The following is a 72,089-nucleotide window of genomic DNA, read 5'->3' as shown; positions in this document are numbered from 1 at the left end:
AGTGCTTATTGATACATCGACTAGGGTAGTCATGCTCAGAGATCCTGGTAATCAGGAGGGTTTTCTAGTACAGTTACCCCGAGCCATTAATCTTTCTTGCACGACCAATGCGGTGCAAGTGAAGTCTCTGGCAGATATCCCTGTCGTGTGTGACTTTTTGAATGTTTTTCTCGATGATTTGCCTAGATTGCCCTTAGATCGAGAAGTGGAGTTCAAGATAGAGTTACTTCCTGGCACAGCTCCCATCTCTAGAAGGCCATATAGAATGCCTCCCAATGAACTAGCCGAACTTAAGACCCAGTTGAATGAACTTCTAAAGAAAGGCCTTATCCACCCTAGTTCATCTCTGTGGGGGTGCCCAGCTATCTTTGTGAAGAAGAAGGATCAATCCCTATGCATGTGTGTAGATTATAGACCTTTGAATGCAGTTACAATCAAGAATAAGTACCCTCTGCCATGCATAGATATCTTATTTGATCAGTTGTCTAAAGCAAAAGTCTTTTCCAAGATTGATTTGAGATCTGGGTATCATCAAATTAAAATTCGGCCTAAGGATGTCCCAAAAACCACATTCTCTACAAGATATGGTCTGTATGAGTACCTTGTTATGTCTTTTGGATTGACCAATGCCCCCGCACATTTTATGTATCTGATGAATTCGGTGTTTATGCCCGAGTTGGACAAATTTGTGGTGGTATTTATAGATGATATCCTGGTCTATTCTGAGAATGAAGAAGATCATGTTGAACATTTAAGGGTGGTTCTCACTAGATTGTGGGAACACCAGCTGTATGCAAAGTTCAGCAAATGTGAATTCTGGCTGCGTGAGGTACCTTTTCTTAGACACGTATTGTCCGATGGTGGAATTATGGTTGATCCCACCAAGGTGCAAGAAGTATTGAACTGGAAGGCTCCCATCTCGGTGCATGAGGTTCGGAGTTTTCTGGGGTTGGCTGGCTATTATCGTCGCTTCATCCTGGATTTCTCTAAAATAGCCAAGCCTATGACTCGGTTGCTGCAAAAAGACATGAAGTTTGTCTGGACTCCTGAGTGTGATGCGGCTTTCCATACCCTGCGAACTCTTCTAACGTCGTCTCCGGTTTTGGCATAATCGGATATCGAGAAACCTTTTGATGTGTTCTGTGATGCATCAGGTATTGGGTTAGGAGGTGTTCTTATGCAAGAGGGTAGAGTCATTGCTTATACCTCTTGCCAACTTCAAAAGCATAAAGTGAATTATCCAATGCATGACTTGGAACTCGTTGCTATTGTTCATGCTTTGAAGGCCTGGAGACATTATTTACTTGGCAATGTGTGCAACATCTACACTAATCATAAAAGTCTCAAGTACATCTTCACTCAACCAGAGTTGAATTATTGAGCTACAGAAGATAGATGCAGGTGTGTTTCACATCAAGCGTAAGATGAAAGAGCAAGAAACCAAACATTTTCGAGTAGATGAGGAAGGCGTGTTATGGTTCAAGGATAGGTTGGTAGTTCTGAAGGATAGAGAGCTTAGAAATCAAATCATATCCGAAGCTCATTCCTCTAAATTATCTATTCATCCTGGTAGTAGTAAAATGTATCACGATTTGAAGCCTCGATTTTGGTGGACCAAAATGAAGAAAGAGATAGCCGCTTATGTGGCTAGGTGTGACACTTGTTGTCGGGTCAAGACTGTGCACATGAAAGCTGGATTACTTCAGCCACTCTCTATTCTAGATTGGAAATGGGAGGAGATCAGTATGGATTTTATTGTTGGACTCCCTACTACTCAGAGGAATTTTAACTCCATTTGGGTGATTGTGGACCAACTGACCAAGTCGGCACACTTCATTCCTATTCGCATAGATTTCCGTCCAACTGACTATGCGGAGTTGTACTTCAACCAGATAGTCCGACTTCATGGGATCCCTCGTACTATTGTCTTGGATAGAGGACCACAGTTCACTGCTCACTTTTGGGAGCACTTACACGGATTATTAGGAACTAAGCTAGTAAGAAGTTCTGCCTATCATCCGCAAACCAATGGGCAAACTGAACGAGTAAATCAAATCTTTGAAGATATGTTGAGAGCATGTGTCATCTCGGTGAAGGGCTCATGGGAAAAATGGTTGCCCCTAGCTAAATTCTCGTACAATAATAGTTATCAAGAGAGCATCAAGATGGCACCATTTGAAGCTTTGTATGGCCGGAAGTGTAGAACCCCGTTAAACTAGGTAGAAGCCAGTGAAAGGAGATATTATGGAATTGATTTTGTTCAAGAAGCCGAAGAACAAGTCTGTACTATCCAAACCCAGATGGCCGCAGCTCAAGCTAGGTAGAAAAGTTATGCTGATCGACGTAGAAAACCTATTGAGTTCGAAGTTGGAGACTTCGTTTACCTGAAAGTCTCACCTATGAAGAGTGTCCAACATTTTGGTGTGAAGCGAAAGCTTGCGCCGAGATATGTTGGTCCGTTTGAAATCATTGGACAAAGTGGTAAGGTGGCGTACAAGATTCAATTACCTCTAGAGATGAGTGCTATCTTCAATGTCTTTCATGTATCCCAATTGAAGAAATGTCTTCACGTCCCTGAAGAGAGAGTTCCACTAGGGGATATCGAGTTAAAATCTGATTTGACCTTTGAAGAAAAGCCGGTTCGAGTGATTGACACTCGTGAGCGGGTGACTCGAAGTTGGGTGGTCAAGTTTTACAAAGTCATGTGGAGTAATTAGGGTAGTGAACGCGATGCAACGTGGGAAAGGGAAGATTATTTGACGGATGGTTATAAGGAATTCTATCAACAATGGTACGCTTTTCAAATCTTGGGACGAGATTTTTATAAGGGGGAGGGCTGTAACACCTAGGTGTTTGCCTTCCACATTTGCACTTGCATTTCATGGACATGAGCATCATTCATTCATTCTTAAGCTTATATCACATGAAACATGTTTTTGAAACATTGCAACGTATCGTTATGTTTCATGTGTGTTGTTTCCATTATGAAATGAAAAGTGTGCAACACTTAAGTGCAACATGTGCCACTCACTTTAGTGAAACAAAGTTAGTTAGTACTATGCAACAAGATCATGAAACATGTGAAACATGACTATGAAATATTTGTAACATTTCATGTGTTTTTCATTGTTTCAGTACATACCTTGCTTGATTCTTGTGTGACCAATGCATGGTGTGGATAAAAATTCTTTTAAGTAACTTAGTTACACCTAGAATGTCATTTGGAACATTGTTCATGTTGATCATTTTGACTAATTAGGTTCCCAAGTCATGGTTTGACCAATTTTGACCCCTAAACCCTTTTGTTTGACTGTTTAAAAAGTGTAGCTTAGGCTGTTTGCATGTCTAAGCAACCTAAAACAAAGTTGGAGAAAATTTTATAAGGAACAAACTTTGTTTAGAAGCCAAGTCATGAAAATGTGCACAACATGTTCAAAAAGGACCCACAAGTCAGCTTTGAAGGTGGATTCAACACTTGAAAATTTTGCTAAGTCCTAAATGCCATTTCAGTTTGATTAAGCCAACTTTGGCTTGATACAACTCTTGATCCATGGAGAACTGGCTGTTGATTTCTAAAGCAAAGTTGTAGACCTAGCTTAACTCTACAACTTTCATGTTCATTACTTCCACTAATATGTCACGGTTTAGGAGCTAATCCCTGTCAAACATCGCCTGTCAGTCAGGTGATGGATCACTGGATCAGCATTTCAGGGAAGCTACGGTGATCACCGTTTTTAGAAAATGAACACCGCATGGCGCCACCCGTCGCCGGCTGGCTGACCGCGCCACCATGCACCGTGGGCATCCTAGCACGGCCGGCCATGATGTGAACACCCCCACGCGCCTGCCCGACCAGCTCGTTAGTTCGTTTTTCAGTTTCTTCGCCTTCACCCGTGAGCAGCAACAGAGCAGCCGCTCCACCATTGCTGCCATGGAGCTCCGCTGTTGCCTAGCTCATGCACCGCCGCAAAAACACGTCGGCCAGCTCGTCTGTAGCTCCGCTGTGTTCTTCTCGACCTTCTCCACCTTCTAGCTGAGCCAATCGTCCTTAGGTGAGGGCCTCTGGCCGTTTCCACCACCGCCCGCCATGGCTGAGCTTTGCCGGAGTTGGCGCTCACCGTGGCCAGCGCATCACCACATCTCTCCTCCATCCCTAGCCTTCGTCTCGTCTTCTCCATCTTGTGTAGTTGCTCCTATGAAGATGTTACCGACCACGCCATTCCAGACATGCCGGAACGCGGCCGCGCACCGCCGTGCGCCATGGCCGAGCCGCCGTGCGCCATGGCCGATGTGCTTAGGGGCCGCTAGGGTCTAGGCTTAGGGGGTCAATCGACGCGGGAGACTTTGGGGAACACGCTGGTAGCAGTGGTTTCGCCGGAGGAGTCACCATCGGCGAGCTCCACCGCTATCGCGCCGTCGCGTGCGCCTCCCCTGTTTTGCTGTCGCTAACCGGTGGGGTCGGCTGACACCCAGGTCCCACACGTCAGTGACTGTTTTCATAGGGCTAGTTCAAAATTGCTGATTTGAATGTTGTTTTGTGAATTTTGTAACTCCAAATGTGTAGATCCAAATGATATGATTCAAATTTTGTTAGACTCATAGTGAGGTCTAGTATTTAAGAAAAATATGTCTTGAGCACATGATGTAGAAATTTTGGATGAATTAAATAGGAACTTGAAAGGTGTTTTTGAATGCATGCAAACTTGTTTAAATCATATCTTGAGTTTCTTTGATCCAAAAATTATGAAATTTTGTGGGTAAGCTAGTCTTGCTTAATAGAAGCTCTGGTTAAAATTTGTGAGTCATTGCATGTCTAGTTTTTGAGTTATAGATTCTCCTTTTATCATTGATGGATACTTGTATGAATTTTTGTAAATTATCTAGGAATCCTATGACCATGAAACTTGGTGGGTAGTATCTTAGTACCTTAAGGATGCTAGGAAAAATATGAAATCTATTGCTTGACACTTTTCACTAAGGTTTCCTAATTATGCCATTTTAAGCCATTATGCCTTATCATTTTTGTGTAGGTTGTTATACTTACTCAATTGGTGTGAAATTTTTATGATAGTCTACTTAGGGCATGTAGTGTCTACTGTAATTTTTGTAGATTTAATGGTGTAGTTTTCATATATGTTTACTATTTCCTCTAAGTAATTAAATAAATTAAGAAAGGTATTAAAAGAAATGTTTTGGGGATGAACACCCTACTTTCTGGTGTTCATGTGATAAGAGTGATGTGTGAGTAGAGTTAGTTTTGTCCATTTATGTGTTTACATCATGAGTTATTAATTATTTCGTTTGCATTGTGTCCCTCTGGACAGATCTGGGGACTTTAGAAAGTTCCCCATGATATTTTGGTTTTCTGTGAATGTAATGAATACAAGAGTTGTAGATAATTTATGTATCTAGCTCCTATCAAAATTTGAGGGCATTTGACCTAGTAGTTTAGAAACTACAGCTGTTTAAAGTTAGGTTCCAGTTTTGCTTACTCTTTGCCTTGTGAGGACAGAGTTCTGTTGATTGATGAATTCAACCTGGTAAAGGTTTGAATCATGCTTTGAGGTCTGAAAATGAATTGTAGACAATTTCATAAGCTTTCCAGATTGTCTTGTTGCATGTCAATCGGATTTATAAATCTCTAGTTATGGCTAGTTTACTGTACCGCTATATAGTCTTCATTTTGCTGAAATACAAATGCTTGAGTGTATGTTGTTGAAATGTTCTCGTTGATTGTCTAGGGGTTAGCCTAACTTGAGAATATGCTTAGGTGCAGGTGCTAGGTCATTAAATGAAGATGAGCAATTATACATTAGGTTGTATAAACTTGGTAAGTGAAAGTGATTTGAATAGGGCTTAAGTTGGAATATAATAACTACAGCGAACATGTGCATTCCCCGAGCATCCCGGACATTCGTTCTTGTGCATCCATGATATTTCTCTCGTGCATTCATGCAATAGGTGTGCTGGAGGGAGTGATATTGTTAGAGTTCAAGGGAGCTAACCAGGAGGAGGAGCCTGAGGTGCAGGAAGCCGACGAAGCAGCCGCCGTGGAGGAGTTGCCCGAGTGCCCTGACCACCAGCCTTCCTCGTTCCCGAAAGGCAAGCCCCGAAGCATATTAAGCCTCCCATGTTTTTACAAATACATTGAGTATCTTTTATTCGTTGATGATGCATTAAGTATAGGAATTGGTTGGAACCAATTGCTGCATTATATATCCTTCCTTGTCCAGATATCGCACTGGAATCCTATTTAAGTTCAGGAACAGGTTAAATGCTTAGCCATACTTAGTGCGGTAGAAGTCAGGTGATTTCCTATCACCTGCAAGTTTAGGATGAGGTGGATCACGGTTGGCTATATTTGCTATTGTGGAAAAGAACAATGTGAATAACGAATTAAGACCGGGCGGGGTCTTGTGTAGATTTGAACTTAGTGACTCTGTCTGAGTCGTTTAAGGACCGATACGCTGTACGTCCTCATGTCGTGTTGAACGTAGCCTAACACTTAGCTGGCCAGATAAGTCGTTCCGACCATGAAGCCTAGTAGCTCGACTCAGGCCGGGGACGCGAGCAGTGGCGTGCATTCTAGAGGTAGTAAGGATGTGCGGAGAGCCATTGGCATAAGTCCAAGGCGGGTTAGAGTCCCGAACAACCTTGGCAGAGTGGTTCTCTGAGAATGTCGATCTGTTCAGACTCGCGACTCCTGAATCGTACCAAAGGTGACTTGTTTGCGACCCTAACGGGGGAAGCAGGGTTTGTGTTTAGGAATACCCCTCTAGCTGGATAGGAATCGATTCGAATCGCCGTCTCTCCCGGATAGTGAGAACTTGACTGAGTAGCAGCAACATAGATTCAATTAATTTAACAATATGGTTAAAGGATGATGATGATAAGGTTGCCACAATGAATACCTGATATGGTTATTAATGTTTGCACCCTAATAAAATGATTGCTTAGTATAGGTGCTAATATAGATGACAGGTTAATGGCTAAAAAGTCACTGCTAGTCAGGTTAAGAGTTGATCATATTACTTATGCTTTTCTACAAAAAGAAAGTGTCAGCCAGATCCACTAAATTAAGCTATGCATAATCCTTGCTGTCATTTGTTTTGTTTTTGACGAGTAAGTCTAGCTGAGTACATTCCCGTACCCAGGGTTTATTCCCTCTTGTTGCAGATGACCTCCTATATCAGGGATTCTGTAAGTATTATCTCCACCCGGCGGGTGATGAAGACTAGATCATGGGCATGATCTCCGTTCTCTTATCTGAATGCTTTTGTGGGCTGTGATCAGTGAACCAGTATGTGTATTTGAACTCGGGTGTGTAAGTTAAACTATTTGCTTCCGCATGTTTTACAAGACTTGTTTTGTAATAATGATGACTCTGTGATGATGTAATCTAATTGCGAACGTCTGCGAAATGTTGTAACGTATGATATGTTATGTTGAATTACTGTGATCTTGGTTGTATGCAAGTTGGTTTGAAATCCTTCGAGATTTCGGTTGACTACCGGGTTTATGTGGGCTCAAGTTCGAGAATTTGATCGTTTCGGCGATTGTTTTTGTACTTGTGCTCTTATAAATTGGTCGGTTCTGTGACAGAGAAGATCGGCTACTGACCAAAATGACTTCCACAAAGCATTCTAGTTCTCAGTAGCCGTCGCCAACTTACTAGTCAAGGTTTCAACTGTTTTCACGGCCTGCACAAGATCCCTATCAGCTCCACACCTAATCAACTTGGCAAGTGCGAGTTCTTCCTCAGCATGAATAATTACCTCTTCAGCTCTGTTGTGGCTATTGTGAGCGAGTGTCTTCATTTCCTCAATACCCTCCGAAAGCTTTTGCTTTTCAACTCAGAGAGCTAAACCAGGCACCAAAAATAAGTCAACAGAAAGGAAAATTCGAATACAAGAGGAAATAAAAAGAACCTGCAATACCATTGCACTCATTCTTCATGGCCTCCATAGTTGTATCCCTCTGCTTTCCTGCCTCAACCATCTAGGCACGGAGAGCTTTCTCCTCCTTTTGGTGTGTTTGACGCTCGGTCTCCATCTCGGCTCGACAGAGATCAAGCTCTATTCTTAGAGCACAAACCTTGGAAGACAACTTTTTCTTGGATTCAGACGAAAAAAAGCTGGTATGATCCTGAGAAAAAGACTGAGCAAAAAGAGAAAGAGAAAAACAAGACATAAGAATAGAGGAAAGACGAACATCCAAAGAAAGAACTTCAGAAAAGACTTACCTAGAGCTTTTCACCAAAAGAAGTCATGAGGGTCCCCCAGGCAGCGGTCAGCTCTGACAACCGCTGAGTGGCATCGAATTGTTGCACCACATCATCATCCAGATGCTGAACGCCACTAGGAAGAGGAGCAGAGGGAGAAGCTGGCTGATGCAAGGAAGACAAGACCAGAACCGCACCCTAGGAAGCCCTAGCTACTTCCCCAGATGGCTCCCCCGCCACGGCCATGGTCACCTCCAGGGCTAGCAAATTAGCAACTATGGAATCACCAGAGAACCCTATCCCCCTCACAGCCACCTCGTCGACCGCACATGCCGAGTCTAGAGACTCAAAATGTAGGGGCATGTCAGAAGACTAAAAAGAAGTCGACTGAGGGTTGAGGGAAGGTGAAGGCCTGCAAGATGATAAAGAAAATCGACGATAAGAATATGAATTAGAGAAGGGCAAAATAGAAGTAGAGAAACATAACCAGGATTCACTCACTTAGCTATCTTCTTTTTCATAAAACCCCAAGACCAATAGAAGACCTTAGAGGGGGAACTATAGAAGCAAAAATATCGCCACCACCTTGCAATGGGAGTGGCATGGTCAGAACCAAAGCTCCAGAAGAACTCGAGGTCGATGACCGCTTACTACAAGAGAATAAGGTCAAAGTTAGGACAAAAAGAAGTGTTCAATAGCTGAAAAGTAGGAAAACAACTCACTGACGCGTAACAAGGGCCGCATCATCATCTTCCTCTTCCTGACTCTCAAGCATGGCAGCCACAATGCCATCTGAAAAAGAAGAAAAGTACTTGGTTAAGAGGCAAAAGCAAAAAACAAAAAGACAAAACATATCAATATGCTCACCTAGGAGCACGCTACCTATAACTTGAGTGCCTGGATGAGTAATCGATTGACGAGACTTCTTGGTGGCAGAAGAATTGGAAGAAGAACAATTTGCTTGCCCCCTTTTTCCGACACTACGGGGAGCTCGAGGAACTAGACGAGGAACATACTCTACATATGTGTCAAGGATTGTGGAAGAAACACCAGGAAACATCATAGTGGTTTGAAACTTACTGGTCAAAGATGCCCTAGCAAGATTCTCCCCAAGCTCCACAATGGTGGGGCAGTCGTCAAGGGGGATCGGGTCAACAAAGTTACGCCCCAATTCCTATAAAAGAGTAAAGCAACCAGACAACAAATATTAAGCGAAATTGGAGACGACAAAGGAAATATGAAAAGTACCAGCATAAGAAAAAACAACTCACAGCAGGAGGCGGGTTGTTAGCACAGTACTCAGGGACAGTAAGCGGGACGACGCTCACTCCCTTCAACATCTTCTAGAGGCGTTCGAGTACCTCCACACCGGTCAACTCAAGGGTAGGGACCATACGAGAAGGGTCCTCTGCTCCAGAGTATTCAAAACTATAGTTTTCTCGCTCCTTCAGAGGCTGAACATGGCGGCAAAGAAAACTGGAGACGATACCAAAGCCAGTCAAGCCTTGCTGTTTTAGAGCACATCTCTTCTCCAAAAATGGCTTAATCGCCTGGAGCTTGGGATTCTTCTCCCATCGATCGTTAACTATGGGACCAGAAGAAGAATGGACAGCAAGAGGAGGGATCATATTAGTGGCATAAAACCAGTCGGCACGCCAATCCCTCACAGAATCAACCAAATCATAGTCAAAGAATCTACTCTTATGACCCTGATGAAACTAAATCCCACAGCCACCAAGAACATGGGTGTCATCGCTATGGGGTTGGGGCTTAAGACGAAAGAAATAACAAAAGAGAGATAGAGAAGGAGGAATTTCAAGAAAAGTTTCACAAAGATGAACAAAAACAGAAAGATGAAGGACAGCATTGGGAGTAAGATGGTTCAGGCTAATCCCAAAATAATTGAGAAAGCGATGAAGAAAAGCAGAGGTAGGAAGGCAAAGACCAGCATAGATAAAGGAGACAAAAAGAACAATCTCACTAGAGCCTAGGGTTGGAACCCGATGCTGGCCTAGAGCTCTCCACTCAACAATCTCCTTGTCCTGGATCAGGCAATCGCTGACCAGCTCATGCAACTGATCCTCAGTCATAGTTGGAGCTGGTTAGACCTTCTGAGCAGCCCTCATGGCCATGAATTCTTGATTTTCAATCACAAAAAGTGATGCCTCCTCGTCTACAAAGGATGCTTGGGACTTGCTCGCGGACTTCTTCCTACCCATATACTAGCAAAGGCAATAAGGCACTAAAAAACGATGACAGTCAGGTGGCGGTGCTCAGATGACGGCTTCAATGGCGATGGCGGAGTAAGAACTAGGGTTTCAAGGCAAAAGCAGGGCAGTAAAGAAAAAGAAAAAGGAAGGCCTTTAAATAGATTTTTACGGCCCATTAGGCCCGTTTTAATACGGCATGAGAACACAATGGTTCATTTCCCAACACAACTGACAAAGCTGAAATGACGGGCAGCACACTTCTACACAACGGTACAGTTCAATGGGCAGATTTTAGACTTATCCATCCAGCACCAAGGCAGAGTTAACATATCGCTACAAAAAGAACTCATCAACAATGAAGCAACGAAGGGTTGCCTCACAAGGAACACAAGAACTCGGTTCTTATAGAAAGAACTCAAAAATCTAGCAAACAACTAGGACATCAGCAGAAAATGGAATGACAACCCAGAAGACAAGATTCTTTTCCATTATAACTGGCTTAAAAAAATACAAGATTACATGTCTTACAAGACCCAACAAACTTGGTACTACGATGAACAAGGTAGCAAAAAGGAACCCGAACACAACTAGGCTCTGGAACGACTACGTGTTCCAAATTGCTACTCGGTAGAACAAACCACACTCAGCTACACTGTTTTCTTCAAAGGACAGATACAGAACATCCGAGGCTGAAGTCAGCAGCATAGTGGGGCAACATGGAATAGGGAAGCCCAGCAAACATCTATCTACCCAAGTCCGACGTGACACCAAATCAGGCGTTGATCTGCACTGGACAATCATAGGGCAGGCAAGGGGGATTTACCCATAACTGCTGGATGAAGGAACGTTTCCCACATCACAAGACTTCCTCCAACTATCGCAATGTACCTCCTGGTACAATGCTACTGTGAGATTAGCCTACCTCTAATCTCTATCATAAGACTCCCTCCAGCTATGACAAAATATACAAGAACTACAAGATATGCCCGATGGCTGCTCTGCTTCAGAAACTATCATATTCATGGCTACGAAGATTTCAGACCACTCAACAAAATGCTCGATGAATCAAAACAGCACTCCAGGAGGGTATTTATAGACCAAAGAAGCAGTGCACATGGACCAGGAGCACCAACGGAACAAACCTAACAAAGGGCACAGTGAAAAGATAGAATTCAATGAAAGAGGACTTAGGCGTGAAGGAATAGTACTTAAGGACAAGCATATTCAAAAGGATATACCAACACTGTACAACTCCTGAGCAAACGGCATTTACACTCAACCACTACCATACAACCACATCTGACAACAGCAGAATACCAGAGAATATGCCACCCGAGTTCTTCTTGGGTAAAAGAACCTGGATATACGCTCGGGGGCTGCAACAGAAGAGGTTTTTAGCTCTTTTGAACAACATAAGATGTGAGACCCTCCAGCTCCTTGTTCCAAATATCAAGAGGCTCGGGGGCTACACTCAGTGAGTGCACTTTTTTCCTTGAAAAAAGCACACGTCACCAAGAAGATTTCTTCAAGACAAACAACTTCAAGGACTCATGTCAAAAAGAACCCAGACCAAGCAATATCCGAGTTCTTTTTGATAAAAAACTTGGACGAGGAATCAGAACAATTTCAAGACAAGACCCTCCAGCTTCTTGTTCCAAATAGTAAGAGGCTCAGGGGCTACACTCAGGCAGATGTATTTTTTCTTCAAAAAAGCACACACCAATTGAAGATCCCAAGAAGCGCTACACCGTTTCACTCAGGAAAGCACTCGGACAACGCTTGTTCCTGCTTAGCAAGACCTGAAGGAACAAGATGAGGATTCCAGAGCTCAACCATGAAGTGCTCGGGGGCTTGTTGATACGGGACCCACCAGATACCCCATAATGCAGGGAGAAGATCTAGTCTAACTAGGATTTCTTTCCCTGTAAACTTAGTAGTAGTAGTATTCTATAATCCTACTAGGAATCTTATTGTAAATCGACTATGACTCTGGCCTCCTGACTATATAAAGGAGGGTGGAGTTCCTAGACAAGGAAGAGATGAGACTTAGACAACACAACACTTTACAATCAATCCAACGCAAAGGCTAACGCTGACTGGACATAGGGCTATTACTCGATCACGGTCAAGGGCCCGAACTAGGATAAATCAACTGTCTCTTGCGTTTACCGTCGAGTTCTTCATACGCTAAAGCCCGAACAAACTGCCCTTGGTACCCCCATGGTAGGCTATCGATGGTGAAACATCGACAGTAACTAGCCAACTACACAAGTCAACTAATTACAAGAGCAACTACAAAAGTATAATGTATATGAAAGTAATTTTAAGCTTGTGTAAAGGGGATGCAAACCAACAGGAAGACAAGGATGACATAGTGATTTTATCCTGAGGTTCATGTGCTTGCCAACAGGCTAGTCCCCATTATGTCGACCGCTCACTTGGTGGTACGGTGGCTAATTGGCATCACCCGCCAAGCCCGCACGTCGGGTACCGCAAGAACCAACCCTGAAAGTGAGGGTAGCTCAATGACACACTCTACTAGAGTTGCTCTTCATGATCCCCATGGGGTGAGCACAATCCCCCTCACAAATTCTCCTCCAAAGCACTGCACAATCTTCTCACATGCTTCAACAGAGTCACAAGCCACCAAGCCATCTAAGAGGTGGCAACCTCAAAGAGTAACAAGCACCACCGGGTTGCAACTCGATCACCTAGTGCCACTTGATGCAACCTCATGATGCAATCACACTAGAATCGCACTCACTCATAATCGATTCACACTCTTGCAATCACAAGTGAGTTAGAGGGCATCCAAGCACTCCTACACAAGCCACATAGGCGTGAGGGTGCTCAGCAACCATCCTAAGGCCGGCTAGGCTCCTATTTATAACCCCCACGAACAAATAGAGCTATTACCCCTTTACTAGGCACTCTGCGCACTGACTGAATGTGTCCGACAGGGCGACCGGTCGCTGTACCACCTCCACATGGCACTAGGCATTTGAAATAGCCATTGCCACCAAGGACTAACTTGTTCACGTGCCTGACAACAGATGATCAGACGCATAGGTCCATGACCAGATGCTCTATAGTAGAGTCTAGTCATCTGCTCGACACCTCACTCAGCACTAAGACCGGACGCACCACTACATGACCAGACACACAGTCAGCTAGAGTCCGATCGACTCTAGTAAAGGTCCAGAGATGGAAAAAGATGACCGGACGTGTCCAGTACTGCGAACCGGATGCGTCCCTACATCTGATCCTCTCTGGATCAACTGTCGCATGCCACGTCACCTCAACCTGACGCATGAACAGTGTCCTTCCTATGTTCGATCACTACATCGAGCCTAAGTCTGGTCACCTCTACCTCAACTGATCATGCTAGCTAGAATACCAGACGCGTCTGGTATCGATATCGGACATGTTCAGTCACTGCCGACTACCCAAGCCTAGGTAAATACCGGACACGTCTGGTCCCTATGTTGGACGCGTCCGGTCACCCCATGACCAGCGCTTTCAACTCCTTTTCTTCACCAACTTCTTCACCTTAGCAAATATGCCAACACCACCAAATGTACACCTCCATGTGCTTATGTGTTAGCATTTCACAAACATTTTTCAAAGGATTAGACACTCAATCCACCACGCCACTCAATCCTAGCAACGATGCAAAGTTAGATCACTCGAGTGGCACTAGATGACCGATATGCAAACAAGTTTGCCCCTCTTGATAGTACGACCATCTACCCTAAACCCGATTATGCACTTCTCTACACAACCTTTGACCGGTGAAATGAAATGCCCTATGGTTATACCTTTGCCTTGCGCATTCCATTCCATCTCCTCCATCGTTGATGCAACACATGCACCAACCATGTCACAAATGATATGATCCACTTCATATCATGATGTGATCGTATTGGTTCATCGATCTTGACTTTAGTTGCTCTTCACCGTTGCTTCAGTTCATTAGCACCAAGTCATCACTCAAATTGCCCTTCACACTAGCAACCGGTCTGTCGAGCCAAGCCTTGTCATCTTCTCTACCTTGGTCACATGACTCCTTGTCATGTCTCATATGCAATGAGCTCCTTCATCACATGTGTGAGTCTTGCAACATATCCAAGCCATTTTCACCTCCATGGCATGTGTTACTCACACAAGTGTTCCTATGGACTAATCACCTGTGTATCTCACATTAAAATACATTAGTCCACCAAGGTTGTCACTCAATTACCAAAACCAAACTAGGGACCTTTCACAGGGGCTGCTATATATAGGCTGGAGCATCAATCCTGAGCCCTCGGATCAAACTGACTTGAATGGACGGCGTAGATGCAACCTAGGAGGCGGTGGGGAACCGACATTCGAAGGAGGGGCTGACAGGTGGTGCCCATAGGCTGGCCAGCTTGTAAGTGGGGCCGATCAGCACCACCTGGCGGCCTCTCGCCCTTCATCGTGGTGTGGTGTCTTCTGGTGTCCTCTGGAACCTTCTAGAATTGTTTATGCCGCAATTAAGCACAATTAATTCTGACACCTAGGTCCACCTTGATGGTTTTCTGGATAAACCCTACAAAAAATACATATTCACCAAAACTCATGGAATTTGTTAGTTTAAACACCTAAACCTATGTTGGTAATTATATTCATGCCCTTATTCATATTATATTGATGATTTATAATGTTTGTTAACTACCGGCAACATATAGCTTTCCCAAGTTCTTGGACGGTTGCAAGATAGAACGGTTGTAATAGAATCACCAATCATTCATTCTTTGAGTAATCATCTATCTAGAGGTTTTAGAAGTTTTGCAAAATAAATGTAAGTTCCTTAAATGATTCTCTCGATCGCTCAATGTATATGAAACATCACCAAGGTATTTGGTATTTTGCCTTCTTTTCACATCCTACCACTAAGGGCTTTGAGTGGAGCTTTGGGTAGGTATGAAAGTGGGGCATACTTGCATCATATATTTTGCTAAGTTAAAAACCGGACCTCAAGGAGATACAAGTCATACACTTTGATCAAGACGTGCAAGTGTGTGGAATTTTTATAACTTCCTAATTCTAAATATTTTTTGTACTCCTTTGATCATGACTCTCTCTCTTTTGGATGAATGCCTTTTTATTTGAAAGTATGGGCTATCTTTATTTTCTTTCTTTCTTTTTCCTTTTCTTTTCTTCATGCTCTTTGACATGCATTTTTTTGTATGGATATTTTTTTCTTTTTCCTCTTTTTTAGCATAGCCCATACTTTTCTTTTTTTTGTCATATGAAACTTAAAGGAGAGAGAGGCTCATGATAAATGAATGGAGTAATTATTTGGTGGATGAAAAAGCATGTTTTTGCATAACTCTTAGAGATTAAGAGTTAGCATTTTATTTGTGGGTGTATGTGTGTCTTGATCATGGGCGTATGACGAGAATCTCAACTAGGGTCACAACAATTTGACAAAGCTCAATGCTCAAACAAGTAGCATATGACTAAGGTTTTGCATGTATATATTGCCATATGGCCTTGGTATGTATTCATAATCATTGAGGAACTTTGAATTCTAGCATTTTTGAAAATGAAATCTCTGGATGTTTAGTCTCTCTTAGAACAAAGTCATAGTAAATTCCATTTGTACCATATCATAACTCGCAACAACTTAAAAAAGGAGCATGCTTTTGCAACCCACAAGTTTTTAAGTTTTTAGGATGAGACATTTTTAGCCAACAAATTTAAATCTTGGGGAATACTAGGTTACAACCTAGGCATAGATGAATTATAGACAGAGCAACTTTCATCATTTTAACTTAGGAGAAAATAAACATTCTTAAAACATATATGAAGAGTGGAATTCATATTTTTGGTTTTTTATCATATTTTTTATATGCTAATAAATAAATAAATAAATGTAGAAAACAAATGTGAAAATTTAAAATATAAAAAATAAAAGATACAAGTTACCTCTGTGGGGGACCTCCCCCCAAGCTTAGCTCGAGGCCTATGGTCCTAGATACACTTGGTTATGACTCCGGGGTAGATTATTTTATTTTATTACATATATTTTTATATGGTTTTAATTGGTTTATTCGTTTTGTTTATCCTACCCATATCTATACTTTAACAATTTTGGTTCAATGATCAAACTTAGATATTATGTTTAATTTGATCAAGGTAGGTTATTCAACCTAAGCACCATGCTTAATTTGAAAAGCCTATGAAAGTATGATCGTATACTAACCATACTTTGAACCAAAACATACTTGTAAAGAACATGGAACAAAAACAAGATTTATTTACATGGAGATATGTGGAAAGGTGAACTAATTATTAATATAGATTTTTAGCATGATTTTATGCATTAAAATTATCTAAGTTTAGCACTTGTATTTTATAATTATAAAAGATAACTACCGATTTACCTTTGTCAAAGGCTCACTGTTTTAAGTCCAATGAGCAGGACTCTCCTTTCATTTCTTGCTCGAGGATGGAACATCCATGCTCGGAGAAGTGGACGTGGATGACTGCACTTTCTTCGGTCTCCACACCATCTTATTTGATTTGGATGGTGTGGAGGTGGACTTCAGGGCTTCTTCCTTTTGCTTCCATACCTTTTTGTTCTTTTTGGGTGGTGTGGGAACAACCTCTGGTGTTTCTTCTTTTTGTTTTAGGTTGTTCTTCTTTAGCTTCGGCCTCTTTTTGTTTTCTTTATTTTTCTTGATGAGACTATCCACCAGTTGAGGTTGTATTTCAACTTCCTTTATGCCTTGCGGATTCGGCTCATACTTGATATGGATCATGGAGCATTGCTCCTACCTAGGCCAAAAGTCAAACTTTTCTTCATTGTCATTAATGTTGAAGCGGATTTCTTCGGTTCCAACATCAATTTGTGCTCCTGCAGTGCTGAGGAAAGGCCACCCAAGAATGAGGGGCGATTCCTTTGTTATTTCCATGTCTAGCACCACAAAGTCAACTAGGACAAAGTAAAACTAGATTTTTACTAGGAAATCTTCAGCAATCCCTGCTGGATAGCGGACCATTGAGTCGGCTAGCTAGAGCATCATTGTCATAGGTGCTAAGTTTGTGAAGTTCAACTTGTCAAACATGACTTTGGGCATCACGCTGACGCTAGCACCTAAGTTGCACAAGGCATGATCAAACTGTTAGGTGCCAATGGAACATGTGATCGTTGGGCACCTAGGGTCCATTTTCTTCTCAGGAAGACGGTTGAGTATAGCATGGTTACACTCTTCCGTCAGCTTGACAACTTCTATGGATGGCAATGGTCGCTTGTTTTTGATGATGTCTTTGATGTACTTTGCATAGGAAGGTACATGTAAGACGTCCATTAGGGGGACGCTCACATGTATCTTTATCATCTTGACAAAACAAGCAAATTGCTCATCCACGGCTTGCTTTCTTTTCCTTGTTAGAAACGGCAAGTAACTGGTGTCGACAAAGTCGTGTGGTGCCGTTTCCTCCACTTCTTGATCTTTTTGTGTTTTTGTTGGAGAAGATCCCTCCTCCTATTGCCCTTGTGCTTTCCCTGCTTTATTGTTAGGGTTTGATGGATGACGAGTGGACTTACCACCCCTCGTGGTCACCGCATTAACTTTTTCAAAGGAATTCTCGGGTTGCCCTGGGATTTTTCCTTCATTATTAGTAAGAATAGTAGCAGCAATTTGAGCTAATTGTGTTTCGATCATTTTATTAAAGCTCAATTGATCTTTAACAGTGGAAGATAAATCTTCTATTTTTGAGTTAATATTTTCTAGCATCTTATCATTATAAGTTAGCTTTTTAGTAAGGCTTTCATTTATTTTTGCCTGGCCTAAAACTAGGTCTTTCAAGGAAGGTTGATTACAATTGAAATTGGAATTGAAATTTGAATTACCTCCTTGTGGGCGGGATTGATTGTTCCACCCGTTGTTATTACCTCGTTGGAACCCATTATTGATGTATGGTGCTTCTTCATGGGTCTCAGTGTAGTCATTCCCTAAGTGTCCGACTTCACCACAGACCTCACATGTCATATGTGAGTCCATGGCCTTGACGGTGCCTTTCATAGCTTCTTTGTCAGCGACACGCTCGTCAAGTCTCTTCAATAGCAAATCCATTTTTGCGGCAAGCATATCCGCCTCCTTCATGGTATGCATGCCTTTTTGTTGTTTTTGTTCTTCCCCCTAGCTCTGATTGGCCACCATCTTTTCAATGAGAGATGTGGCTCCATTGATGGTGAGGGAAAGAAACGTGCCTCCAGCAGCGGCATCTACGTGCCCCTTCGACATGGGCATAAGCCCCTCATAGAAGTTCTAGAGCATGAGTCAGTTTTCCATTCCATGGTGTGGGTAGGCTTGGATGTAATCCTGCAGCCTTTCTCACACCTCGGGGATGGATTCCATTGAAGTCTGCTAAAAATTTGAAAATTTCCCCCTCAGGACATTGGTTTTGCCCATGGGGTAAAACTTCATGAGGAACACCACAGAACATTTGTCCCATGTGTTGACAGCTTCCTTCTCCTTGTAAAACCACTGTTTTGCCTTCCCTGCAAGGGAGAAGGAAAACAGACGGAGCCTGATGCTTGCTAGTGTGATGTCTTTGATGACAATAGTGTCGCATAGGACCAGGAAGTGTTGCAAGTGTGTGCACTTGCGTCCTCGCTAGGCAAACCATAGAATTGGTTTGCCTACACCATCATGATCAGGCCAGTGCGTAGCTCAAAGTTTCCATTGCCTGTGTTCATAGCGGGCCTAACGGGCACGTTGCCAACAACGGGGGTAGAGTAGTCGTAGAGTGTCTTGGCCATAGCATGTGGCAGAACCACCCAAAATAGCATGCTTACAGAGGCGCTCATCTTCCACCAAGCACTAAGCACCCTGAAAACATGCTATAGTGAGCGGTATCCGTCAGGCACACCCCGAGGGAGAACCCGAATGATCCACATTTTTCCCAAGGATCCAATAATGAGAACGAGTTATAATACTTGTCCATTTCATACATCAGAGTTTTCTTAAAAATTACATTATTACAATACCAAATGTTAGAGTGCGGAATGAGAAATAGCGGAATGTAAAATAAACATCTAGCGATAAGAATGAGGATCCGTCTGAGCCCACCAGAAGAATCCTCCACACAATGGTACCTCTCAAGCATCACCTGCAACAAGGGTAGATAAACCCTGAGTACACAATGTACTCGCAAGACTTATCCGACTAGTGAGAATAATTTCCTGACTCCAAGGAATGGTTTGCTGGTTTTCTTTTAGTAGAAATCAATACTAATAGTGAGTCCTTATTTATGTTATTATTATCAGCTATATTAAGTTATTATCTATCTACTCTATATAAGCACATGTTCTACTTTCAAGCAAGAGTTGAGCAATCAGTTCCATTTCATCACCTTTCATCTTTCAGTTCTTACTACGGTGCTAGACCCAAAAACAAGCCATACCGGATTGCCTGGTGACTCATGAATCAACGCCCCCAGCTAGGTACCCCAAAAACACATGGCCCGCTTGTACCCCAGGCACAAGTAGGACTAACCCATCACCCTCCTATCCTGGGTGTCCAGGTCTCCGTCCAAACTTGGACTCCAAGCCCCCACTCCTGAGTCCTAGACTCAGTGCGGTGCAAGGACCTCCACCACCCCGAGTCCAATCAGTCGGTCCGAAAAGAGCCAGATCCATGACAAGAGAGCAACGAGTCTTCCCTATGCCCATACACAAGTATGCGCTTGGGATAATAGATCTATGACTTGCCTCAAGACTTATGCAATGACCAGTCCTTAATTGACACAGACAGGGAAAAAGTGTAACCAAGCTATGCCTTGTTGGCCACAGGACACAACCCTTACACCCACCGGTACCCAAGCCATATCCCTACCCGGCCGCCATTTTCCTTTCAACTATTTTATCATGAGTGATCATATTTATCACCTATTTGCGAGTAACGGCAGATTACTCACGCTACCGGTATCCTGAGCATAGCAACTACTCGAACTATACTAGTATGACCCATGGGTAGATATATTTATGCATGTAGTTTCCATAAAATGCTTGTAACTTAAATGCACATCATATATATATATATATATATTCAGTGATCATAAAATAGGGGTTATGCACCAGGGCTTGCCTTGGGCAGGCGACGGGTCAGTGAGGTCAGCACCAAAAGGCTCCAGGGCTTGCTCCTGCATGAGGATCTCCTCCTCGTACTCCTCGATGACCTCCTCGTACACCTGTTCGTCTACCGTCATGAACTCTACCAACTCGTGATCTATATGCATGAAATGATAATGCAACACTTAGTAATCTAGCAACAGCACTCTTAAAATAAAGTACCTCTGTCTAACTACTATGCTAGTGCTACCGACCACGGTACTAAGTTATCTATTGCTACCATTAACAAGTATGAAGTACGACATTCATTATTATAGCAACTATAGATATTCTTACTCCTAATGCTAATTTACACTATATATGATAAAGCAAGGATAATAGCTACTCTACTTATTAACCTACTCTAGGGCTACAAAAATTACCGCAAGTACATACTACTCTAGTGAGTCTACTGTAAAATTTTCATAGCTATAGCTATCACCACCACAAAAATTCCTACAATTATTAAGCTACATAATACTAAGTTCTCTAGTTTGAATTTATGACCCCATCATTGTCACCGCTAACTGTAATCTAACTATACTACCAAGTAGATGGTATTTTTGCGAATCTAACAAAATTGGTCTCACCATTTTTGGGCAACTACACAATTTACTACAATTTATCAAAGTTTAGCTAGAAATTATACTGAATAAATGTTGGTAATTCACTGGAGAATTGAAAAACGATTTCACTGCGCGGCCCACGAGCGATGGCTCGGCCCACCCCGGCTTCTCGCCCACACGCATGCGAAGCAACCAACGTGGCCCACTCAGCGGCCCACCACAGAGCCCGCGCGCGGCTAGCGCATTAGCGAAGAAGTCCCTGTTCTTTTCCCTATTCGCGAAACTAACTCGAGCACTATTACACCGAGTCATAGATTTTGCATCTACCACCCTCCCCTTTCCCTTCTTTGCCGCGGCCATGTCCCCCGACACATGGGCACGCACTGGCGTGATGGCGCGGGCACCGAGTGGCTACGCCGGCCACACCTGACCCTCCAATTCCTACCTAAGGAGCCGATGCTTACCTTGACATCAACGTGAAGCGGTTGGAGGCGATACGGCAAACGGGGATGCTGTCCCAAACTCCCTCCCTGGCGGTGGACCTCTCCCTGCGATGGCGGACGCATTCCCATGAGACAAAACACAGATAGCGTGAACTAGCTCACGGATAGGCAACAACGACTCACCCCGAGCTTACCGGTCGTGGTGGCTTGGCCAGAGACTGCCCGAGCGAACCTGGCCGTGTGCACACGGGCGGTGAGGCGGCGCACGGCAATGGCACGGCCACATCAGGGAAGGCGTGGCTGCGGTAGCGCTTTCGAATGAGGTGCGCAGGGTGCTTAGCAGGTGGAGATGAGGCTAGCAACGCCAAGAATTACCACGTGATGCCTTGGATACGCGGCTTGCCGACGGCGCATGCCCGTCCGATCTTAAGGACCTGACGGAGCGGTAGCTCCAAATTGGAGCACAACAGGGCTAGATTTGCTGCAAGGTGGGGTCGGTTGGGTGGCTGGATACACAGTGGAGCCGAGGGCGGAGTTAATTGCACTGTGATGGCTTCACTATGCTGAAATCGGAGGAGCAGTCCCGACGACATGGTGACTGGGAAATAGGGAAATTAGGCGTGGCTTGGCTCGGTGTTGTCTCGGACGTCAACGCAAAACACAGGCGCGCACGGCGATGGGGAACAGTGGAGCGTGCACAAGACATTGGTCTCACTGCCCAGCACGCTAGCCGATGGTGGCTCGGCACTGAGCGCCATAGAGGATGGCAGGTCCGGGAAAACGATGGCATAGCATGGCAGCGGATATGGACGTGATGGTGAAGTTAGGCAGACACCCCATGCGTGTGTAGCCATGAGGCATCTATTGGGAGTATGCCCTAGAGATAATCATAGAGATGATTATATTGCCTTGTATCCATGATATATTATGAGTTCATTGAATTTCCATTAAAGACAACCTGTATCGATTAGCAATTATGTGAATTGTTTGTGAAACTTTTTTACTTGTATGGTTATTCTAATGTTGTCCCTAGTCAGAGTTCATGTGAGGACACACATGAATAATGGATCAACACATTATTAGTTGATGACTATGTTTCACAAGTCATAGACATGGAGATGTCAAACTAATTATGTGGGCACATGTATGACATGGGGCTGGACTGACCCAACGTGAGATGTCGTTATTATCTCTATTCACTTCATGTATGTTATGTCCTTAGACCTGAGATTGTTGTATGTATTCAAGATGTGAAATGACCTACTTAGGGACTATCAAATGCTACTCCGTAATAGGGTAGTTATAAAGGTAGTTTTCGGGTTTGTCGGGAAACATGCTATGAGACATAGACAATCAAGATGGAATTTGCCCCTCTCTATATATGAGAGAGATATCACTGGATCACTCTAATGATTAGATCAAGAAATGCATGGCCGTGCTTGGGTTAAGTGTTAACCTATGAGTTGGACCAAATATCGTGAGGCAAAGGGAATAACAAGTATGTGGTTTTGTGGTGGTTCGTCTGATATGATCTTTGTGTACACATAGGAGTTGACATGTCTTGCTAGAGGCCGCTATCAACTAATGGCCGAGTAGGAGTACTTGGGCCATGTCTATGTGTGTGTGAACCCATAGGGTTGCACGCTTAAGGGGCTGGAAGCCTAATTCGGATTGGATCTGAATTAGACAAGGCTTAGGGTTACTAATGGGCCTCCAACTCAGGAGGTCATTAGGGACGCCTATAAATATGTGGGGTGGGTAACAGGGCTAAGCAATCCACACCTTTTTGCAGCCACCACCGCCCATCCTACACCCACGCCTGCTGCTCCTCGTGGACCTAGCAGTCCAGAGGCGCAACACTTCCTCCCTGTACGTGTGGATACCTCAGAGGTGCTGCATCTGGAGCACAAGGACGAACCACACGAAGGGGACGGATGGATGGATGACCTCACAACTGCATGGCACTGCTACGACGCATTCGACTACATCGAGTCGCTTCCGCTGCACCTGCGCATCTAGTGGTAATCCCGTGATCTATAACTATCAGTAGATCCTGGTTTATGAGGTTGAAATTTTTGTTTTCCGGCTAGCGTAGCATCCTCATAACACTACAGTGGTATCAAAGCCGTTACTGCATTATTATAGGTTCGGATGATTGCGTATGGAGATATGTGCAGTTGTAGATGAGTCTCTGATCATGGTTCGTGATTTTACCATGTTGGTCTTGTAACGATCTACTCGTACCGGTCGGAATTCCGCCATCCAAGTTAAGTGATACATGTAAATCCAGTCATGGCAAGATAGAGATCAATCAGATTGATCGAATCGAACCTAGGTCAAGTGCCGAGCACATATGATGCGCAACGGTGATAGATTGGATCTACTACCGGACATCGAGGTGCAAGAAAAAGTGTTGTTCGGTAAAACAGCCATACCTTTTGCGTACGACCTCGGATTGAGACGAATTCTATATGAAAATTGTAGAGAAAAAAAATTTACATCCAATTCTCACCCCCCTTGGTGGTTTCGCTGAAATTAGATTTGCAAAAAATGGCCGGGAAGATGGTGTTTTCGGCGTTTTAAGATTAGACGTCGGAATCGGTTAACTCTGTTTTGCAGGAATTTGTGACTGGTATAGCCCTTATGTGTATGTGATGCATGTATGTAAATAATTCATGGCTTGCATGTCGTGAGTATGACAATATGGCTGAAGCCACTAAGATATTGTCAAATTGATGTAATGGCCTATGTGCCAAACTGTGATGATCCTATCCGCGACTATGTAATCTTCTTCACTGCCTTGCGTTAGTGATAGCTAGTCTTGGTGGACTCATCACTGAAGGATGGCATACATGGATCATGGAGATGGAGATCATCATGAGGAACAGTTCGATGGAGATGGAGATCCCCAAAGGAACATTGGGCTATACCATGTCATATCTATGTTAATGCTGTTCTTACTATGTTCTACTTTCACGTGCGATAATGTTTTTGTCTACATGCGATGGTGAAGTAGAACGATCCCTCGGCAATGTTTAAGTTAAAATGCTTCCCCAAACCTTGCACTGTCATGTGTCTTGTTGATGAGGACATGGCACCTTCGGATACGAACAATGATTATAAGGTGCGCTCATTCCTACATTTGCATAGTGGCTTTGGTTATAATTCACTTGGTTCCACATGTACATGTCACTATTTGATTGTAGGTTTAAATATGTTTCATAATGGAAGTTCATCAAAGTTGAACTTTCGGTTCGTCGGCAGCCCGATAGTGCCTCATTGGAAAGGCCATAACTCATCCATCCGGAGTGCGATCGAGGTCAATGAGCACTTAATGGAAAGTTTGTTTGATAAGCTTTCAAATAGATCTGGTCCCATATCAATATCAGGTCGGCAAGGCCTCCAAATCACCAATATATTCTGTCATTATTTCTAATAGGAGCTACACTGTCGTCATGGGTTTGTTAGACATCCTTGGGACCCAGGCCCAAGTTGGAGCACGCCCCAAGAAGATAGAGAACACCTAAGAGATGGCCTTGGACGTCCTCCTCCTTGGCCACCACCTTAGGAGGCCAGCAAGGATGTCCAAGCCAAGCCAGAGGCCCAGTCCAATCCGAGTTCGAGTCTGCCTCGGCCGTCAGGACCAGTCTGCAATAAAATGGATGCCTAGGACGCATCTGAACTCCGTTTTTGATGATCCACAAATGGATGCAAAGATAATTTCATAAGGAAACCAATGGAAGTAGTCCCATATCAAAATTCCATCAGAATAAATGGGAATCGTCGAAACAAGTTGATGTCCAGAATCTGTCACGGCGCTGCGTCGTCGTCTTTTGGGCCGTTGGGCCTTGTAACGTGTTGGGACACCTTTAGGACATCAAGAGGGATCCTTAGACATCCCTTAGGCTATATAATCAGTAGCCACCATCTACTTTAGGTTTTGGGGTTTTGCTTAGATTATTCTGTCAAGAACAGTTTCGCCGTTCATCGGTTTGTGAGACCCCAACTCGTGAGATTAATCATACATCTGCAATTTGGTTGCGATCTTTCTTGTTCTTGCTTGTGTTCTTCATTGCACAGGCAGGGATTAGCCTTCTTGGCGAGGTCAACCTGGTCTGTGACTCGGTTGATAACCAGAGGAGCTGTAGTGCTAAGATTGCAGGGTTTGATCTTTCGATCTGAAGTCAGATCGGTGTGTCATTCTCCGCCACAACGATAGTTACCATCACCTGACGAAAGATCGGGATCCCCGACTACATTAAGTGGTAATCAGAGCTAAGGTATACCATCAGGTTCACTTTTATTCCCTAGTTTTGAGTATTTCGCATTTGTCCGATAGTCTAGTGCTATACTCGTTTTTCCTGTCCTAGAACCTTCCACGCCATAGCCTTTGCATATTTCAGTTTCAGAGTCCGCTTTGTTGAGTTTGTGTCCTAGGTCAAAGTCTTGTTGCTGGTTTAGATTGTGTTCTTTTCTAGTTTGTGTTGATACCTCCACCCGCCGCTATTCCGTATCACCATCGGTTTGCATCTTGTGTCCACTAAATCCCTAATTCGAGTAGCTTCCTTAAAACAGTCATAACTTTTGCATCCGAACTCGAAACGGGACAAATTTTATATCTACGAAGAACGCCAGAAACTTTTAGATCTATTTCATCCCAGCATTGCTAGGTTCATAAAAATTAGATTTGTGAAATTTGATTAGAAAAATTGAGTTTCTGGGTCCACAAGTTTTGGTATGCTTTTTAGAGCACAGTCCTAATTTTCTATAGGCCACATCTTTTATTCAATTGAGCTCAAATTTTTTGTGGTTTATTCTTGTGTGCTCCTTACTGAGAAAAAATATCAAAAGAGCAAAAGCAAGAAAAAAAAATTGGACAAAAAATAAAAGAAAAAAATAGTAAAAGAGAATAGAAGATATCAAAAAGGAGCACATAAGGAACACTCAATAGCTCTATTGTTTGTGATACATTTTGCCTTGTTCACATCCGTTGCTACCTTTGATACTTGTTTCCTTTCATCCTTGTTTCCTCTCTTGTTTATCACAACTGGTGATAGGAACACGTATAGGCTAGCAACTAGGACAAGTGCTCTGGACATTTATTCAATATTGCTGTTTGTCACTGACTTGTGTGCCACATATACATATTTGTTCTATTGCATGTCTCCCAAGATCCACATATACTTTAGATTGGTACAGAAAAAAGACCCTTGCAATCTTGGTGTCACACCCTCACAGGTATCTCGAACCAGCCACCGGTTGTACCGTCCACTGCTTTGCATTGGTAAGAACCTTGTAAGAACTTGGTAAGACGTGTGAGAGTGTGATTCTACTGACCAATAAATAGTTGATAGGGCATTTATTTTGATTGCTAACAACGCCAAACAACGAGTTTCTTTTTAAGTGTGAAATGCAGGACATCATGGACCGACTGACTACAAGGATGGATGAAATAATTGCAAAAGCGATCACTAGAGCATGCACACAACCTTCCTCCTCCACTGCTACAACAACATCATCACCGTCACCTCCCGCATGTACTACAGAGTTTGCACAGCGCGTGCTCAGTTCTCAAATGGAGAAGGCAGAGCAAAACCAGTTCAACAACTTGTTCCAAACATACTTTGTTGTGAAGGAACGACGTTGTCGTGTTATGATTGATGGTGAGACTTGCAACAACCTTGCAAGCTTAGAGATGGTTGAGAAGCTTGGTCTGACCACACATCCACATCCACATCCACATCCATATTACATGCAATGGTAAATTCTTGGGATAAGATAAAGGTAATTGAAATTGCTCGTATTGAGTTTTCAATTGGTCTTTATAAGGACAGCGCAGAATTTGACATAGTACCTATGCAAGCATGTCAATTATTGCTAGGCAAGCCATGGATATCTGAAAATAATGTTTTGCACAACATAACTACTAATAAATATTTGCTTAGATATAATGGTAGAAAAATTACTTTTATACCTATGACTGCTACTAAAATTTTAAGAGAAGATCTCATGAGAGCAGAGAGAAGAAAAAATGAGCCTTTTAGAAAAGAATGGGCTATTTCAGATGTTACAATTCCGTCATCTAAATCTGATTTTTTACAAAATGGAGATAGTGCTTTGCCTCTTGTTGGAACTAATATTTTGCAGCATGTATCCCAAAAAGAGGACAAGGTGACTGAGAAAGAACAGGTAAATGTATCAGGTAAGAGCTCTCTTGATGTGCTGATTTTTTCCACCAATGATGCTAATAATTCTATACTAAAATCTTCTATTGATTTACCTTTGACACATGGCGAATGTTCTATTGATCTTTGCAATAGAGAAGAGTTGTGTGATAGTGATATGATTATTAATATGCCGCAACCAGTGAATGAGAATGATTCTTTTGTTTTGGAACCAAATACTTGTGCTAAAAATAAACAATTGCTTCCAATTGCCACTGAACAAGATGAACTAAAATTGTTGTCTTCTCTAAATACTTTGGGGTATATTGAGTTTGAGACACTATGTGCTTTGAGTAGTTTGGAGGAGAAATTTAATTGTGCAGGATTGCCATGGTTATCTAGATGTACATGTCACTTTATTGGCAAATATAATTGTAAAGGAGAGTATATGGTGCATCGTATCTATATTTGTTCAACTCTGAAATCTTCTTTCATTGTGCAAAAATATGATCAACTAGAGGGCACCAATAGCGATAATGTTATGTCGAAATCCCCAAGTTTTGTAATGAGGCAACAGGTTAAATTTCAAGAAGGGGAGCAATGTTGGCTACTACCGACAACTTGTCCACCAGCTAAGCTCAAACCGAGGACGGTTTGTTGTCAAGAAGGGGAGAATGATGAGGACATGGCACCTTCGGATATGAACAATGATTATAAGGTGCGCTCGTTCCTACATTTGCATAGTGGCTTTGGTTATAATTCACTTGGTTCCACATGTACATGTCACTATTTGATTGTAGGTTCAAATGTGTTTCATAATGGAAGTTCATCAAAGTTGAACTTTCGGTTCGTCGGCAGCCCGACAGTGCCTCATTGGGAAGGCCATAACTCATCCATCCGGAGTGCGATCGAGGTCAATGAGCACTTGATGGAAAGCTTTTTTGATAATCTTTCAAATAGATCTAGTCCCATCTCAATATCACGTCGGTAAGGCCTCCAAATCACCAATAAATTCTGTCGCTATTTCTGGCGGGAGCTACACTGTCGTCATGGGTTTGTTAGACATCCTTGGGACCCAGGCCCAAGTTGGAGCACGCCCCAAGAAGATGGAGAATACCTAAGAGATGGCATTGGACGTCCTCCTCCTTGGCCACCACCTTAGGAGGCCAGCAAGGACGTCCAAGCCAAGCCAGAGGCCCAGTCCAATCCGAGTTCGAGTCTGCCTCGGCCGTCAGGACCAGTCTGCAATAAAACGGACGCCTAGGACGCATCTGAACTACGTTTTTGATGATCCACATATGGATGGAAAGATAATTTCATAAGGAAACCAATGGGAGAGGTCCCATATCAAAATTCCATGAGAATCAATGGGAATCGTCAAAACAATTTGACGTCCAGAATCTGTCACGGCGCTGCGTCGTCGTCTTTTGGGCCGTTGGGCCTTGTAACGTGTTGGGACACCTTTAGGATGTGAAGAGGGATCCTTGGATGTCCCTTAGGCTATATAATCAGTAGCCACCATCTACTTTAGGTTTTGGGGTTTTGCTTAGATTATTCTATCAAGAATAGTTTCGCCGTTCATCGGTTTGTGAGACCCCAACTCGTGAGATTAATCATACATCTGCAATTTGGTTGCGATCTTTCTTGTTCTTGCTTGTGTTCTTCGTTGCGCAGGCAGGGATTAGCCTTCTTGGCAAGGTCAACCTGGTCCATGACTCGGTTGATAACCAGAGGAGCTGTGGTGCTAAGATTGCAGGGTTTGATCTTTCGATCTGAAGTCGGATCGGTGTGTCATTCTCTGCCACAACGATAGTTACCATCACCTGACGAAAGATCGGGATCCCTGTCCCCAGTACTTGTACAATCGGTGGTGGGTCTATGAAATTAGGGTGCCACTAGTTTTCCTTGACTAGATAGGTTCGTATTGGATACTTACAGTAGAAGGGTTGGTTACTTGAACAAGGTCATCCTAACGGTTAGGGACCTTGGAGCATGAGTAGTTGGGTACCAAAGCATAGAGATGCTACCCAAGAATAAGAGTCATATGTGATATGATTAGCAAAGAGTTGCTTACCAATCTACCATGTCTTATAGCGGTGATGCTAAAGCTCACTAGTAGACTTGTTAGTTGTGGGTCTTGAATCACTAAGTTTCAATAGAGGGATATTGATTTTAGTGGGAGTAGATTATATTAAAGGTTTAATATTGTTTACTCTATCTTGGATACATTGTCTTAGTATTTTGCATTACTTTTGTTGTAGATAAATGGCGCCTAGCAATCAACCATTTACTTTGCGTTCAATTCTTGAGAAAGATAAGTTGAATGGAACAAACTATGCGAATTGGATCCGCAACCTGAGAATTGTTCTCAGGGCTGAGAAAAAGGAAGAAATTCTAGATACCCCATTACTAGATGAGCCTACTGATAATGCACCTGCTGCAGAGAAAAACGCTTACAAGAAAGCATGTGATGCTTATCTTGAAGTGAGTTGCCTTATGCTTGCTTGTATGGAACTAGATCTGCAGTTGCAGTTTGACAAGAACCATGCAGCATACGATATGATCGTGGCGCTCAATGATATGTTCTAGACTCAAGCCAGGACTGAAAGGTTTAATGTCTCAAAGGCTTTTGTTGAAACCAAGCTAGAAGAGGGCGCAGCCGTTGGGCCACATGTGATCAAAATGGTTGGTTACACTCAGAGGTTGGAGAAGCTGGGCTTCCCAATTGGCCCTAAATTAGCTACTGATTTTATTCTCGCGTCTCTTCCGCCCAGCTATGGAAATTTTGTCACGAACTACCATATGCATGGGACGGAGAAGGGCTTGAATGAATTATGTGGCATGCTTAAAACAACAGAGGCTGATATCAAGAAAGGTGCTGGTAGTAGCCATGTGATGGCGGTCCAAAACAAGCCTAAGTTTAAGAAGAAGGGCAATTCTTGGAAGAAGAAAAAGGGCAAGGCTAAAGATGAGATCTCTAAGCCAAACCCACCTGCGCCCAAGGCTAGACCACCTGCTAATGCTAAGTGCTTTCATTGTCATGGGAAAGGTCATTGGAAGAGGAACTGCAAGCTGTACCTGGAATCCATAAAGGATCGTGGCAGTAAAGGTACTCCCGCAGCTTGTACACTTGTTGTTTATGTTACAGACATTTTCCTTGCTAATTCTTATATTAACTCTTGGGTATTTGATACCGGATCGGTTGCTCATATTTGCAATATGATGCAGGGAATGATAAAAAGTAGAAGCATGGAAAAGGGAGAAGTTGATTTCCGCATGGGCAATAATGCAAGAGTTGCTGCGTTGAACGTCGAGACGATGCAACTCCACCTCCCATCAGGATTTATTATGGAGTTGAATAATTGTTATTTTGTTCCTAGTTTAAGTCAAAACATTGTGTCACCTTCATGTTTGATGAAGGATGGTTATTCATTTGTGAGTAAAGACAATGGTTGTGTGATCTCTAAAAATTACATGTTTGTGGCTTCTGCATCCATTGTGAATGGGTTATTTATTTTAAATCTTGAAGATGCTCCTATCTATAATATAAGTGCTAAAAGGCCTCAACTTAATGAGTTAAGTCCTACCTATATGTGGTATTGTCGTTTAGGTCATATAAGTGAGAATCGCATGAAGAGGCTCCATTCTGATGGGCTTTTAACTTCGTTTGATTTTGAATCATACGAGACATGTGAGGCTTGCCTGCTGGCCAAGATGACCAAGACGCCTTTCATAGGTTTTCCTGAGAGGGCGGTAGACTTGCTGGAACTCATACATACTAATGTGTGTGGACCAATGAGTACGACAGCAAGAGGCGGATTTCAATACTACATAACCTTCACTGATGACTTTAGTAGATATGGCTATGTCTACTTAATGAAACATAAGTCTAAGACATTTGAAAAGTTCAAGGAGTTTCAGAGTGAAGTAGAGAATCAACGTAGCAAGAAAATTAAGGCTTTGCGATCTGATCATGGAGGCGAATATTTGAGCCATGAGTTTAGCAATCATCTGAAGAGTTGCGGAATTGTTCCACAGCTTACGCCACCTGGAATGCCTCAGAGAAATGGCGTGTCTGAGCGACATAATCAGACTTTGTTAGACATGGTTTGGTCTATGATGAGCCAGTCAGACCTACCGTTATCATTTTGGGGATACGCTCTAGAAACAACCGCTTTCACATTGAATAGGGTACCATCTAAGTCAGTAGTTAAGACACCACATGAGATGTGGACTGGTAAGAGTCCCAGTTTGTCTTTTCTAAAAATTTGGGGTTGTGAAGTTTATGTCAAATGACTTATGACAGATAAACTAACACCCAAATTAGACAAATGCTTTTTTGTGGGATATCCGAAGGAAACTTTAGGGTATTACTTCTACAACCGATCAGAGGGCAAAGTGTTTGTTGCTCGGAACGGTGTTTTCTTAGAGAAAGAGTTTCTCAAAAGAGAGAAAAGTGGACAGAAGGTGTATCTTGAAGAAGTTCAAGATGAGCCAGTTGGAAAGGACTCTACGAGTGATGCTAATGTAGCAGAACAAGTTGAGATACCCATGGCAATAGAAACACCGCCACAACCACGAAGGTCATCAAGAATCCATGAGTTGCGTGGGGATTTGTTATTGTTAGATGATGATGAACCTACGAGTTATGCGGAAGCAATGATGGACCTAGATTCTGAGAAATGGCAAAGTGCCATGAGATCCGAGATAGATTCCATGGGAAACAATCAAGTTTGGAACTTGGTTGACCCGCCTGATGGGGTTAGACCCATAGAGTGCAAATGGATCTATTAAAAGAAAAAGGACATGGATGGAAATGTTCACATCAATAAAGCTCGACTTGTTGCAAAGGGTTTTCGGCAAGTTCAAGGAATTGACTACGACGAGACTTTCTTGCCGGTAGCGATGCTTAAATCTATCCAGATCATTCTAGCAATAGCTGCTTATTTCGATTATGAGATATGGCAGATGGATGTTAAAATAGCCATTCTAAATGGAAATTTGGATGAGGATGTGTATATGATATAGCCCGAAGGTTTTGTTGATCCAAACAATGCTGGAAAAATTTGCAAGCTTCAGAAATCCATTTATGGGTTAAAGCAAGCATCTCGGAGTTGGAACATTCGTTTTGATGAAGTGGTCAAAGGGTTTGGCTTCCATCAGAATGAAGAAGAACCTTGTGTTTACAAGAAGGAAAGTGGGAGCGCTGTTGTATTTCTGATCTTGTATGTGGATGACATATTATTGATTGGGAATGACATTCCTATGTTGCAATCCGTAAAGACTTCACTGAATAATAATTTTTTTATGAAGGATTTAGGAGAAGCAACATATATTTTGGGCATCAAGATCTATAGAGATAGATCAAAGAGGCTTATAGGATTAAGCCAAGATACATACATTGACAAGGTGTTGAAACAATTCAACATGGAACAGTCCAAGAAAGGGTTCTTGCCTATGTCACATGGTATGCGCTTTAGCGATAAACAGTGTCCTTCAACAGCTGATGAGCGGAAGCGCATGAGTAAGGTTCCATACGCCTCAGCAGTTGGTTCCATCATGTACGCCATGATATGTACTCGCCCAGATGTCTCATATGCTCTAAGTGTTGCGAGCAAGTACCAAGCTGATCCAAGAGAGAGTCACTGGACACTTGTTAAAAATAGTCTGAAGTGCTTGAGAAGGACTAAAGATGTGTTCTTAATCTATGGAGGTGAGGAGGAGCTCGTTGTAAATGGTTACACCAATGCTAGCTTCCAAACTAACATGGATGATTCACAGTCTCAATTAGGTTTTGTGTTCACAATAAATGGTGGTGTTGTAAGTTGGAAAAGTTCCAAGCAGGAGATGATGACCGATTCTACAACAGAGGCCGAGTACATTGCAGCTTCTGGAGCTGCGAAGGAAGGTGTTTGGATGAGGTGGTTCCTCATTGAACAATGGGGCAATTGCGCAGGCTAAGGAGCCAAGGAATCACCAAAAGAGCAAACATGTACTACGGAAATTTCACCTCATTCGAGAGTTCATTAGATGAGATGAGATCAAGATGTGCAAGATACACACAGATTTGAATGTTGCAGATCCTTTGACAAAGGCTCTTCCACAACCTAAGCATGAGGCGCACATAAGAGCTATGGGTATTGGATATCTTCGAGATTAACTCTAGTACAAGTGGGAGATTGTTGGGAGTATACCCTAGAGATAATCATAGAGATGATTATATTGCCTTGTATCCATGATATATTATGAGTTCATTGAATTTCCATTAAAGACAACCTGTATCGATTAGCAATTATGTGAATTGTTTGTGAAACTCTTTTACTTGTATGGTTATTCTAATGTTGTCCCTGATCAGAGTTCGTGTGAGGACACACATGAATAATGGATCAGCACATTATTAGTTGATGACTATGTTTCACAAGTCATAGACATGGAGATGTCAAACTAATAATGTGGGCATATGTATGACATGGGGCTGGACTGACCCAATGTGAGATGTCGTTATTATCTCTGTTCACATCATGTGCGTTATGTCCTTAGACCTGAGATTGTTGTATGTATTCAAGATGTGAAACGACCTACTCAGGGACTATCAAACGCTACTCTGTAACATGGTAGTTATAAAGGTGGTTTTTGGGTTTGTCAGGAAACATGCTATGAGACATAGACAATCAAGATGGAATTTGCCCCTCTCTATATATGAGAGAGATATCACTGGATCACTCTAATGATTAGATCAAGAAATGCATGGCCGTGCTTGGGTTAAGTGTTAACCTATGAGTTGGACCAAATATCGTGAGGCAAAGAGAATAACAAGTATGTGGTTTTGTGGTGGTTCATCTGATATGATCTTTGCGTACACATAGGAGTTGACATGCCTTGCTAGAGGCCGCTATCAACTAATGGCCGAGTAGGAGTACTCGAGCCATGTCTATGTGTGCATGAACCCATAGGGTCGCACGCTTAAGGGGCTGGAAGCCTAATTCGGATTGGATCTGAATTAGACAAGGCTTAGGGTTACTAATGGGCCTCCAACTCGGGAGCTCATTAGGGACGCCTATAAATATGTGGGGTGGGCAACAGGGCTAAGCAATCCATGCCTTTTGGTAGCCGTTGCCGCCCATCCTACGCTCATGCCTGCTGCTCCTCGTGGACCTAGCAGTCCGGAGGCGCAATGCTTCCTCCCCGTACGTGTGGATACCTCGGAGGTGCTGCATCTGGAGCACAAAGATGAACCGCACAAAGGGGATGGATGGACGGATGACCTCGCAACTGCACAGCACTGCTACGACATGTTCGACTACATCAAGTCGCTTCCGTTGTACCTACGCATCTAGTGGTAATCCTGTGATCTATAACTAGCAGTAGATCCTGGTTTATGAGGTTGAAATTTTTGTTTTCTGGCTAGCATAGCAACCTCATAACCATACAGCGTCAACAGCAATAGTGGCCACGTAGATGGTGCATGTGAGCGTGCTTGGCGAGCAGCGACACCAGTTCGGTGAGGCGGCAGTGAGCAGAAGGAGTGGGCGGACGCGATGGCGGCAGAAGCAACCATGCCCCCTACATAGTGCGCGTGGATGCGTGGGCTAGGTCGTAGTAGCAGTGTGGCAGTGCTAGACGGCGCATAGTGTGAGCGACACGACGACGAGTAGTGGCCTCGACTGGATGTGATGTAGAGGGGGGTAGAGCAGCCAGGCTTGGCCGGGCCTAGCGCGCGCGTGCCGTGTGCTAGAACACGATAGCCGGAGACCTTGGCTGGCAGCGCAGAGCTGACGCATAGTGTTTGAGCGTAGGCACAACGGGCGGCCAGCGCGGCATGCCAAGAGCCAGGCGGTGACCACGCCCCAGGCGCTGGCATTGCTAAACGCATGACTTGCACGCATTTTAAAGCTATCCAAAAACTCAAACCCGACGATTCAAAGGTCAAACCAATTATCCTACCGTCAAGAGAGTACCTAGGGCTGTCAAACTAGGCCAAAACATCATGCCACCTCTTAACCCGATCGCTCTCCAAAAATCGCCGAACATGGCTTCATCAACCCATTTACATAATTTACGCGAAATGACTAAACCTTCAATGGTTTCACGTCGAATTCCATATCCGAGCTATTTGATATACTAGATAGCAAACCTCGTTTTCGACCACACGTATTTCATCATCGCCTATGAAGTTCGGGCTAGCAACTTTACTATGTTCCACCAATACGTTCCGTCGCATTTCCGTTCGATAAAAATTCACTTAGAAACCTAAACGATATAGAGAGACATGAAATGTAACATTTGTTTCTTGTTTCAAATGAATGTTTCAAGTTTTGAATATTGATGTATACCCTATATTACACACATTTACACACAAGTTGATGCTCATGCCGTGTTTTAGCAAAAACAGAATAGTGTAACATCGAGAGTGTTACAAATCTATCCCCTAAAACAAAATCTCGACCTGAGATTTCATGTGCCTAGTGTGAGAAGGAGGTAGGAAATACATTTCGACGCAGCAACTAACTATCGGGACTAGAGAGAAGGTGGAGGTAATGCTTCAATATATATATCTCATGTTCCCATGTGGCCTCATCCTCTGAATGGTTTTGCCACTGCACCTTGTAGAACTTGATCACACTGTTTCTAGTCACTCTTTCTTTCTCGTCTAGGATTTTGACAGGGTGCTCAACATAGGTCAAGTCAGGCTGGAGGGGAAGCCCTTCAATTTCGACTGCTTCATTAGGCACCCATAGACATTTCTTCAACTGGGAGACGTGAAACACATCATGTACCACAGACAAGATATCAGGGAGCTGGAGATGATACGCCACTAGGCCACATTGAGCCAAAACCTTGTAGGGACCCACATATCGGGGAGCTTGCTTGCCATGGACACCAAACCGATGCACCCCTCTCATAGGCGATACCTTGAGATACACATAATCCCCAACTTCAAACTGCAAAAGCCTTCTTCGCTTGTCCGCATAAGATTTTTGTCAGCTCTGAGCTGCCTTCAAGTGACTCCGAATAATGGTGACTTGTTCTCGAGACTCTTTGATGAATTCTAGACCAAAGTACCCACGGTCTCCCACTTCAACCTAGTTAAGCGGTGTTCTACACTTCTTGCCATATAGAGCTTCAAATGGTGCCATGCGAATGCTCTCCTGGTAGCTATTATTGTAAGAAAATTCCGCTAGCTTCAAGCAGGCATCCCACTTCTCAGGGAAAGAAATGGTACAAGCTCTCAACATGTCCTTGAGCACCTGGTTCACCCTCTCAGTTTGACCATCAGTCTATGGATGATATGCGGAGCTTCTGAGGAGACGTGTACCAAGGCATTGTTGTAGTTGCTCCTAGAAATGGGAGATAAAAACTGACCCTCTATCACAGATGATAGTAAGGGGGACTCCATGTAAGGTCACAATCCGATCAAAATATATCTCCGCATACTTCTTGGTTGTATATTTGGTGTCCACTAGGATGAAATGAGCCGACTTAGTGAGACGGTCCACAATGACCCAAATAGAATCATAGCCCTTGGATGTGCAAGGCAAACCCACCACAAAATCCATGGAAATATCCTCCCACTTTCAAACAGGAATGGCCAAGGGCTACAAATATCCTGGAGTACGCAGATGATCTGCTTTAACCCTACCACAAGTGTCGCACTCCGTGACATGCTGGGTGATGTCCTGCTTCATGTTAGACCACCAGTACAAGTGGCGTAGATCATGATACATCTTGTTGTTGCCAGGATGAATAGACAACTTTGAATGGTGAGCTTCATTCAAAATCTTTCTTTTCAGCTCCTCATTGGATGGAACCACCAGTCTATCCTTGTATCTCACTACTCCATGCTCATCAACACTAAAGTGAGGACCACGCCCTTCGACAATCAATTTTCTGATGTGGGAAATTTCTTCAGGGTCTTGCCTTTGCTCTAGAATAATCTGCTCTAGCAACTCTAAGGTGAAGGCAATGTGAGCTAGTACTTCTGTATGGTTGAGGGACAAAGTGGTTTCCTCAACCTAATGTGACTTTCGCCTCAAAGCATCGGCCACTACATTGGCCTTTCCTGGGTGATAATGGACTTCCAAGTTATAATCCTTTATCAATTCTAACCATCTCCTCTGCCTCATGTTCAACTCAGACTAGGTGAAAATATACTTGAGGCTCTTGTGATCAGTGAAAATATGTACTTTGTTACCCAACAGATAGTGGCTCCAAATCTTCAGAGAGTAGACCATAACAGCTAGCTCTAAGTCATGAGTGGGGTAATTTACTTCGTGCTTCTTCAATTGGGACGAAGCATAAGCTATCACACACCCCTCTTGCATAAGCACACACCCCAACCCCATCTTCAAGGTATCACAATATACATCAAAGGGCCTATCAATATCTGGTTGGGCCAACATAGGAGTAGTGGTCAAAAATGTCTTCAAATATTAGAAAGCTTCTTCGTAGGCTGGGCTCCAATAAAACTTAACTTCTTTTTGGAGCAGCTTGGTCATTGGCTAAGCTATCTTGGAAAAATCTAGGATGAAACACTGATAGTACCCAGCGAGACCAAGGAACTAACGAATCTGGTGCACAGACTTGGGAGACTTCCAATCCAACACATCTTGCACCTTACTAGGATCTACTGAAACGTCGTCAGGTGTCAATATATGCCCCAAAAACTGTACTCGATCTAACCAAAATTCACACTTGATAAATTTAGCATACAGCTTGTGTTCCGTTAGTCGAGACAGCACTATCCAAAAGTGCTGGGCATGCTCTTCATCATTCTTGGAATAAATCAGGATATCATCGATGAACACTACCACAAACTTGTCCAGCTCCGACAAGAAAATTGAATTCATCAGGTACATGAAGAAGGCAGGAGCATTGGTGAGACCAAAAGACATCACTAGGTACTCATACAACCCATACCTAGTAGAAAAAGTTGTCTTTGGTATATCATGTGGTCTGATCTTGATCTAATGATAGCCTGATCGGAGGTCAATCTTCCAGAACACCTTAGCACTAGCTAGTTGATCAAACAAAGTATCTATGCAGGGCAAAGGATACTTGTTCTTATCTGTTATCGCATTAAGAGGACGGTAATCCACACACATCCACAGAGTACCATCTTTCTTCTTCACAAAAATGGCTGGGCAACCCCATGGTGAAGAACTAGGATGGATGAAACCCTTTTCCATCAACTCTTCTAGTTGCTTCTTCATCTCCACCAATTCCCTTGGAGCCATGTGGTACAGGCGTCTGGAGATAGGGGCAGTTCTAGGCTCTAGCTCAATGGAGAATTCTACCTCTCTGTCTGGTGGCAAACTAGGAAGGTCTTCTAGAAAAACATCTAGGAACTCACAGACCACAAGGATGGGGGTAAGGTTAGGAGAGGCTTTAGCATGGGCAGCAATAGGTAAGACTGGATCTGAGGGTACAATAAGAGACATCCTATCCTCAGAAGAAGGAAGCTGTAACTCGACATTTCTTCGCTTCGTATCCAAGACTACCCCATACACCCGCAACCAGTTCATTCCAAGAATAGCATCAATGCCTTGCCCAGGCATTACCATGAACTATAGGTGGTAAGTGTGGGTGGCTAATACCAAGCTTACTGTGTCTATGCGGGTATTGATGAACATTTGCGAACCCATAGTATAGATTCTATAGGCATATGGTGTAGCCATAAGTGGTAAGTTGTGTTGATCCACAAATCCCATGCTCATAAAGGAATGTGATGCACCAGAATCAAACAACACATAGGCTAGATGGGAATCAATGGTAAATATACCAGCCATCACCAGTTCCTGCTGTAATATCTGCTCAGCATCTATGAAATGCACCTATCTGGATCTGCTGGGCACTTTCCTCTTGATCACAGTCTGCTTTACTAGCCTAGAGTTTGCCAAGGATTGAGCAGACTGAGCTGGCTAGTTCTGGGGACACTCCCGGGCATAGTGGCCATCTTTGCCACACTTGAAGCAAGCATCGGGCTTGTTTCCAAATCCTTGGTGAGGTGGGACCTGCTATCCCTAAGGGGCTGCTAGGGCTGTACCTGCTGAGTGGGTGCATGGTGCTGTGTGGAAGAAGTTTGAGAAGTTTGCTGGGACTATCGATACGAATGCCCGCCAGATGATTGATAGGGCACCCGTCGAACCAACTGCACCTTCTAAGTATGAGGTTGGCTAGAAGACCCCATGGCCACCCGCTTCCTCTTCCACTCTACCTAGGAATCCCGCTGTAAGCCCTCCATGGTGATGGCAGTGTTCATCATTGCCCCGAAAGTCTGATAGTTCACAGTGTACAGCTTCTCCTGAAGGATATAAGAGAGGCCATGAATGAAGCGGTCTTTCTTCTTCTTGTTAGTGTCCACATGAATGCCAGCATATTGGGACAAGTGATTGAACTTATTCACATAGTCCATCACTATCATACTCCCTTGTTGTAGCTCTAGGAACTCAGTTAGCTTCCGGTTGATGACACCAACAGGAATATAGAACTCTTTGAATGCTGTGGTGAACTCCTGCTAGGTTGCCGGATGATCTGGCTACTGCATGGCATGGAAGGTATCCCACCATGCACTTGTGGACCCCAATAGTTGTTGCGCTACAAAGCGCACTTTCTGGTCATCGGCCATATTGAGCAACAGAAACTTCTGCCCTAGAATGCGAAGCTAGTGCTCTGCATCTAGGGGCTCATCTGTTGGTGTGAAAGTGGGTGGGTGGGTCTTGAGGAAATCCTGGTAAGAGGAGGGTCCCTCAAGACGGCGGGCACCACCCCCGTTCCGACCGTTGCCCCCGTGACCTCCGCGGGCGAAGCCAGTGACAACTTATGTCATTAACTCCATGGCATGGACTGACTCAAGACGAGCAGCCATTAGTGTTGCCATAATCTCAGCGTGAGTCATTGGCGGTGGCGGCAGCAGTGGTGGGAAAGGATGAGGGGCCAGAGGTGGAACCTCCTAACTCCCCCGGTATCGTGCTCAATGGCCCGGCCACTCTCGCCTTGGCCCTCGCCAAGACCATGAGCCGCTCCAGCACTGGTGCTCCTACGTCCGGACCTTAGATTCATTTGTAAGAGATAGGAACCATCCATTTAGAACAACCTTCCCGATCAGAAGCAGGGGATTAGGGAAATGACAGCACATTTATTAAAGCCTTCTTTTAGATAATCCTATCAATTTACTAATCCAATCATACGTGTAGGGGGATTTTTGTTTAAGCAAGATGCTATTATCATGATGCATGCTTTGGCCTATACGTTCACTCAAGCCGGAATATAGCGGCATTCGTAAAATTTTTGACACATCGCACACTCACTTTCCGTATACTAAGCAATTCCTTACGCAACGTAAGTCAGTGTACCTATAGAAAACTAATTAGATAAAACTAGTGACGCTATCCTAGATAGACCATATTGCTAGGGCTTCTACTTATTTAACTAACTTAATCGCATCCTACTTTTCACAAAACTTTTGTTGGTCAAATTTTTAAGTTTTGAAAAAGAGTGATGAAACTCGTAACCAACCTGGCTTTGGTACCAACTATGGCAGAACCGCCCAAAATAGCACGCTTACAGAGGCACTCGTCTTCCACCAGACACTAAGCACCCCGAAAACATGCTACAGCGAGCGGTATCTGTCGGGCACACCCCGAGGGAGAACCCGAATGATCCACATTTTTCCTAAGGATCCAATAATTAGAATCAGTTACAATACTTGTCCATTTTATACATCAGAGTTTTCTTAAAAATTACATTATTACAATACCAAATGTCAGAGTGCGGAATGAGAAATAGCGGAATGTAAAATAAACATCTAGCGATAAGAATGAGGATCTGTCTGAGCCCACCAGAAGAATCCTCCACACAATGGTACCTCTCAAGCATCACCTGCAACAGGGGTAGATAAACCTTGAGTACACAATGTACTCGCAAGACTTATCCGACTAGTGAGAATAATTTCCTGACTCCAAGGAATATGAGAGGCTTTATGGTTTGCTGGTTTTCTTTTAGCAGAAAGTAATACTAATAGCGAGTCATTATTTATGTTATTATTATCAGCCGTATTAAGTTGTTATCCATCCAGTCTATATAAGCACCTGTTCTACTTTCAAGCAAGAGTTGAGCAATCAATTCCATTTCATCACCTTTCATCTTTCAGTTCTTACTACAGTGCTAGACCCAAAAACAAGCTGTACTGGATTGCCCGGTGAATCGTGAATCAATGCCCCCAGCTAGGTACCACAAAAACACATGCCCCGCTTGTACCCCAGGAACAAGTAGGACTAACCCATCACCCTCCTGTCCTAGGTGTCTAGGTCCTCATCCAAACCTGGACTCCAAGCCCCCACTCCTGAGTCCCAGACTCAGTGCGGTGCAAGGACCTCCACCACCCCGCCTCCAATCAGTCGGTCTAGAAAGAGTCAGATCCACGACAAGAGAGCAACGAGTCTTCCCTACGCGGCCACCATTTTCCTTTCCACCATTTTATTATGAGTGATCATATTTATCACCTATTTGTGAGTAACGGCAGGTTACTCATGCTACCGGTATCCTGAGCATAACAACTACTCAAACTATACTAGTATGACTCATGGGTAGATATATTTATGCATGTAGTTTCCATAAAATGCTTGTAACTTAAATGCACATTATATATATATATATATATATATATATATATATATATATATATATGATGTGCATTTAAGTTACAAGCATTTTATGGAAACTACATGCATAAAATAGGGGTTATGCACCGGGGCTTGCCTTGGGCAGGCGATGGGTCGATGAGGTCAGCACCAAAAGGCTCCGGGGCTTGCTCCTGCATGAGGATCTCCTCCTCGTACTCCTCGATGACCTCCTCGTACACCTGTTCATCTACCGTCATGAATTCTACCAACTCGTGATCTATATGCATGAAATGATAATGCAACACTTAGTAATCTAGCAACAGGACTCTTAAAATAAAGTACCTCTGTCTAACTACTACGCTAGTGCTACCGACCACGGTACTAAGTTATCTATTGCTACCATTAACAAGTATGAAGTACGACATTCATTATTATAGCAACTATAGATATTCTTACTCCTAATGCTGATTTACACTATATACAATAAAGCAAGGATAATAGCTACTCTACTTATTAACCTGCTCTAGGGCTACAAAATTTACCGCAAGTACATACTACTCTAGTGAGTCTACTATAAAATTTTCATAGCTATAGCTATCACCAAATTACCACAAAAATTCCTAGAATTATTAAGCTACATAATACTAAGCTCTCTAGTTTGAATTTATGACCCCATCATTGTCATCGCTAACTGTAATCTAACTATACTACCAAGTAGATGGTATTTTTGTGAATCTAACAAAATTGGTCTCACTATTTTTGGGCAACTACACAATTTACTACAATTTATCAAAGTTCAGCTAGAAATTATATTGAATAAATGTTGGTAATTCACTTGAGAATTGAAAAACAATTTCACTGCGTGGCCCGCGAGCGACGGCTCGGCCCACCCCGGCTTCCTGCCCGCGCGCATGCGAAGCAACTGGCGTGGCCCACTCAGCGGCGCACGACGCGGCCCACAATACATGGCCCACCATGGAGCCCACACGTGGCTGACACATTTGCAAAGAAGTCCCCGTTCTTTTCCCTATTTGTGAAACTAACTCGATCACTATTACACCGAGTCACAGATTTTGCATCTACCACCCTCCCCTTTCCCTTCTTTGCCGCGGCCACGTCTCCTAGCACATGGGCGCGCACCTACGCGATGGCGTGGGCACCGAGTGGCTACGCTGGCCACACCTGACCCTCCAATTACTACCTAAGGAGCCAATGCTTACCTTGACGTCAATGAAAAAGCGGTTGGAGGCGATACGGCGAATGGGGACGTTGTCCCAAACTCCCTCCCCGGCGGTGGACCTCTCCCTACGACGGTGGACATGTTCCTGTGAGCCAAAACACAGACAGCGTGAACCATTTCATGGATAGGCAACAACAACTCACCCCGAGCTTACCGGTCATGGTGGCTTGGCCAGAGACTGCCCAAGCGAACCTGGCCATGTGCGCACAAGCGGTGCAGCGGTGCACGGCAATGGCACGGCCGCGTCACGGAAGATGGGGCTACGGTAGCGCTTTTGGACGAGGTGCGCAGGGTGCTTAGCAGGTGGTGATGAGGCTAGCAGCGCCAAGAATTGCCACGTGATGCCTTGGATACATAGCTTGCCAATGGCGCATGCCCGTCCGGTCTTAAGGACCCAGCGGAGCGGTAGCTCCAAATTGGAGCACGGCAAGGCCAGATTCACTGCAAGGTGGGGTCGGTTGGGTGGCTGGATACATAGCAGAGCCAAGGGTGGAGTTAATTGCACTGCGATGGCTTTACTATGGTGAAATCAGAGGAGCGGTCCCAATGACATGGCAACTGGGAAACAAGGAAATTAGGCGTGGCTTGGCTCGACGCTGTCACGGACATCAACGCAAAACACAGGCATGCACGGCGATGGGGAACAGCGGAGCATGCACAAGACGTTGGTCTCACTGCTCAGCACGCTAGCCGATGGCGGCTCAGCACTGAGCGCCACAGAGGATGGCCGATCGCTCTCCAAAAATCACCGAACATGGCTTCATCGACCCATTTACAGACTTTACGTGAAATGACTAAACCTTGAACGGTTTTGCATCGAATTCCATATCCGAGCTATTTGATATACTAGCTAGCGAACCTCGTTCTCGACCGCACGTATTTCATCATCGCCTACGAAGTTCGGGCTACCAACTTTACTATGTTCCGCCAATATGTTCCGTCACATTTCCGTTCAATAAAAATTCACTTAGAAACCTAAACGATACAAAGAGACATGAAATGTAACATTTGTTTCTTGTTTCAAATGAACGTTTCAAGTTCCAAATATCGATGTATACCCTATATTACACACATTTACACACAAGTTGATGCTCATGTCGTGTTTTAGCAAAAATAGAATAGTGTAACACCGAGAGTGTTACATAGCGGTAGTAGCAGATGGTGCGGGGGTGACTGGTTCACTTGCTGGTGGAGTAGCGGAGGAAGAAGCGGTACGGGACCTATTCTTCCTTAGGAGCTCCTTTGGATTATCGGTGTAGTTTTCTGGTAGGTTGTAACCAGTCATACACTATCCTGTTTTCATCCACAACAGGAAGAAAACAAGCAGAGTTAGCCTACATAAACTATGGCTACCATTACATGCATGTGATCATAATCATGTCCTACTAGATTCTTTAACCTATGCCCTCCCCGGCAATAGTACCAGAAATGCTTGTTGGCATTTCTAAATGCAATCATCAAGTATGGAGTTTTTAAGTCCATTCTCCGATAGCGGCGCCATAAATGCTTGTTAGCATTTCTTAGTGACACCACTAGGATTTGTGTTTCCAAGCAATGTTGCTAAGAAATACCTTTGACGATAGTTCTTAACGATTACAGAAGTAGTATCCTCAAGCGCATGGATCTATCGTTATAGCATTTCACTCGGAAGTATTCAGGGTATCGTTATTTATATTTTCCCAAAGGAGGGCAAGGTATAAGAGTCTAGCATAGATATGAACAAGATTACATACCTACATAGTAAACCAATAGTTGATGACATGGGTAAAAATGGTATATTCAGGATAGTGGACACACACTTGGGCCAACATCAAGGATAAAAGGGAAAACATAGAATAAAAGAATATTCCTAAGCAGAGTAGGCATGTTCTAATATAGCCATGCAAAGAACAGCTAATAATCACACAAGATACATGATTAGAGCTAGAACTAAGTGTAAGATAGGTCGGGAGGCCACTGAGTACTGGTTTGCCAGCAACCTCATGTAATAATTTAGACTCTTAACCCTATCTGAATGTGGGGGATTACAAGGGACGACAGGGCTATCACCACCTGCCCCGTACCCCTCAACTGAAGAGTAGGAAATGTATTCACCTGTCCCTATGTACCCAGGCACCACGCTCAATTACACAGAAACTAGCCACATCCCCTCGGGACTCTGACTCTATGGATCGACAAGCATAGGACATGGGCACACCCGAAGGCACGATGAACCACCACCTCAACTTAGCTCTAATTCTAAGCATACAAGTCATATGAATGATTAAGCATAGAGTTCTACATGTTAAGCTCATAACACTCAAACTATATTCTAGTTCATATGTCATGATTATAACATGTAGACTATACTCTAATTCAATAGCACAACTATATTGAAAATATGAGAGCAAGACTTTGGAAGAACTCTTCATAGTATTCATGCCATGATGTCTCTCTTCTTCCAAGGAGCCAAGCCCTCCTTGATAGTTTTGCTAGCTCACAAAAGACTACTAAAGGTAAAAATACAAGAGGTGGTAGTGAGGTATGTAGCTCCAAATGGTGTGTGTGTGTGTTGAAGGTGAGCTCTACCCTCTTATTTATACTAATCCATGGTCAGTTTGGCGTAGGTATTTTTGGAAACCACCGGGAGCCGCCTTAGCATGTCACCATGCAACCGCTAGAGCAAGGTGGGCCCGAGAGGCGGTGCTGGGGGTGTAGGCGCACCCCTGGTATGACCGCACCAGGGCTGGCCCTGCTAGCCACCGCCTTGCTCTAGTGGGCTATTGGCTAGGCTAGGGTTGCTCCCCCGGTGGTGCTCGGCCCAGGTTTTGTTGTGAAGGTGGGCTTCTCCATTTCTTTCATTGTGTATTTCTGCATTACGCTTTTTGAATTACGCCTTTTGTCTTGTTTTCCACTTGTATTCAAATGTATGTCCTACAAAACATGTTTCTTCCAATACAAGTGGAACTAGGTTAATAGTAAAAGCATATGCGCCAAAAGTTTGTTTATTTCTCCTGTTTTGGATATAAATTAGCGGTCGAATATGGTCGTTAAGCACCACCAACACTCATTGCATATGAGAGATGACATGGTGTCTTGTGGTTAGGTGGAGAAGATCAAGAGACATGGCTTCTCTATGAAGGACTAGGTTGCTAGTGTGAAGAGCAAGTCAGAGGCTTGGGTGCGACAATGGACCACATGGTGGTGAAGCTAGAGCAATGACTTGGCACCGATGGACCAGGTGCAACCATGAAGAGCAAGCAAAGTTGCGATCAATTTACCAATAAGGACATATGATGACATGAAGTGGATCATATCATCTATGAGGTATTAAGCCATGGGCGACTTGTGTTGATTACAAGTGGCTTGATGGTGGTTGGATGCTTATGTGGCATTATAGAGGGAGGAGATGAAATGGGAAGCGCAAGGCAAAGGTATGTTTGTAGGGCATTTCATTTCATTAGTCTAAGGTTGAGTAGAGAAGAGCTTGACCAGGTTTAGGATAGATGATCGTACTATTAAGAGGGGCAAACTTATTTACATATCGGTCATCTAGTGCCACTTGAGTGATCTAAATTTGAATGTGTTGCTAGGATCAAGTGGCAATTGAAAGTTGAGAGACAAAACTTTGAAAAATGGTTTGAAAATTCTAACTAAGGCTTAAAGGTGTTGATCAGCCCTTGGGAGATCATTTGAAGTTGGCATGCTTTTGAAAAAAGGTTTTTTGGTGTGAAACTAACTGTGGGATAGTTATTAGATTGGAATTCTATGTTGATACATTGTGTTTTGGATCAAATATTCAAGTGGGTTGTATAGCCCTTTGAATAAGCTTTCCAAAAAGTCCAAGATCGTCAAAATTGGAGTTCGGAGTAAGAAGTTATGGTCATTTTAGTTAAGCTATCCTGAAATTTCTAGGCATGAGAGGAACTTCCGGTCTCACCAAACTTTCTAGAAATTTAGATGTCAAGGATGCCTTCCTCCACAGTTGATCATCTGAAATATCCTTCATCATGCAACGAAGCAGGTCCGTTATCACATCACAGACGCCATGGCTGCCAACATCACATGAACACTAGCATTGGGATCATGAGAGCCAAGAACAGAGTAACGGTTGCGACAAACAATGCCACGAAAGTGATGTGGTGGTAGGCTGGTAGCATACCATTGTATAAACCCAATGGTAGATCACTAGTGTTTGTTTGAAACTAGATCACTAGTGTTGGGGGCGTATCATATGTTAGGGACTCTCGTTAGTGTGTTCAAGGCTCAATACACAGCTTAGGGCCGGTGTTTGTAAGGTAATGTTTAGGGCCCATTTGTAGAGAGACTCTTTTGTAAATACAAGCTCCACTGAAGGAAATATTGAAAATATCCCCTCTTACCTCCCCTATAAAAGGAGAAGAGAGGGAAGGAGGAGGAAACCATTTTGCCCCTCACTCATTTGGCTCTCTCTTTCTCTCTGCTCCCACTTCTCTTATGTTCGTTTATAGAACAACAATTAGTAATTAAACAAACTAAATATATTAGCATCTCAAATTTATATATTTTTGGCTCTGTTCGGTAGCTTAAGTTAAGAAGCATTTCTCATACAACCCATTTTCTAGAATCTTTGGGTCATCAACCACCCAGAGTACCAAGGTTCAGGATTCAGTAGGATATCTAATAGTTTTGCTTGATGCCGACTTGCTCAATGTCTGCATAAATTTATAGTCTCTAAGAAGACTAAGGAGTCTAACTGCTCGACGCATTTTTGTATGCAGTGCAGTCCAAAAAGATAGAATCATCATGAATTTTTTGAATGCCACTACATAGGTATAAGCCAAGCACAAAGAATATCGAAATGAACCTTACATTCCTTTAAAAGAATATGTTCTTGCTAAAGCATAAAAGACCCTCAAAACATGTGATCCAACATGACAGGCAGCAACAACCATTGCTTCTTCAATTGAGACCATATACTACTTTCGCAGTTTTGGGTTTAGATAAATGAGTCTTCCATCAGACTGTAGAACCTTCTCTTTTCTTTAGTCTTGTCTCTGCCATGTTGGAATAATTTTTTCATGAATTCCGTGAATGATTCAAGATCATCTTCATAAGTTAGTGGCTCTAGCAATATATCATAATCCCCAGACCGAGCACTTGAGCCTTTTCAATGCATGACCTTCTTTTTGGATCACTGCCCTCAATCTCTCTGGCCTTCCTAGATTTTTAGGTTGTCTTGTTCTTGTTTTCTTAAGGTTATATCATAAATTGTCACCAAAATGTAAACTACCATAAGTTCAACATCTTATGAGTAGGAAATATGATTAGAATTTATCAAATTCTTTAAGCATCGATGTATGTACAACATTGAACGAACCTATATTTCATGTTTCTTGGTATTTTAAAAATTGTTGAATTGAGATCAAGCTTCCTTGTTAGTGGAGATGTTGCATCCCGGTCTATCTGTCAACGCACGCAACAATTTTTCCCACCGATATTGTGTGCTGCTACTCAATTCATAAGCACCGACTTTTGATTTTCGCAATACAAGTCATGATTTCGAGGAATGGAATGGAAAGAGGCAAGCGAGGTTACCTCTACCTCAGCGGCTACAGGTGAAGGTAGTCTTTTCCTCGGCGGCAGCAGGTGAAGGTTAGGCACTTGAGCACATCGATGCTGCAGCCGATGGTGCCAGTACTGGTAGTTTCTATGGGCAAGTGTTGTGGTTCAATTTTTGATTTCTTTAATTATGACACTTCAATTGTCAGCAATGTTAGTGCTTCTTGCAAGAGGAAAGATCAGCTTCTTCAATATCACCATGAGAGTATTGTGTAGGACAATTAGATAGTGGTGCTATTTTTGTTGGGAGAGGAAAAACCAAGAAACTAGTCTCGCTAGACCTAGGATTTTCAATGTTGTGCTTGATTAGATTCTTTGTGCAATCGATTTCCAGAAAGATCAACTGAAATATTGAGATGTGTTGATTGTCTTGATTCGAGAAATTCTTTTGCCAACTTTAAGGTAGACAAGTTACTTAAGCTTGCTAAGATTTATGCGGATGACTTCTCTAATTATAACTTCCTATATTTATTGACGATATTAGAAATGATAGCAATTTCTCAACTAGTGTTGATCTTGAAAATCTTGCTGATAATATGGTTCAAACTAATAAACATACACAATTCCATTAGGTGTATCGTCTTTGAACTTGCATTGATTTTGCTAGTGGCAACAATAACAGTTAAAAGAGCCTTCTCTCCTATGAATATCATTAGGAATGAATGGTGATTGGATGAATGATATGCTATATTGAGCGTGATTGTTGTTTGCATCTGTTGAAGATGAAAAAAATCCAAAGCGCTTTGAAGCCCAAAGAAATCGTATGATAAATTTGCCACGCTAGGACCTTAGGTGTGTATTGTGTTAGTCCATTTCATTTTATAATGCTCTCTTGATTTTTGACGAACTATGACATTTTTAAAAAAAATGAAGCATTGAGGATGTCTGTCCGTGGTGTAAAATCGTAAAGACATATATGATTAGAATGGAAGGCTCTCTTTATTTGGTGTACTTTTCTATCCTCATCATTCTATGTGTTGTTTAAACACTTTGAATTGATATTAATTTTAATTAAATCTATTAGTCTTTGGATAGTAAAATTTCTAGCCTTCTATTATTTAGTCTCTCTTGGTTCATTTTTGGATCCGTCACTGTATGGATGAGTATGGACGTGTTGAACAACATTTACATATATCCAAACTATGTTTCATAAAAAAATAATAAGTGAAAAGAACGAGTGGATAGTGACCAAGCTGATAACTACGGGAAAACGTGCACATAGCCAACATTGGAGAGAATTACTATATTCAACAAGTCGGAGGAGCTTCTGCTGACGTGCTTTATTTAATTACTCACGTATGGTCATTTGTGTCATTTCCTTTTGATTTCAGAACCAAAAACAGGATCTCAATAATGAAAGCGGAACGTAAACCAACTAGCGATCGATCTGGTCTAATTTCTTCCACAAAGTTGAAAATATATGCTCCAACTCAAAGGGAAACTATAAATATTTCGTTAACAAGACTCATCGGGCTTCGAATTTAGAATTCGTATGAATCCAAATAGAACTAGTAAAGCATGCATCACATATACTCAAGGCGTGTTCTCTTAAAAACCACGCTTGGCCCAGGCAGCGATACCTCGAACGCCTGGTTGCGGCTCCTAGACGAGGCTACGAACCAAACCGCAGCCCCTTAGGGCATGAGCAATATATACTGCTTAGGCCCCCTTTAGAATGCGGGAATTTTTCCTGTTCTTGGGTTTTTTCTGTGAAAAATGAATTGATTCGTGTGAAATTCCTATATAATTTTAGTGAAATTCCTATATAATTCTAGGTAAATGGGTGGGCCAAAGAGGAACACATGTTACTTGTTGAATTTGTTGCACAATGTATAATAGGGTGAGCCTTCCCTTCCATGCTTCTCTCTATCTTTCGCCTCACCATTCTTTTTTCCTCATCTAGCTAGCCCTGCCACGTTACTACAGCCAGCCTTTTTAGAGGGAGTAGTACATGGTTTATATAGATGGCCATTTTAGGCATCTCTACCTACGTGTCTCTAGAAATCAGTAATTTTTAGAGATATGTATCCACCCGTCTCTAGAAATTGACTTTTAGAGGCAGGTCCAAAACATAGCCGCCTCTGTAGATCAATTTCTAGAATTTCAAAATTTAACAAAAAATAGCTACAACAATTATTTCAATCTTGGAGAGGCCCACAAGCCACAAAAAAAATCAATTTCTAAGATCACAAGTCATTCGATTTTTTTCACACGTGTGCAATCTCACATGTTGTTTTCTTAACTACTATGCCTTAGAGTCACTTTCATCTAAGTAGCAGATACATTCCATAATTTCCTTTTGTATTCACTTTAGTAAATATTATAATACATATTTCAGACCCTAAATGAATTCATGTTGAAAAAAAATTAATTGGTAAGTTTTAGACCTTATCAAGTACTATAACTTTCGCTTAGGACATCTCTCTATCTGAGGTCATTCTTAAAAATCAAATAAATAAACAAATTTTAAAATTATTAATCTTAAAACATTCAAATGAAAAGTCATCAACTATAAAGTTTCATATTTCTTCAAGTACCAAAACTTTGGTTTACGTCATTTGACCATCCAGGATCATTTGGAAAATTCAAAAAAATGGAATAAAAAATATAAAAATATAAAGCTGAACTTCGAGGCACTAAATGATTTCAAATGAAAAACTAATCACCTACAAAAGTGCATATCCATTCTAGAATGACAACATGCGTTTAGATCTTTTCTCCATCCGTGGTCATTTGAAAAGTTCAAAAGTTTTGAATTTCAATATATGAAATTTTAAACAGATTTTTCGTGCACTACATGAATTTAAATGTTGTCAACTACAATGTTGTAGATATCTTCAAGTCCTACAACTTTCATACAAAGTTTGTCTTCATCATAGACTTGATTTAAAAAAGTTATGAATTTTATTGTTCTCAAACTATTTTTAGAGACGGTCCAGATTGCCAATCGCCTCTAGAAATTTGTTTCTGAGACGTCTAAAATTCCATCCACCTCTAGAAATTTCTCCATTTTTAGAGGCAGGTCTGCTCCAGAACCAATTTTAGAGGTAGATTTTGAATTTCAATAGATCCGTCTCCACCCAAAATGAGAGGCGCCTCTCAAAACTAATTATGTAGTAGTCCACCAGTCCCTTCTACTCGTCAATCAAGCTAGTGTCACCGCCCGTCAAGCACGACGGATCATGTCCCCTTCTACCTAATCGAGCCACCATTCCTTCCGATCCAACCTCAGTCAAGCCCCATGGTGGACCGTGGACGTCTTCTTCCCTCCCTCTCTCCCTTCCTCTTGTGTAGGGCTTTGGCGAGCTTGCCGGCAGTGAGGACATCTAGGAAGGTATGTATGCGCATGTAAGTTCGAGATCGCTGGATTTGTGAGGGTTGTGCCGTGTGCGCGTGGCCATTGTCGGGGCCTCCTCTATCGCCACCGCTCGGCCTATGTGAGCAGCTATCGCTAGTCCACCGCTGCAGCCACTCAGCCTGCATAGTGTTGTCAACTTGTCATCAAGGCCACCTTCACCAATAGGGACTCATCCACCGTCGCTCAGCTCACCGAGGCTCGCACAGCTCAGTTTATTATGCGCGGCTCGTGAAGGATAGAGGCAAAGGAGAGGGGATTTGATTTTTTTTGTTGTTGCTCTTATTATCAGGTAGTAGTGCTACTGCCGGCGGCAACTACTACCTTCCCTTACTTCTACTCCATAGTGTATTCCTCTTATCATCCCATTGCGGATGCCCTTATAAAACTAGAGTTTACATTAGTATTCCATCCATCCCAAAAAGTAATATCATTTTTGTTTTTAGGGAACAATGAATCTTAAGTTTGACAAACAAAACTATAAGCTACTAATTTTTATGATGAGTAATAAATATCATTACTCATTAGATGAATCATGAAATATATTTCATGATAAAGTTATTTAGAGATACAAATGTTGATAAATATTTTCTATTTCTATAAACCTAGTCATTTTTTGAAATGATTTAATCCAAACCTATAATGACATTCTTCTTGGGAAGGAGCTAGTAATTCAAGTCGTCATTTCTTTCCAGCAAAAACTTTGAGATAGTGGTTGTGTCCAAACGATTTGCATCCTAGTTATAATTGGATGGATCCAAATGGGACCTTTGTTTCTTTTATCCGAATTACAGACTGCAGACGCTTAAATATGGTGTGCATCTGAGGAGCTTATGGCAACAGATATCCATGCATTTTCACAACTCCTTAGATCTGCGAACACATGGTTGATATGTGTCCTTGTGGTTTGGATTTGTGATGAGTGGTTATCAACGTGATTCGCGTCTTGGGTTGAGTTTGTGAACTAACCATGGCGTGAGTTGGGTTGTGCAACATGTCTCATGGCTTATGATACGCAGGTGTGGCGCTCGGAGGCGGTGGTCGATGGCAAGGTGAAGGTCAAGTAGGGACGTACCGTGTCGATGGACTGGGAGCGGTGAAGGACGGACGTGAGACTTAAACTGAGGGACCAGGAGGCCAGGTGACTAGCCACGGTGGCTGACACTTGGGGACATCGACAAGCACAAGTGTACATGGAGGAGTGACCATATTGACTGACTCAAGATAGCGGACGTGCAAGTCGAGCAGAGGCTCTAGAAGACTTGGCGGTCGAGCGGTCGAGGACAGAGGTGACACGCGTTGAGTTGCGGGGGACACATATGGAGTATGCTACTCGTGGGCGGTTTGATGGTTTGAGCCTCAAAACCATCGGTGGACAGTTTACGGGTTTGGGCCTCAAAACCTGGGCAGAGGTTCCGAGGAGGAACGAGGCAGCACGTGGCAGAATCACAAAGGTTGCGTCGAGGCAAAGCAAATCTGTGCAGCAAGCGTGGCCATCCGATCGACAGAAAAAGAGTTGGACCATTACTCCCTCGGGTCAAGTGGTTCGCTCAAAATATCTATGGGCATTAGTGGAATTGTGTAATAGGCCTGTAAATAAGATGGGGCTGCCTCCACTACACCCTATCACTTGAGTAAACATTTTCCTCTTCCTTGCTAGGGTTCCTCCCTCTAGACTGCTGTGATCCACAGATGAACTGATCGAATCTGTGTACTCCAAACCTAAGTAGGAAGTGAGGCATTTACCTCACCTTGTCCTCTGGGATTCAGATCATGAGTTATGTCTTGTGATTTTTGTTTTGTGTTCTCTGTGTTCTTGTTTCTCCCCTTCCCCGTTTTGCTTTGATTCATCGATTTTGGTGGGTTTTGAGTTGTCCCGGTTGTTTCTAGATGGGCAAGGATGTGTGTTGAAGTGTTTCACCAAAGGAAATCCTCAAATTCCACACGAGCTCATAGATCAGGGCTGATTTTGTTTTATGGAGGAAACTTGCTCTTGCACCATTTTTCTTCGATTCATGGAGTTTTGGTTTGTCTTAGGCCATGATCCTTTGGAGGTAGCCTTCCTACTCCCTGGTGAATCCTTGTGCAAAGTTTCAGGTCAGATCCGAGTTGGTTTGGTTGAGTTTTGGTCTTGAAATTGATTTTTCCCGAAGTATGCTTGTTGTTGATGGTAGTTACCATCCATCATAAACCATCAATAAAATATGTATAAGAGCATAAATATGATCACCAACATAAACTTAGGAGTTTAAACTAATAATTTCTATATCTTTTGGTGAATCTATATTTTCTACAGGGTTTATTAAGAAAACCATCAAGGAGGACCAAAACATCAAATTAAATTATGCTTATTCACAGCGAAAACTACTCCAGAAGGTTCCAGAGGACATCAGAAGCCATGCCACCAAAGCAGACCTGCAGAGGATGATAGGTGGAGCTGGCCGGCCCTATAGTCCCACCTATCTGCCCCCCGTTGTTATGTCGGTTCTCCACCGCCTTAAGGATTGCATCTACGCCGTTTATTCAAGTCAGTTTGATCCGAGGGCTCAGGATTAACGCTCCGGCCTATATAACCAGCCCCTACCCCTCCTCTAGAGCACGCTGCCATAAGTCAAGATTAGACCAGAAATTTGGGTTTCTAGAAAGAAGATAATAGAGCTCCAATTCTTTAAGTTTTTAGTATAGGCTAGCTAGCAAGGTTCGAGTAGAGTGTGGATTGTTGCTTAGGATTTCGGATCTGCCGTCTAGAGACTTGTACAACCATTGTATCTCTTTATTTATGACTTTGTGCAACTTCAATATTATGTTACTATTTATTATGTTCCAAGTTTGTTCTAGTTATATACTTGATATAGTTGTGATTGATAATGAGTTTATGCATATGTTCGCAAAGCGCTTAGCCCAAGACGCGCGTGAGTTAAGTGGTCGACATTATGTAAGCATGGTGCTTAGATATTGTTTACCTGCGGATGCATTCTGCACTCCAGGTCATGTGGTAGATCGCGGGTGTGACACTTCCGTTGAGTCCTTTGTAGTCCACTCCCCATTTGTAGAGCAAATAGAACACGGTTACGAAGAGAGACAAGCTCTGTTCTTGATCTTCCTTAGTAATGTTCCTTATGCATAGATCCAAAGTTAATTCTGCTATAGATGAGAGTGTATATACTTGGGTGTACAAAAGACTTTAAATAAGGAATGACTTAGGAATCTTTTGCTCTTACCGAATCTCCTGCCTAGCCATACTACATTTTATGAGTCTCTATTTCTATCTCTGGAATTATTATCAATGCTTTATACTTATCATTTATTTATCATTTGACTTACCCCTGCCATAGCATGAGAGTGGTTTTATCATAAGTATATATTTTTGTCAATATCTCTTTACCAACAATCCCATAGCTCCTCCCTATTGATAAAATATAAATCATGATACTCAGTATACTCCCGGGTGAAATGCTACAATGGTATATTATCTCTGCACTTGCGGATACTTTACTTTAACATATATAATTTTCTCTGAGTTTACAAGTATCATTAATAATTACCAACCACATATTTCTGGCATCATGCTAGGGATGACAACTTAGTAAAGAGTGATGCTACAAAATGTCAACACTTGTGCATACCAGACATGTCCGGTAGTCAAACTTTTGATTTTGGAGCTAAGATTTGGTATAGACCTACATCAAGGTGTCTAGAGGCTATGGTTAAAATTTCATGTTATTTGGACACCGTTTGATAGGCTTTTTGATTTTTCTCCCGAAGTAGCTCTATGTTGTTCAGTGCAACTCAGACATGTCCGGTAGTAGCCCTGGGCAAAATTAACCGAGAACTGAAAACCGAACTGAAATAACCAAAACTGAAACCTAAAGAACCTGAACCCAAAAATTTGGTTCCTAATATTGAGGAACCAAAATAACCAAAGAAAATTCGGTTCCTACTCTCAGGTAACCGAATTGACAGAAAGAACCAAAATACATGAATTATACTTCACTTACATGTATTTTGTAAGATTATGTTTGGTTTACGTGTGGTGTTTTATATTTGACATGCTATATATTTGTGTTACTATAATGCTATTGTTTTCTTATAAATTATTATTATTAAAAATTAATATAGTGTTGCACAAATTTGCCTTACAACACGTTTATTTGTTGTTGTCTTGAGGTCTTCTCAAAAAGTTCGGTTAGTTCAGTTAGAACCGGAACCGGAACTGAACCAAAATAACCAAAAACCAAAATGGTTGGTTCCAAGAATTTTTTAGAACCGATCGGTTTCTATTTTCTAAGAACCGAATTTCTTCAAAAACCGAGGAACTAAACCAAAATCGAACCGAGAACTGAATGCCTAGGCTTATCTGATAGGCACACAGGACATGTCCGGTAGAAGGTGCGGGTCTGAGTTTTGTTCTGGTTTTCTACAAGCTTCTCAGACGTGTCCGGTAGGCACACTAGACATGTCCGGTTGGAGGGCCTGAACGCTGAATCTTGTTGTTCGCTTCTTGATTGTATGAGTTTCGTCTTTTGCATTGGCTTTGTGGTGTCTTGTTGTGTTCTTAGGGAACATCCACCCACTCATTTGGGTCATGGACATCACGTTGGTTCCTTCGTGTGTTTGGCAGTGAATTTGGGACAGCGGCCAAATATTTTGTGAGAAATTTTACAACTCCCAATCAGCCCCCTATAGTCGTCATTTTTGGTCCTTCAATTGGTATCGGAGCTGGTTAAGGATCATCCACCTTAATTGGTCTGTGATCCATGAAGGCGACATGGAGCACGGTTCTAGCAAACCGTCGTACTTCAATGAAGCAAACTACCCCTACTAGAAGATCCGCATGTCTGCGCATCTTCAGGGCATTGATTGGCGAGTTTGGGTGATTTGTGAGGATCCTAACTATGAGGTGCTTGTTGCTCGTGTCGGTCAGGAGTAGATCTACCAACACAACGTAAACAGCAAGGCTTGTAGTGTTCTCTTTTTGAGTCTTTCGCTTTCTGAGTTTGATAGAGTCTCTGATTGTACGACTGCTCGAGAGATCTTGGTGAGGCTTTAGAGCTATAACGAGGGAACCGCATAGGTCAAAACTAGACTCTTTGAGACATACAAGCATGAGTATGAGAACTTCTCTCGGTTGGATGGAGAGTCTATCGATACCATATTTTCTCGCTTTTGTCGATTGTGAACAAGATGCGGGCAAACAAGCCGTAGCTGCCTCATGATTATCATGAGAGGGCTCTTAAGTTACTATACACCCAAGATCAGAAGGCTTGGGATGTGAAGGTGTCCGCTATCATTGAGTCTGCTAACTATGACACCCTCACCGTGGATGAGCTTTTCAGCAAGCTCAAGTCCACTGAGATTGATTACCAGACCCAAGCCAAAATCAAGAATCCCTCTGCACCGACTATGGCTTTGGTCTCGCATAATGGTTCAAGTTCTTTAGCTAACCCTTCATAGATCTCCTTTGCCTTGTGAAGGGTCGAGATGGTGGACTAGAGGGGGGGTGAATAGTCTTTTCTAAAATTAATTGCATCGGCTAACCGAAACAAGTGTAGAATTATAACTATCGGTCTAACCAAGACTACACCCCTCTATCTATGTTCTCTAGCACCTTTCAAAGATACTAATCAAGCAACAAAGGTGTCGGGCTAGCTAGAGCTCTCCTAACCAATTCTAGAAGCAAGGTCACATAAACCTATGCCACTAGTACTTTAAGCAACAAGGGAGCTCCTATACATGCTAGTAAGCAAAAGCACAAAGCCAACTAAGCTCACTAGCAATGCTCAATAACAAGGCAACCAATGCTAAATTAGAGAGCGCAATTACTTAGCTACACAAACTAAGTAATGTGACTAATAAGGTTACACAAACTAAATTAGCCACACAAAGGAGCTACTTCTATGCTACACAAGCATGAAGGTAACTAGCAAGCTACACAAGCTAACAAATTACAAAAGCAACAACACAAGCTTAATGTATATGAAAGTAAATGCAAGCTTGTGTAATGGGGATGTAAACCAACGGGAAGAACAAGGTTGACACGATGATTTTTCTCCCGAGGTTCACGTGTTTGCCAACACGCTAGTCCCTGTTGTGTCGACCGCTCACTTGGTGGTTCGGCGGCTAATTGGCATCACCCGCCAAGCCCGCACGTCGGGTGCCGCAAGAACCTACCCCGTTAGTGAGGGTAGCTCAATGACACGCTTTACTAAAGTTGCTCTTCGCGGCTCCCGTGGGGCGAGCACCATGCCCCTCACAAAGCACTTCTCCGGAGCGCCGCACAAGCTTCTTGCGGGCTTCGACGGAGACCACCACCAAGCCATCTAGGAGGTGGCAACCTCCAAGAGTAACAAGCACCACCGGCTTGCAACTTGATCACCTAGTGCCACTTGATGCAACCTCATAATGCAATCGCACTAGAATCGCTCACTCACACAATCGGATGATCACTATCAAGTATGTGTGAGATGGAGGGCTCCTAAGCACTCTCAAGCATGGACACAAAGTCCCACAAGGTGCTTAGCACTAGCCATGGCCGAAGGCCACTTCTATTTATAGCCCCAAGGGCTAAACTAGCCGTTACCCCTTCACTGGGCAACTGTCGGGTCGACCGGACGCTCCGGTCGTGTTGACTGGACGCTGGACCTCAGTGTCTGGTCGCCTGATGACAGCCACGCATCACCTACATTCAATGGCATTCTTCCAATCTCAACGGTCATCTTCTGACCAGACACAGCAGCTTCAACTGATCGGACGCTGGATCCTCAGCGTCCGGTCGTTTACAGTAAGGTACCAACCTTGACCGAACGCGTCTGGTCACACGTGATCGGACGCAGCCTAGTGTCCGGTCACACTCTAGCTCCTACGTCACCATGCGTCAGCCTGACTGGACGTGCCCTGCCAGCATCCGGTCACTTCCAGTGCCAGCGTCCGGTGCACCCAGTGAGACACTGTCTTTTCTATGTAGGGCGCCGGTGGCACCGTCGGACTATCCGCACTCTACGGGTGGACACTCCGCCGGTGGAGTTTCTTCACCAAGTTGATCCACATCAACTTCATCCCCATCTCCTTTATAAATATTCCAACACTACCAAGTGTACACCACCATGTGTATGTGTGTTAGCTTTTCACAATCATTTCCCAAAGGATGTTCGCCACTCAACTTGCCACGCCACTCGATCCTAGTAATGATGCAAAGTTAGATCACTCGAGTGGCACTAGATGACCGATATGCAAACAAGTTTGCTCCTCTTGATAGTACGGCCATCTATCCTAAACACAGTCATAAACTTCTCTACACACCTATGACCAGTGAAATGAAATGCCCTAGGTTATACCTTTGCCTTGCGCATTCCATTCCATCTCCTCTAATGTCGATGCAACACATGCACCAACACGATTAACAATGATATGATCCACTTCATATCATCACGTGATCATATTGGTTCATCGATCTTGACTTCACTTGCTTTTCACCGTTGCCTTCGTCCATCGGCACCAAGTCTTGCTCAAGCTTCACCGCCATGCGGTCCATCGCTCCAAAGCCTTCGACTTGCCCTTCACGCTTGCAACCGATCCATCAAGCCAAGTCTTGTCTTGATCTTCTCCACCTTGATCACATGACTCAATGTCATGTCTCATGTTCATTTAAGCTCCTTCATCATCACATGTGTGAGCTTTGCAACATCTCCAAGCCATTTTCACCTTCATGGCATATGTTGCTCACACACATGTACCTGTGGACTAATCACCTGTGTATCTCACATAAACACAATTAGTCCACCTAAGTTGTCACTCAATTACCAAAACCAAGCAAGGACCTTTCAATCTCCCCGTTTTTGGTAATTGATGACAACTCTACAAAGATAAGAAAATTAAGCTCTTTTGGATTCATGTTGCTTACCCAAGCAATTTTACCATGTGAAAATGATTTTGGACAAGTACCACAAACCCAAAATGTTAGTATTAGCTCCCCCTACATATGTGCTAGAGTATTTAGTTTGAAGCTTGCACATATGCATAGATTGAAAATTGTGGGAGAGTAATTACTACAAAATGATGCTAAGGTGTATAGAATAAACCTTTGAAGCGTGTACCAATTGGAGTTGCACCTTTAAGTTCATCCTTAGCACCATGGTTAGCTACATATCACTTGGCGATAAAAACACTAGATACCTTGTGAGATCAACATTAAAAGCAAGGTACTAGCATTACTTGAAAAACATACCAAGTGTCTAGCTATCATCCTATGCATGCTAGTTATCAAATCAGCATTCAAGTTCTACAACTAGCATACACCACACAAGCATGCATATTGAATCTTAAAGCTTATTCAATGCAAGCAAGCACATGAATATGCACATATCAAATGCAATCAATCAAAGTTCATGAGCTTGCTCCCCCTACTTGTGTGCTTCTCTTGTCCAAGAATTTTGATCCATCTCTTTTCTTCAATGTTGCTCCCTCTTTGTCCATGTCCAATCTCTTCCCTTTGTACAATCTCTTATGTTTGTACAATCTTTCCCCATATCTTTGTACAATTTCTCCCCCTTTGTCATCAATTTCCATAAAAGGTATGCTTCTTATTGATGCAAAGGTATGCACTTTGGGGTAGATGGTTGAGACTTGACTTTTACATTTTTTATGGACATTACTTGATTGTTGGAATGACACTACTTGTAGATACAATTTTGAACTTTTAACTTGTACTACTTGTATCTTATCATTCTATGTATGGGTCATCCCCCCTTTTTTTACACTTAAGCTCTTGTAGGTGAGGGATGCATTCTTCATTTGATGATTACTTAAAGTTGAGGATCACTTGTGGAACCATCTTTTGCATGATTGATACCAATTGTAGGATACCAATTGAAGGTGTGATACCATTTTAAAGAATTTTCTAGTATAGAACCATTTGTTGGATTTGTCAATTTTGATCATTTCTTGAACATTTGCTATCTTTATGAGTACCACTTATAGGATATCACTTGTGGGTTTATCTAAACATCACTTGTGAATTCTTGATGAAATACTTGAGTCCAGATACCATTTGAAACATACAAACTAGATATCCATTTGCATTATTGTCTTGTGCTTGTACTCTTATTATTTATCATGAGCTTTTATGTTGACTTGAATTAAATTGATTTGCCTAAGCTTCCAAATCCGGTTTGAACCAATGACAAGCTTCTTCACACCTCTTTTAAGGTTTATCTTGTCAATGTTGTACTTGTTACTTGTTTAGCAATCCAAGTTAAAATCAAGTACTTGGGTTCACTAGCTCATGAACAAATTCATATTCTAACCACTAGATCAATTAATCATTCAAGCAATAGTGGTAGACTATGAATTTAAACATTTCATTTGTTATGCATGATCCTATGAAGCATGTACTATATGCACTAACTACATACTAGTAAGGGATGAAGTGATCATGCACATTTCAATGATACCTTTGTTATGTTGGAGTAGAGGATAGTCACATAGATTTCAAGTCATTACTCCAATTTGCAATGTGAAGTCCAATTATAAACTTGGTGAAGACCAATAGATACCAATTTGAATTCCCTTCTTCACCCATATAAAATGAATACCACTAATGATCAAGTGCACTTTCTTGTTGTGGTTGACTTGCTTCATCTTTTGATCTTTGCTTGCATGAGAGCATCAATGTGAAAATACTACTTGAAATACCATGATTAACTCTCTTTTGGGTGTTGCTTGCTTTTCTTGATCAACCCTTTTGATTGCTTCAACTAAGCATCTCAAATGTTCCTCGGATCACCACTTCCATGTTAGCCTTCCAAGTACCACACTTGGTTTACCTACACATAGGCGGCAAGCCCCTACACTAGGGAGAAGTGACCTCTCTCCAAGAATCATTCTTGATACTTACTGGAAATAACTTGATTGATTGATCCAAGTGATGGACTTAACTTGATGAGTAACCTTGATTCCTTCTTTAAGTCCTTTTCTTTCTTCTTGTTTAAGTTCTTTTCTTTCTACCTAATGATTTCCAATAGTCACTAGAACTTAACCTTCAACTTCATCTCAAGTTTGATCTTGATCTTTCAACTTGAGTACCAAATATGTGCAAAGTACACTCCACAATCAAATAGCCTTGTACTCATATCCTGTCATGCTTCTAGATCATCTCAAAACCAAACTTAGTTACCTCAAACACTTATAAACATGTTTCCAACTTGAGGACCTTTCAATCAAAGTGACTCTAGATCAATCCAACATTTGTCACTTTTCTGACAGATTTTGTACCTTTCAAAGAAATAAGCATATCTCCCAAAGTACACATCCAAATACCACGAAATTTGGTGGAGATGTTCTTTACTAAGTTATCTAGCATCTGTAAAAATTTGAGCTTCATTTGACTTTTAGATTGCTGCTATATTTCAATTCTTCCACCACTGCTACATGCTGAAAAACTGCTGCACTATAGCTGACAAGAACCACTCCAAAACCGAAGCATTTCTTATCCAATTCTCATGAAAATTGTACATAATCTTATACCATAAGTCTAGAGCAAGTACACCAATTTTTATGCCAATCCAATAAGTTTTCATTACTCAAACATGGCTAAGATCACAGCTAGCTCAGATTTTTGCAATATAGGACAGATTTTAACAATTGAGCTATACTTCATCAAATATGAATCAAACTTGATACTAACTTATTTGAATACTTCCATAAGACATATATCCATTCAAATCACTTACTAAATGTTATCTCATGAATTTATCCAACACAAATCAATCCAAACTTGATTACTAAGCAATTATCCATTCAAACATCTCATAGCAAGCAACATTGCATATTTATCCAATTCAATCAACTCATATGCACCCAAATGAAATGATCAACAAGAGATATACCTTGGTTAGCTCATGATCATCCAACTAGCAAGCTTCAACTCAATTATTTGCAAGTCATCAAATATTCCAATAAATCACCACAATCTTGAATATAACACTTGTATGTTGTAGCACTTGGACTTCATTCAATTTTCATTTAGCATTGGGTTAGATATGCACTAAGCTTCAATGCTTGATTCAACATATGATGATTAATATGAACACAATTGAATCAAGTCTCCAATGCCGATGATACCTACAATCAATCATCCACTTTTTGATGGTACCCAAACAAGTTTGGGTCCTCTCAAGTTAGGAGCAACATACTTAGGCATAGCCTTAGTATGAATAGCGGGATGTTTTGCAATTGCAACCAATGAGGTACCATTACCATCCTTTCTAAGCACATTATTATCAACAATTGAAGTAGGCTTAGAAATATCACCTAGGGGACATGATTGTGCCATGTGTCCCCTTTCCCGGCATGAGTAGCACTTTCTCTTTGCTTGAGCCTTCTCTTCTTTGCTCATGTGATGCTTCTCATTGCCTTGCCTCTCATGGATTGCTTGAGCCTTCTTCTCAAGCTTGGTAGGACACTTAGAGGCAAAGTGTCCCATACTTCCACACTTGAAGCACTTGATGTGAGCATAATCTTTCTTCTCATCTTCATTCTTGCTCATCATCTTGGCATCTTGAGTTTGCATTGGATGCCTTGCCTTTCCACCCCTTCTTGTTTTCTTCTTCTTTATCATCAAATCACCATCTTCATGATTGATCTTGATTTGCTCTTGGGATGTCTTTTCTCGCTCAACTTGTGGCTTTGGTTGAGGCTTCACTTGTTGCTTCACCAATTGCTTGGTTGGGCACATTGAGGTAAGATGACCCCAAGTGCGGCACTTGAAGCACTTGACATGCTTTAGCCTCTCTTCTTCTTTTATATTCTTGAGCTTCTCAATGTTTGGGCAACCATTTGCAAGGTGTCCCGCTTCATGACACCGGTAGCACATGGCATGAGAGAGCATTCTTTGTTGTAGCTTCTTCATCTTCCTTTCTCTCTTTCTTTCGCCCTTTGTCATCTTCTTGAAGCCAAGGCCACACTTGTCACCATAGTTTCTTTGAGTCTTCAACATGTGCTCAAAGGTGACTTTTGAGTTGTAGCACCTCTCTAACTTGTTGCTCAATTTCTTCACTTCACTTTTAAGCTCAATGTTCTCATTCAAAATGTTAGTCTCACAAGACATAGAAGTAGAACAAGCATCTATTTGTGAAGAACATGGCAATTCTAATAAATCATCACAAGAGGTGGATACATGCTTCTTGCCTACATCACAAGGGTTAGCAATATTTTGCAATTTATCATTTGATCCATGTGATGAGCTCTCATTGTTTTTAAGTTTCTTAGTAAACATTTTAATGAGAGAAGCATGTTGTTCTAATAATTCATCATGAGATGCAAGTAGTGTCTCATGATTCATTTTTAGCTCATCAAGTGAAGATTTATAAGCATCAAGTAATTTCTTATGTTCTTCACAAGAGTTCTTTAGAAATGAGTTTTCATTTTCTAATTTCAATGTTTTAGCTTTCTCATTTTCTAAAGACATGGTCATGCTAGGAAGTCTACTAACAAGCTCATCATATGAATCAACATGATCAACCACATTATCATTTGATACCTTAGTGTCACCTTGTGACATGAGACAATGTGGTGTGGTTGGAGAGCATGTAGTAGCATCTTCATCATGGCTTGAGCATGAACCGTCATCACCATCAAGTGTGCATGGGGTAGCATCATCACTTGCAACACTTGTGGCATCATCATCAACCTTGTCAAGTGAACTTGTAGTAGATTGATCATCATCATCACTTGACTATGAGGTGGAGCAATCTTCCACAATCACCAAATTGTGGTTATGCTCAACACACTCATGCACCTCCTTTTTGGGCTCATCCTCCTTCTTGAATTTGCCATCATCCCATGTGGAGGAATCATCGAAGGTTTCCTTGATGGACTTCCATATCTCACGAGCGGTCCCCTTGTAGTTTACTTGCTTCATCAAATCAAAATGTAAAGCATCCAATAGAAAACAACAAGCATGTGCATCAAATTCATAGAGGACTCTTTGAGCTTTGGTTAGAGTTCTATGATCCAAGACATGGGTGAGACCACTAGTGACAACCCACCAAAATTTAGGTCCCTTTGCATGAAAATTATAAGCATGTGATTTTTCCAAAGTGCAAAGTTTGTGCCATCAAAAATGTGTGCCTCACAAACATCTAGCCCATTAGACGCCATCCTCTCAGGTCAGTGAAGACTACAAATGAGAGACTGGGCTCTGATACCACTTGAAGGGTTGAGATGGCGGACTAGAGGGGGTGAATAGTCTTTTCTAAAATTAATTGCGTCGGCTAACCGAAACAAGTGTGGAATTATAACTATCAGTCTAGCCAAGACTACACCCCTCTATCTATGTTCTCTAGCACCTTTTAAAGATACTAATCAAGCAACAAAGGTGTTGGGCTAGCTAGAGCTCTCCTAACCAATTCTAGAAGCAAGGTCACACAAACCTATGCCACTAGTACTTTAAGCAACAAGGGAGCTCCTATATATGCTAGTAAGCAAAAGCACAAAGCCAACTAAGCTCACTAGCAATGCTCAATAACAAGGCAACCAATGCCAAATTAGAGAGCGCAATTACTTAGCTACACAAACTAAGTAATGTGACTAACAAGGTTACACAAACTAAATTAGCCACGCAAAGGAGCTACTTCCATGCTACACAAGCATGAAGGTAACTAGCAAGCTACACAAGCTAACTAATTACAAAAGCAACAACACAAGCTTAATGTATATGAAAGTAAATACAAGCTTGTGTAATGGGGATGCAAACCAACGGGAAGAACAAGGTTGACACGATGATTTTTCTCCCGAGGTTCACATGTTTGCCAACACGCTAGTCCCCGTTGTGTCGACTGCTCACTTGGTGGTTCAATGGCTAATTGGCATCACCCGCCAAGCCCGCACATCGGGCGCCACAAGAACCTACCCCATTAGTGAGGGTAGCTCAATGACACGCTTTACTAAAGTTGCTCTTCGCGGCTCCCGCAGGGCGCGCACAATGCCCCTCACAAAGCACTTCTCTGGAGCGCCGCACAAGCTTCTTGCGGGCTTCGACGGAGACCACCACCAAGCCGTCTAGGAGGTGGCAACCTCCAAGAGTAACAAGCACCACCAGCTTGCAACTCGATCACCTAGTGCCACTCGATGCAACCTCATAATGCAATCGCACTAGAATCGCTCACTCACACAATCGGATGATCACTATCAAGTATGTGTGAGATGGAGGGCTCCTAAGCACTCTCAAGCATGAACACAAAGTCCCCCAAGGTGCTCAGCACCAGCCATAGCCGAAGGCCACTTCTATTTATAGCCCCAAGGGCTAAACTAGCTATTACCCCTTCACTGGGCAACTGTCGGGTCGACCGGACGCTCCGGTCATGTTGACCGGACGCTGGACCTCAGCGTCCGATCACCCAATGACAGCCACGCGTCACCTGTGTTCAACAGCATTCTTCTGATCTCAACGGTCATCTTCTGACCAGACACAGCAGCTTCAACTGACCGAACGCTAGACCCTTAGTGTCCAGTCATTTACAGTAAGGTACCGACCTTGACCGGACACGTCCGGTCGCACGTGATCGGACGCAGCCCAGCGTCCGGTCACACTCCAACTCCTACATCACCATGCGTCAGCCTGACCGGATGCGCCCTGCCAGCATCTGGTCACTTCTAGTGCCAGCGTCCAGTGCACCCAGTGAGACACTGTCTTTTCTATGTAGGGCGTCGGTGGAGTTTCTTCACCAAGTTGATCCACATCAACTTCATCCCCATCTCCCTTGTAAATGTGCCAACACTACCAAGTGTACACCACCATGTGTATGTGTGTTAGCTTTTCACAATCATTTCCCAAAGGATGTTCGCCACTCAACTTGCCACGCCACTCGATCCTAGCGATGATGCAAAGTTAGATCACTCGAGTGGCACTAGATGACCGATATACAAACAAGTTTGCTCCTCTTGATAGTACGGCCATCTATCCTAAACCTGGTCATAAACTTCTCTACACACCTATGATTGGTAAAATGAAATGCTCTAGGTTATACCTTTGCCTTGCACATTCCATTCCATCTCCTCCAATGTCGATGCAACATATGCACCAACACGATCAACAACGATATGATCCACTTCATATCATCACGTGATCATATTGGTTCATCGATCTTGACTTCACTTGCTTTTCACCGTTGCCTTCGTCCATCGACACCAAGTCTTGCTCAAGCTTCACCGCCACGCGGTCCATCACTCCAAAGCCTTCGACTTGCCCTTCACGCTTGCAACCGATCCATCAAGCCAAGTCTTGTCTTGATCTTCTCCACCTTGATCACATGACTCAATGTCATGTCTCATGTTCATTTAAGCTCCTTCATCATCACATGTGTGAGCTTTGCAACATCTCCAAGCCATTTTCACCTTCATGGCATATGTTGCTCACACACATGTACCTATGGACTAATCACCTGTGTATCTCACATAAACACAATTAGTCCACCTAAGTTGTCACTCAATTACCAAAACCAAACAAGGACCTTTCACCTTATCTTCTTTGATGTCTGTTACAGAGGAGCAGATGGAGGCACTTGGGGACGACGAGCTAGCACTGGTCATCAATCAGTTCTCATGGTTTCACAACAACTGCATAAACCATCGGCGCGGTGGTGGTTCGAAGGATGATTGCTATGGCTATGGAGATCTCGATGACTTTGTCATCCACTGCCCCAAGAAGAACAAGAACTTCTCTAGCAAGCACGACATCGGCAAGCGCAAGGACAAGTGCGAGTGCACCTTCGGCAAGCACAAGTTGAAGGGAGGATTCGATAAGGAGGTGCTCAAGAAGATTTACCTCAAGAAGGCCAAGGCCTAGGAGCGTACCTTCGTTGCCTCCCTCGGTGGCCTTAACAATGACTCCGATGACGACCGCACTTCTTCCCCCTCGAGTGATGATGAGTCTAAAAGGAAGCGCAAGGACAAGCTAACTGGGCTCTGCTTCATCGCTAGTACCACACATGGAGGGTTTTGCACCATGGATATCGATGCCGAGGTGAATGCCAGCAAGGACAAGGTTCCCATCGACAATAACACTTCTGAGGTATCCCCTTCCGTCAACAATCTTGTTGCTGAGCTTGATATCATGAACGACACCTTGATTAGCCAAGATAAGCTACTAAAGCATGCTGCATGTGAGAGGAAAGAATTTAAGGACAAGCTAGAAATTGCGCTCAAGAAGCTTGAGGATGCTAAGAAGCATGTTGTAGTAGTTTCTAATGAGGTTGAGTGTGATGAATGTGCTATTCACATGTCTAGCCTTACTTCTTTGCAATCCAAGTATGTTGCTTTTCTTGATGAGAATGATGAGTTAAAATCTAGGTTTGGCTTGTTGGGTGTGTGCAAGTCCTACTCGGGCTTGCAATCTGAGCTAGCAGAGAAGGTTGCTAGGATCTCTTTGCTTGAGAAGGCCAGTTCAGATAGCACTACTGCTAAGTGTGTACATTGTGAGGGTTTGGAGCTAGAGATTGAGTCCTATAGGCATGAAAAGATGAGAATCGAGGAAGAAAACACATACATTCGGTCCATCTTGAGCTAGGTATCCTACAGTGAGCCACAGTTGGGCATGATGATGAGCCAGTTCAGGCGGGGAACTGGTGCATTGGGTGTAGGCTTTGCTTTAGGTGTGAAGGGTGAAAATATCTATGGCATGGTTGGTGAGTGTAGTGGTTTGAACCCAAGTGAGAAACCTTCCACTATTCCCAAGTTGAACAAAATCATTCCACCTAAGCCCACTAAGCCCATTGTCAAAGATGGAGTGTTTGAAGAACCTCCAAAAGCTCCACCCCAGAAACAAGTTTGGGTTCTAAAACCTAACCATCTCAAGAACCCACTTGACACTCTACCAAACATCTCTGAGGATCCCCTTCCTAAAGCCAAATAGCCACCAAGAGTGAACCATATACCCACAAGAGAGTGAGCCAACAACCACCCAAGAGAGAGATGAGGTATCACTGTGACTATTGCCATAGGGATGGTCACCTTGCTGAGTTTTGCTTTAGGAGGAAGAGAGATGAGTGGCGATAGTATGAGTTGAACAACCGGAACATGTACTGCCCGCCCCATGGAGTACATGTGCCGCCTATTCAGAGGCACAATGCTAGGCCCAGAGGTGCAATGCCCCAAGGTGCTAGGCCTCAGGTTGTGAGACCACGCTGTGGTCATGCCCGGTGAGGTTCAGGTCATGATCAATATGACTTTGAACCCCATGGTGGTGGCTCTGGTTTTCAGCCCCACAGCTCTAGCGGACCACGTTTTCCCCCATGTGGTGATCGCTTTCGTCAAATGGGACATGGTATGTTTGGTGTTTTTCCTAACACTTTTCTAGGGCAAATGAGCCAACACTGGTATCCTTCATAGTTTACTAACCCTAGTGTTGCACCATTTGCTCATCCCATGCTTTTCTATTGAGACATGATAGAGGCCTAGAGAACACGTGGCTCATTGATTCTGACTGTTCACGCCACATGACCAGAAGTTCAAAATGGTTCTTCAGCCTCGACCTCGTGCAATGTAAGGAGTACATCACATTTGGGGACAATAGCAAAGGTAAGGTGCTTTCTCATGGGACCATTCGGGTCAATGAGAGTTTTGTTCTGAAGGATGTTGCTTTGGTTTCGAATTTGCATTTCAATTTGCTTTCAGTTTCGCAACTCCTTTAGGACGGCTTTGAAGTGCGCTTTAAGACCGGCTTGTCTCGAGTTCTTGATTCTTAGGGAAATCTTGTTTGCTAGATTGTCCCTTTTGGCCATATCTTTTGAGCTGATTTTTCGCACTCCTTTGGCTCTTCTTGATGTTTGGTGGCCGGATCCTCCTCTGAGCTTTGGAAGTGGCATAGGAGACTGGGTCACTTGAGCTTTGACTTACTAGCTAGGTTGAGCTCACTTGATCTAATTCGAGGATTGCCCAAGTTGAAATTTGAGAAGGATTTGGTTTGTCACCCTTGTCATCACAGGAAGATGGTTGCCGCTTCTCACCCACTTGTGAACCAAGTCATGACCAAGGAACCTGGTGAGGTACTTCACATGGACACAGTTGGTCTAGCTCAGTTTCAGATAGATGGTGGGAAATGGTACGTTCTAGTGATCGTGGATGATTTTTCTCGCTACTTTGGGTGTTTTTCATGGAGAGTAAGGATGAGGCTTTTTCACATGACTCAGGATTTGATTCTTCAGTTGGCAAAATGAGTTCCCTAAGAATGCCATGAGAGCGATTTCGTAGTGACAATGGCACAGAATTTAAGGAATACTCATTTTGAAACCTTTTGTGCTTCTTTGGGTATCGAGCATTAGTTTTCCTCTCCTTATGTCCCTCAGCAAAATGGTGTTGTTGAGCACAAGAATCGGACCCTTGTTGAGATGGCTAGGACGATGCTCAATAAGCATAGGGCTCCTAGGAGGATATTGGGCCGAGGTGATCAATATAGCTTGCCATGTGTCCAATCGCATTTTCCTTTGGGCTTTCATGAAGAAGACTTCTTATGAGTTACGATTTGGACTGACCACCCAAGGTAAGTCCACTTCAGGGTGTTTGGATGCAAGTGCTTCATCCTAAAACAAGGTAATTTGGACAAGTTTGAAGTCCAGGTCTTCCGATGGTGTTTTTCTTGGTTATGCTTCTCACTCTCATGCATATCGTGTTCTTAACCTTGAAACTAACCGAGTTGTGGAGACCAGTGAGGTCACATTCGATGAAATCATGCCTTGTTCTACTCCTATCTTTGATTGTGCTAGTGATCAGGAGATTGGTGAGAGCATCTTTGTGGAGGAGGAGTAGGAAGATACTGATTGGGGTGATCCCGAGTTGACTCCACTAGCTGCCCCTCTCTAGCCTACGACGTCTACTTCAGCTCACAGCCTCGATCCCTCTTCTTCTACTACTTGGGGCCCGTTCGAGTAGCCTCCTTAGCCTTCATTGGATGCACCTGACGAGGCCTTAGCTGTTGTTGAGGGAGAGGTGACTTCTTCAAGGGAGGCACCACGACACATTTAGCGTTGCCACCCACCTCAGACCATGATCAGTGACATCGACCAGCAAGTCACACGGTCCAGGTCATATGATATCTCACACTTCGCTCACTTTGCTTTCGTTGCTTCTTTTGAGCCTCGAGATGTTGGACATGCTCTATCTAATGCCAATTGGGTCAATGACATGCACAAGGAGTTAGAAAACTTTGAATGAAACCAGGTATGGGTTTTAGTACCACCTCCACCAGATTGCCACCCCATAGGTACAAAGTGGGTTTTCAAGAACAAACAGAGTGAGGATGGGGTGGTAGTGAGAAACAAGGCTAGGTTGGTAGCTCAGGAGTTTTGCCAGAAAGAGGGTATAGGCTATGAGGAAACCTTTGCTCCGGTTGCCCATTTAGAAGCCATTAGGATTCTTTTAGCCTTTGCAGCTTTGAAAGGGTTCAAGCTGTATCAGATGGATGTGAAGAGTGATTTCTTGAATAGGTACATAGAGGAAGAGGTTTATGTTAGGAAACCCCCTAGCTTTGAAAATCCTAGGTTCCCCAACCAT

The 72,089-nt window shown here is 42.9% G+C and overlaps 1 pseudogene; it reads left to right on the top strand.

Moving 5' to 3' along the window:
- The first annotated feature begins 30,016 nt into the window (after positions 1 to 30,016).
- Positions 30,017 to 68,388, top strand: LOC136510570 (uncharacterized; annotated as a pseudogene).
- Positions 68,389 to 72,089: the final 3,701 nt, after the last annotated feature.

The sequence above is a fragment of the Miscanthus floridulus genome, chromosome 16 (genome assembly GCF_019320115.1).
Source record: "Miscanthus floridulus cultivar M001 chromosome 16, ASM1932011v1, whole genome shotgun sequence".
NCBI lineage: Eukaryota > Viridiplantae > Streptophyta > Magnoliopsida > Poales > Poaceae > Miscanthus > Miscanthus floridulus.
Note: the sequence above shows the minus strand (reverse complement) of the source record. Positions and strands in the feature narration are given on the sequence as shown.